This window comes from Lygodium microphyllum, chromosome 30, assembly GCF_053477565.2.
Source record: "Lygodium microphyllum isolate KBCC chromosome 30, Lygodium_microphyllum_v1.1.10, whole genome shotgun sequence".
Classification (NCBI taxonomy): domain Eukaryota; kingdom Viridiplantae; phylum Streptophyta; class Polypodiopsida; order Schizaeales; family Lygodiaceae; genus Lygodium; species Lygodium microphyllum.
Genome location: NC_141164.1, coordinates 97,458,427 through 97,530,515, shown reverse-complemented (window position 1 = coordinate 97,530,515; position 72,089 = coordinate 97,458,427).

Here is a 72,089-nt window from a genome sequence, read left to right as displayed (position 1 = left end):
GGAAATTACAAGAGTGCATTGTCTCAGGTTGAGACGCCCTTCGCGGTGAAGCAAGAGGGCAGTATATGTTGCGGGATAGAGCTTTAGCTCTTGGCGATTCTGTTTTTTGGATTTGAGGCCATTTCGGGGCCTGTTTTGAAGGTGGAAGTTTTCTGCACACACTCAGGAAAAGGTCCTGTTTTATGCTGTGCAGCCACTGTTCTACAGGTCGGTGAAAAGTTACTGTAGAAATTGCATCGTATGCTTGTGCGCAGAGACATTGGGAGTTAGAGAATCATCCTTGGTTCCTGTTTATGCAATATCGTCACTAGGAAGTGACTGTGTGGTCAAATGCCACTTTCGCCAGTTTTGCAGATTTGCCCTTGTGAGGGTGAAGCTGTGTTTTTTGCAGTGACAGAATTTTTTGCAGTGTTCTGTAATGGCGTCTGATTCTCTTTCACAGATTGTCACTGAAAAGCTTGACAAGAACAACTTCCAAACATGGAAGTTTAGAATGACGAATTTCCTCATGGGAAAAGGATATTGGGAATTTGTTGCAGGAAATGAAGAAGAACCAGTTCTTCCTGATGTTCCCAATCAACAGCAAATGCAGGCATTTAAAGCATGGCATGAGAGAGCCAGGAAAGTTATGTATTGGCTGTCTATCAGCATTTCAGACTCTATGATTGTGCATATTCAGGATGCAAGTACGCCAAAGGAGGCATGGGATACTTTGTCAAAAATGTATAGCACAAATACGCAAGCCAGGAAAATGCAGCTCAAGCAAGAGTTGCATAATGTGCAAAGAGAAAATATGAGCATCAATGACTACCATATGAAGGTGAAGAAGATTGCAGATGCACTTGCTTCCATTGGATCGCCAGTGGAAGATGATGATTTAGTTTCCATAACCTTGAATGGTCTAGGAAAGGATTATGCACAGTTTCGGACATCCATTTTAGTTCGTGAAAGATTTCCTGATTTTGAGGAGCTGATTGCTCTTCTAATTTCTAAGGAGCAGAGAAATGGTGGTGCATCTTCTTCAGGAGGAACTTCAAAAGAAGCTGTCTTCTACTCAAATGCTGGAAGAGGTAGAGGCAGAGGTAGAGGAGGCCGATTTGGAGGCCGTGGCAGAAATCAGAATATGCAGCAAACTCAAGAAAACCAGTCCTATGGAGGAGGACGTGGTAACTCTAGAGGCAGGGGGAGCCAAAGAGGTCGTGGTGGATGGCAAAGAGGCCAAAATTCAAACAGTAATGTTGAATGCTACTACTGTGGTAAAATGGGTCATATGGCTAAAGACTGCTATAAAAAGCAGAATGACATCATGAATGGAAAACCACAAGGGAATTATGCATCTTCTAGTAGACAGGGTGATGACAGAAATGAGCATTTGTTCATGGTGCAGCACATGAACAATTCTATGACAAGTGCAGAAGAAAGCAATGATGTATGGTATGTTGACTCAGGTGCATCAAACCACATGACAGGTCATGCAGAATGGATGGAGGATGCAAGGAAAATGAAAAAACCAGGATTTGTGGAGACTGGTGATGATACTGCACATCCTATTGTGCAGATTGGAAAATTTCCCTTGTCTATGCAGGATGGGAAAAAGAAATACCTGTCTGATGTATTTCATGTCCCGAATATCACCAAGAATCTGGTTTCTGTTGGTCAAATGGTTGAGCAGGGCTTGCAGGTCAGATTTAATCCTCATGGATGCTTTGTTGAGGATATGAAAAATAAAGGTCGCTTGATAGCAAAAGGAAAGAAGAAGGGCAGAATGTTTACATTGGATGCAGACATGCCTGAATTGAGTGCAGCAATGTTTGCACATGGGACCGATGTAGTTGCAGATATTGATATCTGGCATAAACGCATTGGTCATGTTAATGTACATCGACTTAAATCAATGCAGGCCCAAAATATTGTTGCAGGATTGCCAAAATTCAAGGTTGCAGAAATGCATAAGGTATGTGAAGCCTGTCAATTTGAAAAACAGGCAAGGAAACCATTTCCTAGACATGTTCAAGAGAGTAAGAAGCCATTGGAATTAATCCACTCTGATGTGTGGACAACTAAAGCTGCATCTCTTGGAGGCTGTCATTATTTTGTCACTTTTATTGATGACTATAGCAGAAAAGTTTGGGTGTATTTTATGAAAAAGAAAAGTGAAGTTTTTGGGCATTTCAAAACTCTTAAAGCGATGGTTGAAAAAGAAACAAGCATGCAGATAAAATGCCTAAGGTCAGATGGAGGGGGAGAGTATCTCTCAAATGAGTTTGCAAGGTTCCTGCAGGAGCATGGCATAAAGCAGCAATATTCATGCAGTCATATCCCACAACAAAATGGAATTGCAGAAAGGAAAAACAGGCATATTGGAGAGGTATCTCGTGCCATGCTCAATGAAAAAGACTTGCCAGATTTTTATTGGGCTGAAGCAGTTGCTACAGCAGTCTACATAATGAACAGGACTCCCACTGCAGCAATACATGGAATGACTCCAGAGGAGAGGTATGCTGGTAGAATACCAGATATTTCTCATTTGAAAATTTTTGGTTGCATTGCCTATGTACATGTGCCAGATGAACTGAGATCCAAGTTGGATCCAAAAGCTGAGAAGTGCATCTTTATTGGTTACTCTCTGCAGCAAAAAGGGTATAGATGCTATAACCCTTCTACTCGTAAGTTTACAGTGAGCAGAGATGTTGTTTTTGATGAGATGAGTAGCTGGTATAAACTAGTAAATGTGATTGATGATGTAGATGCAAAAAATGGTAATGTTGCACAAAATTCTCAGCAGCAGTCACAAAATATTAGTGGACCTGGAGCGTCCTCTAGCAGTGGTTCACAGTCTTCGCCATGGACAGGCAGATTGAGATCAGGAGAATCTTCTCAAAGCAATGCAGATAGTGGTATGCAGGTATCACGAAAAGGAAAAGAGAAGGTTGACCAGCCCATGTTTGATGTGAATGCAGGTCACTCTTATGTGGATGGTGAATCCAGTGGCTCAGAACAGAGCATTGATGATGAGTTGGGTATTCCTTCTATTGTTACACCTGGAGTAAGGAAGACCAGGGATGTTTTGAGAGCACCTGGGAGTGAATCTACTTTGCGCAGGTCTACGAGAGCTAGGTATCCTGTGGATAGGCTGAAATATGATGGATTTACAGCCATTCACTATGCATATATGGTTAAAGTGATACAGGAACCAGAACCCACTTCTTTTGAGGAAGCCATGGGAAAAGAAAAATGGGAGAAAGCCATGGATGAAGAAATGGATGTCTTGGAAGCAAATGCTACATGGGAATTGGTACCTTTGCCTAAAGGTAAAAATGCAATTGGCTGTAAGTGGGTTTATAAGGTGAAGCACAATGCAGATGGTTCTGTGAATAGATACAAGCCAAGATTAGTAGTCAAGGGGTATGCACAAACATATGGTATTGACTATGAAGAAACATTCAGTCCGGTTGCAAGGATGGCAACCGTAAGAGCAGTCATTGCTATGGCTGCATCAAAGGGATGGTCTTTACATCAGATGGATGTAAAGAATGCCTTCTTGCATGGTGATTTGCAAGAAGAGGTCTATATGGAGCAGCCACCAGGTTATGTGCATGTTGTTTATCCTGAGTTTGTTTGCAGGTTGAAGAAAGCCTTGTATGGCTTGAAGCAAGCACCTAGAGCATGGTCTGACAAGATAGGACAGTATCTTGTCACTATTGGCTTTCAAATTTCCAAGGCAGATTTCTCACTTTATGTGAGAAAAACAGAGAAAGGTATTATGCTACTTGTCATTTATGTTGATGATTTGATTATGACAGGTGACAGTGATGAAGATATCCTTCATGTGAAAATGCTATTGAAGCAGAAGTTTGAGATGAAGGATTTGGGAGAGCTGCGTTATTTCTTGGGCATTGAGGTGATTAGATCACCAAGTGGGATACAGCTCTTGCAGAGGCAATATGGATTGGACATGTTGTCCAAATATGGGATGACAGGCTGTAAGCCTATTTCAGTTCCTTTGGAGCAGAATGTGAAGCTGAGCACAGATGCAGGTGAGCTTCTAGAAGACCCTACTATGTACAGACGCATAGTAGGAAGTTTGATTTATATGACTATTACCAGGCCAGATTTGAGCTATGTTGTTGGATTGGTAAGTCAGTTTATGCAGGCTCCAAGGAAACCACATTTGGATGCGGCTAGACGCATACTCAGGTATGTGAAGTCCACATTGCAGTATGGACTATTGTATAAGACTGGGGTTCAGATACAGTTGCATGGATACACTGATGCTGATTGGGCTGGTAGTATTTCTGATAGGCGATCTACCAATGGATATGTGTTCTCTTTTGGGAGTGCTGCAGTCACTTGGAGCAGCAAGAAACAGCCTACAGTTGCCTTGTCGAGCACAGAGGCTGAGTACAGGGGTGCAACAATGGCTGCATGTGAGGTAGCTTGGTTGCATAAGCTACTTTATGATATGCATCAGTCTACAGATGGGCCAGTTGTCATTTATTGTGACAACATGAGTAGTATACACTTGGCAAATAACCTAGTCTATCATGCTAGAACAAAGCACATTGAGGTGCATTATCACTATGTGCGAGAGAGGGTTTTACTAGGTCTTATTGATCTAGTTTATGTCAGTACAGAGGATCAGGTAGCTGACATATTCACAAAGGCATTGGGCGCAGAGAAGCTGCGCAAGTTCAGAGACCTGCTTGGTGTGCAGGAATTGGGATTGAGCTCGAGGGGGAGTGTTGAGATATCGAGCTCCACTCGTGATACGCCAGGGTGATCGTTGTGCATTTATGTCACCGACGTGTCAGTTGCAGATGCGGTTGGTACACCGCCCATGAATAATAGCTACATGATAGCTATCCTTATCTACTCTAGTTCGTGGCTCAGTTAGTATGCCACCTTAGTTAGTTGAGTTTGGTTTGAGACCCATATAGAGGGTTCTTCTATTTCTTTGTACTTGAGTTCTTTTGGCTTACACAACTAAGAAGAGGAAAACTGTTTTCAGCCTCCACCCTTTGTGTATTCCCCCATTGTGCAAGCAAGAAAGCTTCAAGTGAGACTCCTTCCTTCTCTCCCACAATCTTGACACGCTATGCTATATATCTTTCCCTTTGTCAGTCTCATTCCACCATTATTTTACCCCTTCTTTTCCAACCTTCATCTTTCCCTCAAATTCCCATTTTTACATACTATTCCTTTATTGAGGATAGGGTATTTTCCCCTTCTCCACCCTATCCTTCTCCATCCATTAATGTACCCTCCACATTTCCTATTTATCAGTTAACACCCTTCCTTAGTGATTCCTTACAAATTTCTGCCACTCCTTCTTTAACCTTTTCTTCTTTTTATGATTTTTCCTATCCCTCCCTACATCCACTTTTCCTTATTCCGCTACCCTCTCCTAACACTTCCATATCTCAACCACCTCAGTTGGTTAGTGACTGTGACGGGTTTGATAATCAGATTTCTAGAAGAAGGGGATGGAGTTCGGATGATTGCCTTACAGGACCGCATATCAATTGGCCAGTAATTCCAGGAGAATGGACAGCTTCCAGTCAAGCTTATCAGAACTATGTTCATTTTGCCCAGCAGTATTCACAGTCTACAGATCCCTCAGTGAGATTAACTGCTCACTTTGATTGGTACCTGGCGTATATGCATAGGCACTCTCATAATGATTCCAAGCCTATTCCAAAGTTGTGCATGAATGTCAATGTTAGCATTGATTCCCAACAGCTGGACATATTTTATTTTCATGCCCTCTGTTTGCCTAGCAGATACCTGGTCTTGTTGGAAAGGATGTGCTGTCTCCAATTTTTTCAAAATCCTCCCAAAAACTTTGTAGATGAATCCTTATCTATGGATCGATTCCGACAACATCAATCTTTTAAGAGGGATCATCTTCATTGATACCTTTCTAATGTATAATGGAAGCTTTTTAATGAAAAACTCTCTTTTTGAAGGAGTCATTCAGATGGTTGTGTTGTGTATTAGTGTTTGTGTTGTGAGTTCATTTATGTCAAACGAACGTGGTGGTTTCCTATGGGATTTCGTGTACGAGCTACGTTTTGGAGAATTGTGGTGTTGGGGTTGTGGATGCAGAGTTGAAGCTGATGCTGATGAAGAAAGAGAAAACTTTTATATCCTTTACAGATTTGTTGTGATTTTTAGTTTGATAAGAGGTGTTAATGTATAAGGGTTTTCCTTTCTTTGTATTTTTATATCAGAACCAGGTTATAAGTTGGGGTCATGGTGGATGGATTCTTTTTGAGGAGATATTGACGATCAAAGTTGAGCTTTTCCCTGAATTTGTATTCCCTTTTTCCTGGGTCGCGAGGACGCTTCCTTATTAAGTGTGGGGATATGTTGAGTGTTGAAATGACTTGTTTTTTGGCTGATTTTTGTTGTTTTTGAGAGCTGAATGGTTGATTTTATGAGATGATTGATTGATTTGGAAGTGGTTTGAGAGTGTTTTGGATGGTAATGATTGTGTTTTGGAAGATCATGATGTTTGTTAGTGGTTATGTGATGTTCTGATAGGTTTTGATGGGTTCTGTATACCTTCTGTTTTGCTCTGTTTTGTTCTGATTGTCTTCTGTAAAGAGGGATGGAGTATTGATTGATGAAGATTGAGATATTGTGAAAGTTTATTGAATAGTTTGTGAGAGTTTGGAATGGTTTGAGAGTGAGTTATGTGGTTTTGATGACCTTCTGTAACCTTCTGTAGGTCTTCTGTAGAGCTTCTGCTTCTGTTCTGTACTGTAGCTGTTCTGGTACTGTTCTGCAGACTGTTCTGTATGCTTTTGTATGTGTTCTGATGGATGAGAGTGTAGCTTGGGAAAGTTTTCTAACCTTGGAAAGAGGTGAATACAAGTGCAAAAGAGCTGAAAGAAGTGGAAGAAGTAGCTGTTGAAGACTCAAGTGAAGACTAGAGTAAAGTGATAGTAGTGAGCTATGAAAAGACACTGTAGTGGCTCTGGTGATTCTTCATATCAGACATACCTCTTGGGAGGGGTATCCACGACCTAAGAGGGATTATTGAGAGTGATTTTGAGAGATTGTAGTGAGGATATGATGTATTATTGATGGAGAGAGAGAGAGAGAGTCAGAGATAGCCAATTCTACTCAAACAGAGTGATTGTATATGAGAGATTGAGAGAGAAGACTATGAAGATGAATACTATGTGATGTATTTCCATTCAAAGATGGTGTATTCCTTTGCTTTCTTTGTTCCATTGATGGATTTTGTGAAGATATTGAAGAATATGGTTGATTCTATTAAAACCGTGGGAGATCTACATGATGCTGTATGAAGATTTGTTGTGCCTGGTGTTCTTTTCTTCATTGTGATCATATGAAACATGATAAACAAGCTTGTTGATGTTACAAGATAGATTTTCTTGCAAGAGAATTCCCTTTTCCTTGGTGTTCCTCTTGAGGCTCCATTGCTTTTCCGCATGATATACAAGCATTCATTCTCACACACGCATAGATAAATGCACACAGATAATATTATTTACAATGGAACGAAGGCAAAAAGTTTATGGGTGAGTGTGGTTTTGCAACCACATGAACCCTTGGAGAACTTTGGGCTTGGGGTAAAAGGTATAGAAGGCACTTATTCTCTTTCCTTGCACTTCCTCTACTTTTTTCTTCTCCTTCCCTACTCCTCCTCCTCTTCACTCCTTTTTTTTATTTTTTTCCTCCCTTTTTACCCTTCTACCTCCCTCTATTCCTTCTTTCTTACCTCTTTTATCTTCTTCTACCCTATTTCACTCTACTCTTCTTTCTCTACTTTATCTTCTTCCACCCTATTCCTCTCTACTCTTCCTCCTTCACCCCTCTTCTTTTCTCTATCTTCTCCCATCTTATTCCTCTCTACTCTTCCTCCTTCACTCCTCTTCTTTTCTTTATCTTCTCCCACCTTATTCCTCTCTACTCCTCACGGGACAACATCTGGGGCCCCTGATGATGGTTTGGAATAGGGGTTCCAGGCGGGGGAAAAGAAAGAAGTAATGGGGACACGGGGGATTAAAAAAAAGGCTTAGGGGGTTGTGTAAAAAAAAGAGTTATAAGGGGGGGTGGGGGGGGGGGGGGGGGTGAAAAGTTTAAAAGGGATATAAGGGGGGTGAAAGGGGGCTTAATTAGCCCCCCCTTAAGAAGCTTCCTAGAGAATATTCACTGACGTGGGGGGGGGGGGGGGGGCGGGGGTAGCCAGCCTTTCGTCGGCTACGAGGGCGGCAGCGGTGGCGGTGGCTCGACAGACCTTCTACGGCCTTCGGCAGCGACACGAGGCCTCCTCCTCTTCTCACAGCACGTCGACGGCAGCAGCTTAGTATCCTCCCTCCTCCCCCCTTTTGCAACTACGGCCTGAGTCCCAACAGCTTCAAAGATAGCTCTCCAGAAGTGTGATGTGAAGAGAGAATCTCGATCACTAATGATTCTTCTGGGTAACCCATGTAGCTTGAATATCTCCTTGATAAACAATCGTGCAATGTCGGAGGCTTTATAGTTTGTCTTTACTGGAATAAGGTGTGCAACCTTAGTAATCATGTCAACCACAACCATGATGGAGTTGTATCCTCCCTGGACTTGGGGTAAGCCTACAACAAAATCCATACTGATGAATTCCCATTTCATTTGAGGGATGTCAAGCGGTTGCAGTTTCCCTGGCATGAAGACATGTTCGGCTTTGATACATTGGCAAGACAAACACTCAGTGACATATTTGAGAACGTCACCTTTAAGCCTCTCCCAATGGTAGCTCTTCCTAACTGCATTAAGAGTCTTAGCATAGCCATGATGTCCTGCGAAAGGGGAATCATGAGCTTCCCATATTATCTTCTGCTTAAGTGACTGGCTTGCTGGTATACACAGCCTTGTTCAGTAGTAGACAAGTCCATTATCACAGGAAAATTCCTGATACTTAGCTTGCAACTTTTGATTCTGCTCCTTGGTAGATATTTCCTTTAGCATTGTTTGGTAGGCCAAATCATGGCGTGCTTCCTCTCTAGCTAGTTCAAGTATAGGGTTGTTTGGCATAGATACTTTTGTAGCCAGAGATCTGGCCGTTGATGGGTTCTGCAAGATTAGGGAATTTAGGAATGCCTTGCGACTGAGTGCATCAGCAACTACATTCTCCTTCCCTGGTCGGTACTTGATTTCAAAATCATATTCCTCCAACACTTCAATCCACCGACGTTGCCTCATGTTGAGCTCGTTCTGGGTAAAAATCCATTTGAGACTCTTATGATCGATTACTAGAGTAAACTTGTTACCCAACAGGTAGTGTCTCCAAAGCTTTAGGGCATGGATGACAGCTAGTAATTCCAGGTCATGCGTGGCATAATTCTTTTCATGACTCTTCAATTTCCTTGAAGAGTATGCTACTGGATGACCTTCTTGCATAAGTACACACCCCAAGGCAAGAATGCTAGCATCTGTTACTACCTCGAACTCTTTATGGAGGTCTGGAAGTTTTAGAATAGGTGCTGATACCAAACTTTGCTTCAATTTGTTGAAGCTATTTTGTTCGGAAGTCGACCATGTAATGGAAGTATGCTTCTTTAGTAAATTCGTCAGAGGTGCTGCAATCAAAGCATAGTTTTTTATGAAGACCCTATACCATCCTGTCAATCGAAGAAAGCTGTGTATTTCTTTGACAGATACTGGTGTTGGCCATTCAAGCACATCTCTCTGACCTTGGCTGGGTCTACTGATATTCCTTCTAATGATACTATGAATCCCAGATATTCAATATGACGCTTGAAGAATGCACACTTCTTCATTTTTGCATACAGCTTATGTGACCTCATTGTCTCAAGGACAATCCGAAGTTGAGGTTCATGATCTTCTTCCTGTTTAGAATAGACTAAAGTGTCATCGAAGAAGACAAGCACGAAATCATCGAGATATGGTCTAAAGATATCCTGCATTAATCTATTGAAGGTAGCAGGTGCATTCGTAAGCCCGAATGACATAACCAGGAACTCAAAGTGCCCATATCTTGTATTGAAAGCCGTCTTTGGGATATCTTCTTCCTTGATCCTTATCTAATAGTAACCTGACCTGAGATCAATCTTGGAGAAGATCTTTGCACCTTGAAGACAATCAAGAAGCTCATCTATTCTAGGAATAGGATACTTGTTCTTAACTGTTGATTGATTCAACCCTCAGTAATCAATACATAGTCAAAGTGTCCCATCTTTCTTTTTCTGGAATAGTACTGGAGCTCCCCACAGTGAATTGCTAGGCCGGATGTAGCCCTGATCTAACAGTTGCTTGAGTTGTTTCTTCAACTCTATTGCTTCTGGTATGGACATTCTATAAGGTCTCTTTGCAATTGGCGCAGCTCCAGGCACTAGGCTAATTTCATGATCTACTTCTCTTTGAGGCGGAAGTTCAGTCAATTCCTCAGGAAATACGTCAGCGTATTCCTTTAGCCAAGAAGGTCCTTCATGAGACACTTGCTTTTTATCTAACTTGTTGAGTTTGATCAGGTAAACGGTTAATCCTTTTCTGACTCCTTTTATGATCCGAGATACTTTGGCCAATTGGATTCTTGGCACTCCTGCCTCACCTTGAGTTGTGACAAATTCCCTTTCAGAGTTTCGAAAGGAAAGTTGACCCTTTTCACAGTTAATGTGGGTGTCGTTGGGCTTAAGCCAATCCATTCCGAGTAGACACTCATGGATACCGAAATTCATGACTCTGAATTTGACTGAAGTCTTCTTTCCTCCCAGAAAGAATTCCACCTTAGCAGTTTGCCTGGTACAAGTTACCTCATGACCATTTGCCAATTCCACAAGCAGGGTAGGTGCTTCTACTGTGGCTATTCCTAATCTTTTTGCACATGCTGGTGAGATAAAGGAATGTGTACTACCACAATCAATCAAGGTTTTGAAACCTTTACCTTGATAGTCTGACGGTGTCTGAATCACCGAGAACTGGCGATTCGGCCCTTTCTTGTGTAAAGCGGCATGGACTGCCGCTCTTTCGAATTCTGCTTCCATAGTCGGATTTTCCTCTTCTTCTTCTTCGCATCTTTGCCTATTGGCAATGCAGGCGATTCTTCCTCTTCCACGGGTAGCGGTTCCTTGACCACGGCCTGCTCCTTGGAAAGGCGTTTGGCGATGTCCTCCGCTGAGCTTGGGACATTGCCTCTTGAAGTGACCGGGTTCGTTGTGTTGGGGGTAAAGGCGCCTCCGCCGTGCCGCCCCGTGTATTACTACACTGACAGTACCCGCCACTGCACACTGCAGGTGGCGGGCACCCGTCACGTCACTTTATTCTTTATTCTTTTAGTGACAGTTTGAATAAAGGAAGGCCCGGTCACACATTGTGACCGTTGGAGTTCCCATTTCTTGTCTCTCTCTTTCTTGCTCTTGCTCTCCCGCCATAGCTCGCGTGCAAGCTTCGATCCTTCTCACCTTTCAACTGGTATCAGAGCTTGACATTCTCTTGCTTGAGCTCGACTCGGTGCTTCCCGACCTTCGCATCGACTCGCTTCACGCATTGGGTCTCCATCCCGGCAGCCATAGCCGACCTCTTGAGCTCCCGACTCTCCCCGGCTTCCCGAGCTCCATCCCGGCCTTCTTGAGCTTCATCAAGGCCTTGCCCTTGAGGTATTGCTTCAGCATTTGCAGGCATTTGAGTGTATTCTCAGTTTGAAACAGGGCAGGAACAAAGGGCAGCCACTCTTCTTGAGCTCCATAGCTCATATCTTCCCTCCCCTTTGCATTGGGCCTTCATGGCTTGGTATGTGCCTACCTTGGACCTTCATTGAGCCTCCCCACACTCAACATTTAGCCACGTGATTAAAGCAACACTCCAGGCCTCAACATGCTGAATATGGTGCCCATTTTCAGACTTTGACCTCCACGTTTTACAGCTGAATGCTTTGTTGCTCATGGAGCACTCATCATTGGCCTATTTGGAGGGCATTTGAGCCATTTTTGGATGTCATTTTGATGCTTTGGCTTGACATTGAGGTTGGAAGCTGATCATTCTCAGTTTTGGGACTGTCATAAACTGTCATAATAGGCTGAAAACAGGGCAGCACCATTGGCATTAGCATTTGTTGCTTATACTCCATTCCGGTTGTGCTATTTGATGCCCGTATGCGGTCTACATGATGCCTAGTGCCTTGGGAATGTATGCACATGATTATGCCATGATTTTGGCTTGAAATATTGGCTGATTTGGGACTGTTATTTACTATTATACAGTGCTGGAAACAGGGCAGCCACACTTGGCATTGGCATTTGATGCTTATACTCTACTCCGGTTACCTTATTTGATGCCCGTATGCGGTCTACTTCCTACCCGGATGTATTGGGGATGTATGCATTTGGTTTGACCATGATTTTGGCTTGAATTTGGGGCTGAAATCTACTATTTAGAATAGTAAATACATGCTGGAATAACAGTGGGCTGAAGGTACTTTACAGGCTTTGGCACTTACCTACCGATACCGGATGTATGCTTTGAGTTTTGGCATGATATCTCTGACATTTGGGGACGACTTGGAGCATATGTATGAGATTATGGGATGCTTTTGAGCTTCGCATTAGCTCCGTCTTCACTAGCATTTGGACCGACTTGGCATGCTCGTGGACCGCCTATGCCTCATGTCTCTGCTTGACAGTTAGGCTTTTGCATTACATGCTTTGGTTCGTGACATATGCTATTTGGTTCGTGTATGCCATACCGACATTTGGAGCTTGGATTTGGATGTATTTGAGCATTCCCGGCTTACTTGATCACTGATCTTGGTTGCTATTTGGATGTCATTGAGTTGACCGAGAGCTTATTTGGGCTTATGTATTGCTTCATGGTTAATACGACCGGTGCTTCATGTATGTCATGCTCTCTCGGATGCGCTTGATGCATTGACAGGGTCACTTATCACTGGTGCTTCCTCTTGGGTTGTTTGAGCTTCTGAGCTCGCTTTGTATGCCTTTTGTGCCAGTGGGAACATTTTACATGCTTTCTTGACCTTTGACAGTTGCATGCTATTGGAGCACTTACATGTATTTGGAGCAGTTTATGTCTTGAGCAGCTACATACACATTGAGACTTTGGGATCATACTCCGATCTTTATGGATATGCATTGATGTACTCTTGGTTCACAGGATGCTTATGAGCTGAGTCTCATATTTGGATCTTTCTCTTTGAGCAGATACCTATTTGTGTCAGGTTTTGGCAGTTACAGGAACACTTTGCCTAGAGTGTCTGGGGGTGTGCCTTTCACTGGCAGATGTTATTTTGACATGCTTGGTGTTGAGCTCATGTTCTTTTCACTGTCATTGGCCTTGCTTATGTCCGTTTCATGCTGGCTTTGGACCTAGCATTGTTTGCTTGACATTGGATCCTATTTTGGGACAGTTTGCTCTCTAGACTGCATACCTGCAATTTATTACAGCAAGCAGTTATTGGTGGACTGAGGTGTACTTTTCATGCTGAAATATCCTGATTTGGTGTACCGCACCTAGTACTAAGTGGGCAGCCACTTTTGGCACACTTTGCTCGCCCTTTGGACCCCGTTTTGGTCATTTTTGGGCAGTTTCTGCAGTAAAACAGCAAGCAGTTTTGGACTGTTTGGGCATTTCCAGCCTGCATAATGGCGTCATCTTCGCATGATAGTGCCATCTTTAACATTACAAAGTTGGATGGTACCAACTACTCTTACTGGAAGAGTCAAATATGGCAGGTTTTGGTGCAGAAATCTCAGATTAAGCCACTTCGGTTGAGTGGGGAGCAGCCTGAAACTATGGACAATGACGACTGGCTTGAACTTGATGAGCTATGCAAGTCCACGATTGTATTGTCTCTCACTGAACAGGTACATTATAATGTCTTTGAGGAAGCACAGAGTGCATGGGATCTATGGAATAAGATCAAGAATCTTTATGATAAGAAAAGTCCGGCGAGTCAGATGTACTGGTTGAAGTAGCTTATGGATCTGCGCATGAAGGATAATGCGACTATGTCTGCTCACTTGAGCCAGTTCTATGCTATACTGAAGAACCTGACTTCGCAGGATATCACCTTTGGAGAGGAAGTAACTCCTCTTTTCTTGCTTGGGACTCTGAATGAGTCATGGGATGTTTTCCGTACTGCTCTTTGTGCCTCTAGTGCTACTCTAAAATTGGCAGATGTTGAGAGTGCTCTTCTTCAGGAAGAGGTGAATCGCAAAAACTGGGATGCCTCTCGTGGTAGTCATGCTTTGACAGTTAGAGGCAGGAATGACAGGTATGACCGTGGTAATGGCCGAGGCCGTGACTCTCAGAAGGGTCGGTCTAAATCTCGTGGCAAGTTGCGTAGTAAGTCGCGTGGGCGCAATGCAAATGTCACTTGTCATCATTGTGGGAAAAAGGGCCATATTAGACCACAGTGTCATGAGTTGCGCAATGAGAAGCGCAAGGATAAGGGGAAAGATAAAGTGCAGGAGAAGTCCTCTGATCGCAGCATAGTACCTGCGAAGTCCAGCGTCAAGATTGAGGAAATTAATGTCACGCAGACTGAGGAGTCCGATGGTGGTGATGAGTTTATACTTGCAGCTAGTTCTTCTGATGCTTCACACTTGATTGAGACACCTAGTATGTATGCACAGTGCTGGTTATTGGATTCAGGTGCGTCCTTCCATGTGACGCCTTACCGTGAGTGGTTTCACTCTTACCGTACTGTATCTGGATCAGTCAGACTTGGAGATGACAGGTCTCTTGATATTGTGGGCTGTGGTGATATTCAGTTGCAGTTTTCCACTGGCACTTCATTTTTGCTTAGGGATATACGTCATGTACCTGCGCTTACGCGCAGTCTTATGTCTGCAGGACAGTTGGATGATGCAGGGTTTCATGTCTATTTTGGGGATTCTGCCTGGAAAATTACCAAAGGCAGACTTGTGCTTGCTAGAGGCGCCAAGGCTGGCAGCCTCTATCCTCTTGTTGTATCTGGGTCTTCTGTAGACCATGTTTTGGCAGTGGGCTCTATCCCACATGTATCACTTTGGCATGCTCGTTTGGGGCATATGTCTTTGAAAGGAATGAAAATGTTATCTGGTTTGCAGTATCTTCCGCCTTTGGATTATGCATGTTTTGACTCGTGTGATCATTGTCTTTATGGTAAGCAGAATAGGTCTACGCATAAGAAATCGGGTAGGCCACGCATGAGTGAGCCCTTGGCATTGGTGCATTCCGATGTTTGTGGGCCTATGCCTTGCATGTCTATGGGTGGCGCGAAGTACTTCGTTACCTTCATTGATGATTTTTCTAGGAAAGTGTGGGCTTATCCCATAAAGCAGAAGTCCGATGTCTTGGCAGTTTTTCAGAGATGGCTTGCTCTTGTTGAGAACCAGACTGGGTATAGGCTGAAATGCCTTAGGACAGATAATGGGGGAGAATATGTCTCGCATGCTTTTGAGCAGTTTTGTGATGACAGGGGTATTAAGCATCAGTTGACCGCCCCTTACACCCCACCCCAAAATGGTTTGGCTGAGCGTATGAACAGGACTATTCAGGAGCGTGTGCGCTCTATGCTTAGCCATGCAGGCCTACCCCAGAGTTTTTGGGCTGAGGCAGTTAGTACGACAGTGCATGTCATAAAACGATCACCTTCCAGTGGATTGGATTTCCAGGTTGCAGAGGAAGTTTGGGCTGGTAAGCCACCCTCTTATGCGCATCTCCGTGTCTTTGGATGTGAGGCATTCTGCCATGTGCCCAAGGACAAGAGGAGTAAATTGGATCCAAAGAGCATTAAATGCATATTCCTTGGCTATGGTGAGTCAGGAGAGATGGGCTATCGCCTATGGGATCCGCAGGCGCGGAAAATAGTACGCAGCCATGATGTCGTCTTCCATGAAGACAAGATGCACAGGCAGCCTGAGAAGGTGGTTGAGATCCGCAGAGTGATCTTTCAGGAGGAGCCTAGAGCTCCAGCACAGCCAGTAGTACAGCCTGCAGCAGTTCCTCCACAGGGCCAGGGTGTTGGACAGGCAGTTAGCCAGGCAGCAGAGCCTGCGGTGAGACGGTCTACTAGAGACAGACGTCCACCTGATAGATTTCAGCCCTCTATGCATTATGTTTTGGTTACAGATGCAGGAGAGCCTTTCACTTATGATGAGGCTATGCGCAGGGGTGACAGTCACTCCTGGGAGAGGGCTATGCAGTCTGAGATAGACTCCCTGCATAAGAATGAGACTTGGGATTTGGTTGCCTTGCCTAAGGGCAAGAAGGCTTTGCCATGCAAGTGGGTGTACAAGCTGAAAAGTACCCCTGGACACCCCAAGCCGGCATACAAGGCTAGATTGGTAGCAAAGGGTTTTAAGCATGAACATGGTGTGGACTTTGATGAGGTCTTCTCTCCTGTGGTTAAGATGACCACCCTGCACTTAGTCTTGGCTTTAGTTGCACAGCTTGACTTAGATCTATATCAGATGGATGTCAAGACGGCTTTTCTACATGGGGACTTGCATGATGAGATCTATATGGATCAGCCTAAGGGCTTTGTAGAACCTGGCAGGGAGCACCTAGTGTGCAAGTTGAAGAAGAGCTTGTATGGCTTGAAGCAGGCACCTAGGGAACGGTATCATAAGTTTGATACCTTTATGCAGTCACAGGGCTACAGCAGGAGTGCTATGGATCCGTGTCTTTACACGAAGAAAGCCCGTGATGGCAGTTTGCTTATCTTGGTACTCTATGTTGATGATATGATGATAGCAGGCAAAGCTCATGATGAGCTAGATGCTCTTAAATCTCAGCTGAAGAAGAGCTTTGAGATGAAGGATTTGGGACAGGCCTCACATATACTTGGGATGCGCATTAAGCGCGATAGGCATTAGGGGCTTTTGTATCTCTCACAGCGGGAGTACATTCATAAAGTCCTTGAGCGCTTCCGCATGCAGGATGTAAAGCCTATTGGCTGTCCATTAGCTTCTTATGTGAAGGTATCACAGGCCGATTGTCCGCAGACAGATGAGCAGAGGGCCGAGATGGCCAAGATCCCTTATGCTTCAGCCGTGGGCAGTTTGATGTATGCCATGATAGCCACTCGTCCAGATATTGCGCATGCAGTTGGTGTTGTGGCACGCTATATGGCTACACCTGGCAGCAGACATTGGGATGCCGTGAAGGGTATCATGAGGTACCTGAAGGGCACAGCAGATATGTGTATTTGCTATGGCAGCCAGGATACAGGGGTCGTGGGGTACACTGACTCCGATTATGCAGGACATGCAGATAGTAGGAAGTCCACTTCTGGCTACGTATTCACCTATGCTGGAGGGGCTGTCTCTTGGATGTCCAGGGTTCAGAAGTGTACAGCTTTGTCTATCACTGAGGCCGAGTATGTTGCAGCCACTGAGGCTTGCAAGGAGGCCATATGGTTAGGCCGCCTAGTTGCTGACCTTGGGATTGATGCTACACCTACACTGCATTCAGATTCTATGAGTGCCATTCAGTTGGCTAAGAATTCGGTCTTCCATGCGAAGACGAAACACATTGAGGTGAGGTATCACTTCATACGTGGTGTCGTGGAGGACAAGTCTGTTGACCTTGTCAAGATCTCCACTGACGAGAATCCTGCAGATCTACTCACGAAGAGCCTCACTACTGAGTGCTTTGCCTTCCTCAGGAGGTTGATGGGCGTTGGATGAGATGTCACCTTTCCTCATCCCTTGTACCTATGTACATTTGTACTGTCTTTTCTTTTTTCTTTTCTCTCTCACTAGGGCAGATTCGCCTTTAAGTGGGAGGTTGTTGGGGGTAAAGGCGCCTCCGCCGTGCCGCCCCGTGTATTACTACACTGACAGTACCCGCCACTGCACACTGCAGGTGGCGGGCGCCCGTCACGTCACTTTATTCTTTATTCTTTTAGTGACAGTTTGAATAAAGGAAGGCCCGGTCACACATTGTGACCATTGGAGTTCCCATTTCTTGTCTCTCTCTTTCTTGCTCTTGCTCTCCCGCCATAGCTCGCGTGCAAGCTTCGATCCTTCTCACCTTTCACGTTGCAGTGGAAACAACGGAGGTTTCGGCCATTACTTTGAGTAGGAACAAAGTTGTTGACATTATTTGTTCTTGCTTTGTTTCTTTGTCCCTGATTATGACCTTGAACTCTCTTCATTTGAGATCTGAATACTCCTCTGTTCGGGTCACTATAAGACCAAGTTTTGTTACCCCTTGGTCTAGCTTGCACCTCCTCAATTATAGGCGCCGCTCGAATGAGTGCATCCTGAAGATCTGATGGATGCATAGATTCGAGACGGGTATTTACTGGTGGATTTAAGCCCGCACAAAATCTGGACACCTGCTGCGTCATGTCCATATGTGGCGCATACTTTAAAAGTGAGACGAATTTAGAGCAGTATGTGTCAAGTGTGAGTCCTAGCTGTTTTAGCTCGTAGAACTCATTCATTTTCTGCGTGCAATATGCAGGTGGTAAGTATCTACCCTGCACGGCTTTCTTCAGCTTCTCCCAGGTAACGGATCCCTCTACGATCCCTTGATCCCTGCACCATTGCTTCCACCAAAGTCTGGCTTTGTCGGTGAGTTTTAACTTGGCGAGCATAGCCTGATTGGTAGGTGCAGTATCGGCTGCTTTGAAGTAATCCTCCATGGATTCAATCCAAATTTCAGCATCAGCCTGGACAAACCTACCTCTCCTGTCAAACTCGGGTGGCTTTATCTGCTTGAGAAGGAACTTCTTCTCCTGGATCACAACAGTACTTGATGTAGGAGGCGAATTTGGAACCTGTACCTGGGGTTGTGCCTGAATAAAGGTTTTCTTAATATTATTATACGATAATCGACGTTAGCTTGTCTTTCATTTTTAGTTCAGCTATCTCGTAAACAATGTAGCTACTTAACCTTTTAACAACTCTTATACACAGCCAGATATTGATAAAAAGAAGTCTTTATTTGTATTTACATGGGCATAGCATTTTTTGAATACAACGTTTCATGTAATGATAAGCCAATCGTTACATTCAGTTTGGGGAGAATAATGTTGTATTGCATTTGTCTACTGGAACTGTGTAATAGTAGGGTTTTGGGTCATGGATCTTTAGGAATCGATAATTCATTGGAAGTTCAGGATACCCTTTCCGTTGGAACCCATACTTCTCATGGCAGCCCAACACTTTAATCCTATCGGCCGGGATTACACGGGTTACTTCCTCATATACATATGAGTTCATCTTAACCCTCTGACCTCGGATATATAGAGTTGAATTTACGTGAGCTTCCACAAAAACGAACAGCTTCACGACCTTCAAGTCTTCCAACCACCTGATCCTCTTTAGGTTGGTATGTAGATAAGCAAACCGGTGGGCGGCTATATAGTGGATTCCTGAAGACCCCGTCCATCTTCATTCTATATATAAAGGTGATGGATTATAAATCTGCTCCAGGATGTTCATCATCCCAATTCTTTGTCTATAAAGCGGAGAATGCATTGCAGTCATAAACATGACCCGAAATACCAAAAACTTATTCCACGCTTCATAATTTTGCAAGACAGCATTGAAGGTAAGGAAATGTTTGGACAGCAACAATTTCTTTACTTCATTTAATTGAAATTTTATAAAAGCAATTCCGTTATTGGTCGGCTCTGATACCAACTCTAACGTTTCCTCTTCGTATCATCCAGGACACGTCTTAGCAGTCCATCGGAAAGGATGTCTAGAAAGCTCCGCCCTGCACTCCCATGGAATGTTACGGGATTTGCGATCTAGGTCTTTCCGCATCTACCACGTAGCGGAAGTATCCTGGCCGTTCCCACTTAGGATCGACCAAAATTAGGGTTTTCCTGACTGGTCATTAACTAACAGTAACTAGCGTCGGACCCAAGCAAATTACTTTACGCAGAAATGCCAGGTCCGAAGCGGATTCACCCTGCACTTGGTTCAAGGAGAATGGGAAATGAGAGGGATGCAAAGCTCAACCTCTCTGCCATAAGGCATAGTCCCATTCCGTTCCCCTAAAACAGCGTAAATTGGTTTAAGACTTAACTCTAGGTCATCGCTTTCGTTATTCGTTTCCTTTGACGATCATCCTGTTGTTCTTTGAGAAAAGTTCCCGGCTAACCGGGACCACCCAACCGCAGGACGGACCTATGGCCCATCCTCCGCACTTTCCTCGGTTTTTTTTAGTTATGTAATTATCTAACACATTAATTTGACATATAACAACCAGCTTCTTTAATTAATCCGTTAAACACTGGTTCCTTCACGTAATCTTATCACGTGACATAGAAAAACAATATCAAACAAGTTATTTTATTAACATATCATCATTGTCATCTTTGAAATACAAGGAGTTCCGCCTGTAGGCTTGTCCATAATCCGCCCGAAGGCTATCTAGTAATCCGCAGGGATCACTATTCCAAGCTTCTGCCCGTGAACTAGTATGCGGGCCTCGAGATCCAATCCCAAGTCACGTTAGCCTCTTGTGCAGGACCCGGAAGGTGAGGGATTTACAGCCAGAGTCCCCCCCTGGCACCCAAGCGTCCTCCTACTCCAAGTAGAGCTCAACGGAGAGACCTCTCACGGTGGGTTCGGTCCACATTCCCGATGCGGTCAACAACCCCCTTGGTTAGGGTTAGGCAGGCAGTCGGGGGTAACTGAAACTGCCTCTCGCTTCAGGCCTTTAACCTGAAGTATAGGTATTCATTTAATTTGTAATTCATATTTCAAACAGTGCTCTAAAATCTCTAGTAAGCACAAACATTTCCATTAATCGACCGTGTTGTTTGGCAAACTGCTAAGGAAATGTTCTTTCCTTTTGAGTGTATCAGCACTCGTTTCCAAGGCGTCTTGTAACTTGGCGAGATCCTTTATATTCCGGGTTAGGGCGTACCTTATTAACCCAACTTGGTCAACCCTAAAGTTCATTAGATACTTTAGTTTCCGGTTTATAACTTTCCTTATTTAGAAGGATATCCAAAAATACGTCCTTTTGCAAGATAACTTGCATAAGGATCTGCCATCCTTGTTGAGGGTATTTACCCTTTCTCCTTGTGAATCAATCACAAGACTAAATGACTTCGTACTTGCTGTGCAAGTCCTGCGATGGAATAATCAGTTTTAGATCCTTTAAGCTGACGTATGTCGGACCTAGGGTCTCTTTTTTAAGAACCTCAGGGACATACCCTAGTTCTTTATCTTTACGAATTTATTGACCCTACAATAAGGAAAGTAGTCAAGTGCTTAAGGTATAAATGTTTCTTTGGTCTTTAAATAATTTCCAAGGTATATTTTTCTCTTCAGCATGGTATTTCTAAGTTTAGATTGGTTTGGTTATCTTTTGGAAGGTAATATTGATCGCCTTGTCACCGTTTTGCTATCCTTGTGACAATTTACTTTCCAGTCGATACAGTTCAATTTAATCTTCCTTTTTCCTTGCAGACGAACTCATGCCAAATAACAATCATTTCCTTTGCTAAGATGTGCAATTAGCAATGATAACTTCCTAGTAATTTGAGCAACGAAGAAACCTTTCATGAATTTAATCATTTACAATGATTCGTTGCAAAAAGGAATAGGACTAATAGTGCAAGATACAATTTCTATACCCTCAAGATTTAACTGAAATATACTACTATAGTAAATAGATAATCTTGCTCGTAATTTTTTATAATGCATGATGCTATTCGAAGGAAACTATGTTCTATACATTATCATTTATAAGCTAAACTCCTTCACTATAAATAACTTGGACAATTATATCCTACCCCTAACAATTTCTCTTTGCATGATTGACTTAAAACCGATTTGAAACCAAGAAGAAAAACCTAGTTTTGGGATGAGATATCCACATGGATACCGGGAGATGACCCTCCCGCAGCTACTCCTTGGACTTTCTTAGGCAGCATCGCAGTTCGAATGTGAAGGTAGCTTTTACTCTTTCTTCCGGATTTCCACCGACTCTCTTTCGAGGCAAGGTACCGTTTGAATGGTTGATCACGAGAAGGAATGATAGGACCTTTAGATTCTTCGGAAAGGGAAAGATTTACAAAGCCTAAGAAGATCCTATAGGGTCTATACTTAGCAAAAAGTTTATGGGTGAGTGTGGTTTTGCAACCACATGAACCCTTGGAGAACTTTGGGCCTGGGGTAAAAGGTATAGAAGGCACTTATTCTCTTTCCTTGCACTTCCTCTACTTTTTTCTTCTCCTTCCATACTCCTCCTCCTCTTCACTCCTTTTTTTTATTTTTTTCCTCCCTTTTTACCCTTCTACCTCCCTCTATTCCTTCTTTCTTACCTCTTTTATCTTCTTCTACTCTATTTCACTCTACTCTTCTTTCTCTACTTTATCTTCTTCCACCCTACTCCTCTCTACTCTTCCTCCTTCACCCCTCTTCTTGTCTTTATCTTCTCCCACCTTATTCCTCTCTACTCTTCCTCCTTCACCCCTCTTCTTTTCTTTATCTTCTCCCACCTTATTCCTCTCTACTCCTCACAGGACAACATCAGGGGCCCATGATGATGGCTTGGATTTGGGGTCCAGGGGGGGAAAAGAAAGAAGTAATGGGGGCACGGGGGATTAAAAAAAAGGCTTAGGGGGTTGTGAAAAAAAGAGTTATGAGGGGGGGGGGGGGGGGGTGAAAAGTTTAAAAGGGATATAAGGGGGGTGAAAGGGGGCTTAATTATCCCCCCCTTAGGAAGCTTCCTAGAGAAGCTTCACTAACGTGGGGGAGGTAGCCAGCCTTCCGTCAGCTACGAGGGCGGCAGCAGTGGCGGTGGCTCGACAGACCTTCTATGGCCTTCGGCAGCGACACGAGGCCTCCTCCTCTTCTCACAGCACATCGACGGCAGCAGCTTAGTATCCTCCCTCCTCCCCCCTTTTGCAACTACGGCCCTCTCCTCTTTATATAGGGGAAGGGAGGGAATCCTCCCCCCCTTGCCTGTCAGTATGCATGGAGAGGGCCCTGAGCAAGCTCTAGCGAGGAGCTTGCTGGCCCCCCCTCCCCTCTATTCCCTATCGATCCCCGTAGCTCTCGCGGCGTCACGACATAGCACATGCGCCGCCATGAAGGCACTAACATTTTTTTTTCCTTTTATTTATTTAATATATTACAGCTAGCCATTGTGCTACATAATAAAAAAGGCTCACTCATAACTTATCTCAAAGAGATGGACTAGCATGAGGGTATTCTAGAGTGTTCTCATGTGCTTGTCATTGTCCTCTTTACATCTCTATGGGCTCCTTGTATAGCCGCTATGAGGGATTACATTAAGCTAATCTTCTTAATTAACATAATTCTAGATTATGTATGGCATCTTTGAAAATATGGAGAATAGTGGATGGGACAAATGTCCACCTTGGTCATCATGCAAGAAGCCAAGGATGGTGGTAGTCAAAGGGAGGATGGGCTAGGACATCCCTTTCCTCAAAGAAAATGGAAAAAACCAAGACACAACTTCACAAGAGAGAATGTGTGTACTAGAAACCATATTAGAATATGAGGGAGAGAGAGATGAGAAGAGAGGCAGACAAGAGGAGAAGAGGTATAGGAAGCTTGCCATTATGCTACATAATAAAAGAGACTCACTCATAACTTATCTCAAAGAGATGGACTAGCATGAGAGTATTCTCATGTGCTTGTCATTGTCCTCTTTACATCTCTATGGGCTCCTTGTATGGCCTCCATGAGGGATTAGATTAAGCTAATCTTCCTGATTAACATAATCCTAGATTATGTATGGCATCTTTGAAAATATGGAGAATAGTGGATGGGACAAATCTCCACCTTGGTCAAGCATGGTGGTAGACAAAATAGAGAAAGGGAGCTGGATTACAAGAGGTGGATTCCCAAGGCACATTATCATAATATATTTATAAGAAGGATAGAATGGAAAGTTGATGTGATGAAAGAGAGAAGAAAATTGCATGTTGCCACCAGTCTGCGCCTTCATAACTTCAAATCGGTGAAGAATCTGAAAAAAGTTCCTTATGCAACTTTGTAGACTAGGTCAAAACCGATCGGGCAACACTTGAATTTTCTTGAAATTATCTTTTCCTTGGGAGTTATTGAGATTATAAAAAATGGCTTCCAAAAGCTTCTTTGACTTTAGTTCCTTATATATATATAAATACATATAAGCATGTGACAGAAGGGGTCCATGCTTGTAAGCTTTTCTATAAGATCCAAATGACACCATGATGTGGATATTGACTTGTATACTAGGGTGAGGTGTCCTCTAATGATGGTGATAGATTCCAAATCTTAATGATGTAGGCAGAACCCAGATGTAGTTGGAAGGCTAGTCCTTTGAAAAATCTATGCACTCACTCAACTCCTAAGTGTAATCCATTTCCATCTTCACTAAGATAACCAGCCCTTTTACCCTTTACAGTGACATCCCTTCTAAGAACTTGTTCCCCCCATTTGCTAGAGTTATCGTAATCGAGAAGCAATGTAGCATACCTAGTGCTTGAATAGCAAACCCAAAGTGATATGGTAAGGCTCTTGATAGGGGTTTTGGCCAAATTTTGTGGTAGAAATCCAATCTGTAAAAAACCCGGATCAGATATCAAGACAACATTTTTACATGGGGACTTGCATGATGAGATTTACATAGAGCAGCCTAAGAGCTTTGCAGACCCTGGCAGGGAACACCTAGTGTGCAAGCTAAAGGAGAGTCTATATAGCTTGAAGCAGGCACCTAGAGAATTGTACCATAAGTTTGATGCATTGATGTAGTCACGTGGCTCCAGCTGCAGTGCTATGGATCCGTGCTTGTACACAAAGAAAGCCCGTGATGGTTCTTTACTGATTTTGGTACTCTATGTAGATGACATGCTTTTAGTAGGGACAACGCATGAGGAGCTAGATGCTCTTAAGGCTCAGCTCAAGAAGAGCTTTGAGATGAAAGATCTAGGACATGCCTCTCATATACTTGGTATGCGCATTACACATGATAGATCTCAGGGACTCCTCTATCTGTCACAGAGGGAGTACATTCATAAAGTCCTTGAGTGCTTCCACATGCAGGATGTAAAGCCTATTGGCTGTCCATTACCTTCTCATGTGAAGGTTTCACAGAATGATTGTCCGCAGACAGATGAGCAGAGGGCCGAGATGGCCAAGATTCCCTATGCATCAGCCATGGGCAGTCTTATGTATGCCATGATAGCCACCCGTCCTCCAGATATAGATTTTGTAGTTGGGGTTGTGGCACGTTATATGGCTACTCCTAGCAAGAAACATTGGGATGCCGTGAAGGGTATCATGAGGTACCTGAAGGGCACATCAGATATGTGTCTTTGCTATGGTGGCCAGGATACAAGAGTCATGGGGTACACTGACTCTGATTATACAGGACATGCAGACAGTAGGAACTCCACTTATGGCTATGTGTTCACTTATGCTCGAGGGGCTATCTCTTGGATGTCCACAACACAAAAGTGTACAACTCTTTCTACTATAGAGACTAAGTATATTAAACCACAGAGGATTGCAAGGAGGCTATCTAGTTAGGATGTTTGATTGCAGACCTTTGTATGACGACAATTACTATGCCTACACTGCATTCGGATTCTATGAGTGCCATTAAGTTGGCCAAGAATCCTGTCTTCCGTGTGAAGATGAAACATATTGAGGTGAGGTATCACTTCATTCACGAGGTCATTGAGGATAGGTCCATTGACCTTGTCAAGATTCCAACTAAGCAGAATCCAGACTTGCTCACGAAGAGCCTCACTATTGAGCGCTTTTCCTTCCTCAGGAGATTGATGGGCATTGGATGAGATTACATCTTTTTCCTCGTCCTGTTGTAATGTGTACGTGTTGTACTGTCTTTTCTTTTTTCTCTCGCACTAAGGCAGATTCACCTTTAAGTGGGAGGTTGTTGGGGGTAAAGGCACCTCCGTCTAGCTGTCATGTGTTACTACACTGACAGTATCCACCACTACACACTGCAGGTGGTGGGCGCCTGTCACAGTCCCTTATTATTTATTCTTTTAGTGATAGTTTGAATAAAGGAAGGTGCGACCACACATTTTGGTTGTTGGAGTTCCCACTTTGAGTTTCACTCTCTCTCTTGCTCTTGCTCTCCATCCGCCATAGCTCTCACTGCCAAGCTTCTTCCTCCTAGGTTTTGCTTCCCTTTCATTCTGTAGAAAGTTCTAGAGTGGTTAAGAAACAATAGAAAGTGATATTTTTCATTCTTGGGCATACATTCCCATGACAACAATTTTTTTTTCTTTGTAACTGTTAGCTATTATTGTGACTAATTTCTTTCCACGTGTCAGCTATTTGTGTCTGTATTTGCAATGCAAATAGGAGGTTTCTACGAAGATTTTGTAGAGATGTTTATACTGATGTTTTTAGCAACAACAGAGGAAAAAAAATTTATGAACATTTTCATTTCTTTGAACGTTGGTATGAGACTTGTACCTTATAGTAAGTGACAAAGGTACGCATTTTCTTAAAAATATAATGGAAGAATTGACAGAGCTATACAAGGTTCGCCATCGCAAGTCCAAACCTTACTACCCTAGATCCAAGGGCCAAGTCAAGGTCACCAATGGTACCCTTTGCTCGATTCTGACAATAATGATTGTTGCACATTGTTGTGATTTCGGGACAATCAACTTATAGAGTCCTTCTAGGCATACAAAACCTCCCATAAGGTTGCTACATGACAGACACATTTCCAGATGGTGTATGGTACAAAAGTGGTATTCCCTCTTGAGTTAGAGCTACCCTCTTTATGTGTGGCCATCAAAGAGAGATTAGGAGATGACGAGTTTTTCCAACACTGCCTTGTGCACTTGGAATGTCTAAACAAGAGACTCATAGGATTGCCCTATAGTACATGAAAGCCACGCAAGCTTGACGAAAGGCCTATCATGATAATTTCATCAAGCAAAAGGAGTTTAAGGAAGGTAACTTAGTCCTAGCCTATAACTCAAGATTTTGTAAGTTTCTAAGAAATCTTCAACAACATTGGATGGGCCCCTATAGGGTACTTGTCATCAACCCTAATGGCTCTATCCAAGTGCAAACAGTTGATGCTTTTGATGATCCCTTCCTCATTAATGGCTATCTTCTCAAGAAGTATTACCCTCCATGGGGATCCTGACCATCACCGTCACTAATAGTCTCTTCATTCTTTGTGCGTTGATCTATAAAGCTTTACCTATTGGTCTTAATATGCCTCCTAATTATCGTGATGAGGTGGTCTCATTCTTCTAGCCCCTCACAACCACCTTCCACCCCTTCTTTGCTTCATGTCTATTTGATCCAGTAGAGGTGGCATGGATGGTTTAGATACACGGTGTTCTTGCCATTCTCCTCTTTCAAAAGAAGAAAAAGAAAGAAAATATATCGGTCATTGGAGAAAAGGTATTCGATCCTTGTCATACTAACCTATTCTTCAAGAACACCCTCGATAATAGAAAAAAATAGAAAAAAAATCAAAACTATTGTGGGAGAAAAGAAAGAAATTCCATGTCATAACAAGCCTTGTTCTAAGAAAAGGTGGCAAACACCTTTGGACAAGAAGCTGGCTGTGGAAAAGGTAGTAACACCCTACAGTCCAAGATCGCTGAATCATTCATTGATCTTCCACAAGCAGTTTGGCAGTCGCCTACCTTCGTGCATTGAATCATGCAACCTTATTAGTGCTTCTGACCCCTCCAATGGAGGACATTTCCAATGTGCAATCCAAGTGTTAGACATGTTGGCTATCTCCTTGGGTATGCCTCTTCATCAACCAATTCAAGTTGACATCATTAACCATACGAAGCTGATTTTCATCAACAAATCTTGAGTGATGTGAGCTTTCACCAAATGGAGATGTGAGTATGAGTTGCCCTCTCTGTGATCATCAATAGAGTATGAGACAAAGGGTGGGGTGAGTGACCAGTCCTTATCCTTTATATTCAAATGAGAGGTGAGATGTGTGAATGGAGTGTTGCACGTATGGAATGGGCCTCTCAATGCACAAAGCACAATTTGTTTCTGTGCATAGCACAATAAGGCTCCCTGGCCTTCCTTCTCGCATGGCACAATTTGTTTCTGTGCATGGCACGATAAGGCTCCCTAGCCTTCCTTCTCGCATCGCATGCCAGCATAGGGTGGGATGCACCATTGCACCCTCAATTGCACAGAAGAAGGCATATAACTTTTCCACAAGTGGCAATAAGATTCAATCAATGGGGATTGAGGAACTTCATTGCCCTCCTGTAATTAGCAACATAGTGTAAGACACAGAGGGGGGATTGAGCGTGATTGATTTCATTCTCATCATCTGAGAGGTGAGGATTGGGGGATATTACGACAATTGGAGTCAGGTATATTCTTGTTTCCCTATGTACACATGGGACATGCCTCTTTCATCATCAATACACACATCATTTTGTCATGTGCACTGTACAATAAGGCTTCATCGCTTTCCTTCTTGCACCTATGCTAAATGGGTTGGAACACACTGATGCACCATCAATTGTGCTCAGCGACATACTCCCTCTAAACCAATTCCCTTGTCTATTTCCAAATCGGGTGTGAGATATGGGTTTCAATCATTCTCTTCAAGCAATGTGAGTCATGGGACGAACGACTGATCTATCATTTCAACATGAGTGATTGTTGAGATTGAGTGTTGTATACTTCGCCATCATTGATAACGTAACCAGCTATTCATCAACAAAGCTACCTCCTTGGGTACTGTTACATGGTCCCTACTATAGTGAACGAGTATGATATGGCAAGCAGTGGTACCTCATGTCGACAATAACAATACACTTCACCTTGACCATCTGCAAATCAAGTGAAGTGTTTCTAGCCCTACCCCTTTTTTTTATAAGAGTTGGTCATGTTTTAAGTGTGGGGATGTATGGATATGAGTCATGGTCAAGTGTTAGACTCCCCTTGATTAGTCAATTCGATCTATTAAGGTTTTAAGTGTGGGGATGCATTCGTGTGCATCCACTTTTCATACTCTTATGGAAACATCCCTACTATCAGGTCATTCCAACATACCATGTCTTGATTTTGCTTTGATGGGTTCCTTCCCAACTGAGTCATCCTATTATTACCGTGTCTTGGGGTCGTTTGACTTTATCCTTTATTTTGTTGTTTTCTCATGAAAATGCATCCTACGTTCACTACAATTAAAATTTGATCCTATAACCCAATTTTACCCTTTGAATTGGCCACATTTCCTTTTTATGACCCCCTATTCTGAGCAATAATTTATGAGTTATTGATTTTTAATGGATTTTCTCTAAATTTGATGTGTTTCCATGAAATCGTGCATTTTTCGCTTCAGAATAGCACTTTGATGTGAAAACCCTTAACCTACACCTTCCCCTTGACAGTTTTTCTTTTTATTGCTTGTTCTTCCGATTCATGATTTGTTCGTTATTAATTTTTCCGTATTTTCGAGCCTTCTCGCGGGTGTTTTTGACTCTTTTCCATGTGAATCTACCCTATTTACCTCGGGATTAAATTCTACTTAGATAATCTTGTGTGGCTTACTCCCTTGCATAATTTTTCTTTTTTTTCCATCCCGTTTTGGTCCACTGATTTTATGTTATTAATTTTTTCGTGTATTTTTGTGCTCCTTTTTTCTATTTTTTTTCATATGAATGCCCCTTAATGCCACCAGAAATGCATTTTGACCTAATCCCTGTTTTATAGATTTTCCTTGACATTTTTTCTCTTCATTGCACCCCATTCTGATGCACGGATTTTCTCGTATTAATTTTTGACTCTGTTTTTATTTGCATTTTTACTATTTTTCCATGCAAACTTTCCCTCTCGGCCCCGGAACCACATTCTACCTTACCCATCTTGTCTATTACTTCCCTATGGATATTTTTCCCTTTCATTCTTCTTTGTTTCAATTGTTGATTTTTTTAGTACTAATTTTTATTCCCATTTTGGGATGTGTTCTGATGTGACATGACTATCCCCCACATCATCACAAATATTTTTCCTTCTTTCTGCCCTACATTTTGGCTAATGAATTTTTTGGTATTCATTCTCATGTGTGTTTGTAGCCCCACTATCTCCTTTTTTCCATGTGAACGTCCTTAATCATCCTCAGACATCCCCTTTCACTGTTCCATCCTCTTCCTCTCGTCCTCCAACTTATTTTCCTTTTCTTGTCTGCTTATTTGGTGCTCCATTTATTTGTTATTAATTTTTTTGTTACTTTGTGTTTTGCTGTTCTCCATGTTTTTGCGTGAGCACTCGCATTTTCGTGCTTTCTCACTCTCTTTGAACCAAGTGCGGTGTTAATCTCACTCCTACCTTTGATTGATTATAAAGTGGTCTTTCTTAGGTGGGCGTTAGATTGCTATTAAGGGTGACTTGTTCACGCTTCCCCTGTGAAGTAGAACTGAGATTTCCATGTTCAACTAAGTCCAAGGTTTCCCATGGGGAGACGGGATGGTGATATGCATGGATATGAATTTCAATCAACTACTAGAGGACTCTTCCAGGTCTGTTGGAGGAGGCACCTCACAGGTGGTATCAGAGCCTACATGATGTCGTTCTTCCCCCATGGGTATGCCTTGCTTGCTGTGTCGGCCTTGTCGTTTTGTAAATTGTTTTATGTAACAAGTGGGATACACACGGACTAGGGTTTAGACACCCCGTCACACTAATCGGGGTACACACGGACTAGGGTTTAGACACCCTGTCACACTAACCGGGGTATTTAAGGTGTAAGAGCCCCAGATTAGGACAACTAGTTATTATCAAGATCATATTCTTCACCTTCATCTCTAGCCTCCATGGCTTCCTCCTTCCTTCTCTCCTCTTTTCTCTTTCTCTCTCTTCTTCTAGTCTTCTTCCTTCTTGCTCTGTTTCTCTCTCCTCAACTCTTCTTCTCTCTCCTCTCAGCTTCCTTCATTACAAGTGGTATCAGAGCTTCAGGCATTGGTCCTTTTCTCCTTTCCCTTTCTTCCTTTTCAAATCCCAAAAACCCTAGTTACTCAGCTTACAGGTACAGGTACAGCAAGAAGGACTGTAGCTAACTTCAGCTTTTTGGAGCAAACAAGAGCTAGGGCTAGAGACGTAGACATATCTAAAAGTAAAATAGTTAAAATAGCAAGTCATCACTTCTTTTCATGCAAATTTTAAGGGTTCCAGGCCAATTCTAGGGTCCCAAGAGTTGGAAGAGGGCAAAACCTCAGTTACTTTTTGCTCCAGTCCCTTTCTCTCTCCTCCCAGGCAAGCTGCCATAGCCATACAACAGAGAGAACTCCTCTTTTTCCTCGGAGCAACCATGGGAGGAAAAATTGAAGCCCTAAGAGCCTTCCCCACTTGCCCCTGACCATAGGCCATAACCTTGAGAAGGGTCACAGGTCAGGAGAGACCCCAGAGAACAGCCTGCAATTTATGGCGCATTCTGTGATGTTGTTCCCTGCTCCTCCTGCCTCCCCCCTCTGCCTCAGCCTTCCTTCCCTCCTACCCTCTACCATTCTAGGCTCGTGAATTAGCACATTTACCTCCTCCTTGATACTCTTGCTCCTGGGATTCAGGCCACAAGGTGGACAACAGTTGGTGGACTGTTTGGAACAGTTTGGGGTAGCCATGGATTCTTCAAGCTGTGAACCATCTCTAACCCTAAGAGCTCATACCCCACAAGCCCTTCAGTCTCTGAATGATTTCTCTTGCCCAAATGAAGATGTTGAGTTCAGCATGCATGGGAGATTTGCGGACAGCTATGAATGCTTCACTTGAAGCTTCCCATCTTTGAAGCTCAAGCTCGGGGACAAGCACAAGAACCTTCCTCATCAATAGGAGCATTCAAATGCTGAAATCTTCTTTCACGGATGCCCTGGCCCAGACTTGATCAATGGAGCAATAGGGCACCATGATGATTTATGCTTCAATGGTCTTCACAAGCATTATAGAGGTATGCAAATCTGATCTTAATCTCTCAATTTAGCCACTTGCTGAGCTTAATCCATTGTTGGAGAGATTCAAGATTGCATAGGTTTAATAGTTCAATCCTCTTTGTGTGCATGCATCATACCTCTTCTTGAAATTTAATGTAATGGCTAACATTAACCCCCATTTGGTCTTGTGATCTTGGATGAGCCCAAAATGAATAATATCCATTGTAAATTGGGTAAGTAGCAGCCAGTGAGTCACTGGACTGCCAAGGTAACCCCTACCCCAACCTTTGTCATTCCTTGCATCTCATGAAAAGGCCAAATATCTTCTTTCCAATGCATTTCATGTTGATTGCCTAATAAAAATGTTTGCCATGTATACTCAGGCTAAGGAAAAAGGCCGATGCCAGGCAAGGTGGTAAGACAAAAGAGAGGTGACCCTCCCTTACCACTTAAGACCCTGAAGGGATACACAACCCGACCCGGGGGGAACTATACCCACCTCTCGATGATCCAGAGCCTGATACTTGTATGAAAGTGCAAGTACTTCCATGAGCTCCACTCCCCTGTTCCAATGATCCCTCTTGGATACCCCACAATGCTAATGGCACTCACCTATGACACTTGAAGTACATGCAGTCAAAGGAGATGTATGGCAGTGAATGTACTTATGCATGAATGGCAGAGCTGATGGGTATGCAATGATGCTTGGGATTATGCTCAGGATGCTATTGATGTGGCTGATTAGGCCCCTTGAACTATGCTCTATCCATGTAAGACCTTGGTACTAAGGTACATGCAGTGTTTTTGGTCACAGTCCTGTAGGACTGTCACGAAGATCCCATTGCATACAATTTTGTTCTAAATCTGGGAGTAAACCCTATATCTCACCTCAAATAGGACTTTGTCCTCTCCGGTTTAAATCAAAAACCTCCCCAATCGAAGCTACGGTTTGAAAGTTATGCCCATTTTTGTGTACTAGGGTCATTGTGGATAGGGTGTAGACCGCTCTAGGATAGGCACAATAAACCCATTACAGAAAATTCTGATTATTTTCTATCACAAAGGTTAATATCTTGTCTCAAAGAGGATCTTGTCCCCTCCAACTTGAGCCCAAAATCTCATCAATCGAATTTTCCTACAAAGAGTTATGCCCCTTTTACTGACAGCAGGTCCTGTGGACTACATCCAGATGGCTGGCCAAAAAGGCAAAAGAAAGGCCCAAGAGGAACTCCAGAGAGAGATTAGATACTCCCAGACCTCTATGAATGAGGAACCAAGCTTGGTGCAAGATTACCATGGTGATATACAAGAGGAAATTCTTGAAATGGACCCGTATATCCTTCTCAATCACACCCTCTGCCAACATGAGCTCCGTCATATGGAACGACATAATGATATGGTTACCAACCACCACCAAATGATGTCCAAGTTTGATGAAGTGATCGAGCACATGGCTATCTCAAAATCGAAGATGCAACAGACCTTGGAGTAGCTCACTACTCTTGTTGCTCAATTAGCAACCGCTTCATCCCAAGAGAAGATCAATGACTCTAGGCATGAGTCTAGACGTCCTCCACATTAGGAACTATTGCATGGTCCACAGGGTATACTTGGTCCTAAGGGAATTTCCCCTTCTACCTATGAGATCGGGGAACCCTCTCATATGCATGATGAGCCCTGCACTGAATTCCCTCATCCACCATGCAGGCAACACCCATTTGAGGCCTTCTCCCACCTTGGGTCAGATTTCCCCTACTCTACCTAGGAGCCCCCATGCACCCCATAAGAATCAGCCCCATCAAGGAAAATATGGTACAAATGGCCATCCTGACAATCATGGATAGCATGGTTATAATGGACAACATGGGCTTAATGCACCACAAGGGATGTATGGACAGCAAGGCATGTATGGCCACCACAGGTTGCATGGACAGTAAGGATTTCATGGGAAGCATGGCCCCTATGATCTGCATGACAAGGTCATCCTAACAAAGTACAATGGGAAATCCCCCTCACCATCTGACTTGGAGGAATGGATGTCCAAGTTGGAGTCCTACTTCAATATCTACCCCTGCACTGACGATCAGAAAATACTTTTTGCTTCTCTCCACTTGGAAGGGTTTCGCCCACACATGGTGATGCTATATCAATTGAGAGAATCAGTAGTTCATTGACTGGGAAGATTTTAAAATGCATATGGTCCAAGTCTTTGTGTCCCCTGTGGAAAAAGAACGGTTGGCAAGATGATAGTATACTCTTGACCAATGTAACCTCCATGTGAATACACAAATTAGTTCATGAATTTGACTATGTATGTGGAGAGCATTAGCGACGATGCTAAATTGCATAAGTACATCTATGGGTGGAACCAAGCCTATCGGCTGATGTCATGGCCCAAAAACCTACCACACTATTCGATGGAATCAAATAGACTGAGAGATATGCAAGAAACTACCTTAAGAATGAACGTTTTTAGCAAGGTGTTGGACGGCCCTACATTCCTTCACGATCTGCCCCTTACAGAGGTGGTTTTTGAGGCACTTCTATGCCTAATAATAGCCCCAAAGTACCCACTTACCTTGCCTTCCATGTTGAAGGAAAAATGGGCACTTTTGGGCCAACATCAAGCTCTAATGCTGAAAATAGGTATGTTGAAAATAAATAGTCCACTACTGTTGAGAATCAGCAATCACACACACTAAACAGCCTCTTTGTATGGAGCTTCAGGGTCAAGGATATGCAGGCTAACCTATCCCATATGCACAATGGTGCCTACTGTAGTTTCCTACTTTCCTATCAAGCATTGTACTTGCTTCCTTTTCTTAGTGCAATGATAGTACTCTTTTCTTTTCAGTGAAGTGTCAGTGTCATTGTCCACATACACAAGATTGTGTTTATGAGTCCAAGTCTCAATCTTGGAACCTAATTCACTTGTGTAACAAACAGTGTCTTGGTCTTCTCCATCATGAGTCCACTCTTCTCTTTCCATCCACCATAACCAACTGCCATGCTCTAGATCCCCTCTCTCTGCTCTCTCAGTTTCTCACAACCTGCAACCTACCTCTGTTGGAGGAGCTGGATCTCCACTTACAGAGCATATCTTCACTTGCTTTCTTCTGGAGAAATGTTCCTTGACTCAGGGCGCTGCATCCTATCACTTCAAACACCAACATTGGTGAGCTACAGATCCAGCATTGCGAAAATTCGTCGTCGCTGTCCAGACTGCGCTGCTGCTGATTCATATGTCATATTCTGCCTGCACACGTCGCGATGCTGACGAAGATCATAGGGCTTTGATAGGCCTTGGAAAGAGCTACATTTCCATTAAAAAAAATTTGGAAATGATCAACCATAGCTCCTGCAATCTGCAAAAAACCAGGCCTCTCTCTGAAACCCTAAACTGTCACCCATAGCCAAAATCTCTCAAGCTTCTTTTTTCCTCATTTTTCTCACTCCTGACACTAAACCAAGCTAAAGCCCACTCTAATCCATTGACTTAGCATCAAATCAAGGAGGGGAAGGACCTGAAGATTGAAGAACGATCGAACAAGAAGAATCAAGCTCAACATCAACACTGACATAGTGTGTTTTCACACTGTCACTAACTGTGTCTCTTGACACACTGCATTCTGCTCTTCTACTGATAAAATCTCAGAATTCTGGTGTTGATTTGCTGCTAATCTTGCAACCTCAACATGGAAAAAGACTCTCCAAATGCTCGATTCAAAGGAGTCGGGTTCCACACTTGGCAAACCCGCATTAAGCTCATCCTGATGAAGAAGGGTCTTTGGGCCATCACAAATGGCAAAGAGAAGAAACCTCGAGATGCGGACCTTGCAGTTACTTGGCAGAAGAATGATGACAAGGCACAAGCCATCATCAAACTGGAATTGGACGACAGCTACATTCATCATGTGGATGCCTGTGACACGTCCCATGACACTTGGGATAAATTGGATACCCTATTTGGTGCACAGTCAAAGTCGTCTAAATATGGTCTATTAATTGAATTTTTCCGACTTGATATGAAGCCTCATACATCCCTGGCATCCCATCTGAACTACATGGAAAGCCTGCTTACTCAACTTGCAGGAATAAAGCTAAAAATGGATGAAGATGTCTGTATTGGTGTCTTGTTAAAAAGTTTGCCTCCTGCCTATGATAATGTATCAACCACTCTAACCAATATGCCTGATTCTCAACTTGTTGATATTAAAGCCTCTCTGTTAGAAGAAGAAAAGAAAATTAAAAGCAAAGAAGAGCCTAGCACTTCAAAGGATGAACAAATGTTATATGCAAACAACATATACAAAGGTAAAAAGGAACCGCTCTTCTGTGACTTCTGCAAAAGGACCGGACATACTGAGAAGTTCTATCATGCTAGGAAGAGGTCCCAAAAGGCCTATCTTGCAGCTATGAAAGAAGAAGAAGACCATGGACCAAAATATGAAGATGAAGACCACCAGGATCGAAAGGACAAGACTCATCAGTCCTACTCTCATAACTTTGATAGACTGTTTTAAAAGCCTTGTACTTCCTTGCCCTAATGCTTCCTGCCATAAGATTTGTAAACTCCTTATGTAACTTGGCATTGTAGTCCTTGTACACTTTGTGAGGCCCCTGTTACAGCCTCTGAATGTCCATCATGTTTTGGTGCCCACAGTTAGCCTTTTCTGCAAACAGCCTCTGGTGTCTACCATGTTTGTGGTGTGCCCACACTTTGCAGGTGGTTCTCATTACAGCCTCTACACACTTTGTGCCTTTCTAGTTGTGATTGAGGAGGGGTGTTGAGAATTAGCAATCACACTCACTAAACAGCCTCTTTGTATGGAGCTTCAGGGTCAAGGATATGCATGCTAACCTATCCCATATGCACAATGGTGCCTACTGCAGTTTCCTACTTTTCTATCAAGCATTGTACTTGCTTCCTTTTCTTAATGCAATGATAGTACTCTTTTCTTTTCAGTGAAGTGTCAGTGTCATTGTTCACATACACAAGATTGTGTTTATGAGTCCAAGTCTCAATCTTGGAACCTAATTCACTTGTGTAACAAACAGTGTCTTGGTCTTCTCCATCATGAGTCCACTCTTCTCTTTCCATCCACCATAACCAACTGCCATGCTCTAGATCCCGTAACCTTAACAACTACATCACTGTACCAAGGATCCAGTAACCAAGGGTTCATTCCCCCAGATGTTGTGAAGGAATGAAAGGAAAAGGGCCTATGCTTTAAGTGTGGAGATAAGTACACTGTTGATCATGCCTCCAAATGTCCGTACAAGACAACTAAGGTCAAAGTTCATAGAATGTATGTCATGGAAGATTGGCACACTGAGGAGGATGACCTGCCCATTGACCAGGCTGAGCCTACAGAGGATGTTGATCACAAGCAATTCTATGACCCCGAGGATGGGTTTTCCTTTGACCCGAGCGGTGCTCCATCACAGACACTTGATTTGACATCCCACCCACCTCCCACTTCCCTTTGAATGATCTCCTTAGACACTTGGATGGGTTCCCACAGCCCTAGTACTGTTCGCATTCAAGGCAGTATTAATGAAAAGCATGTGTTTATCCTTGTGGATAGTGGAAGCACTCACAGTTTTGTCAATAAATTAGCCATTGATCGGTTGAAATGCACCTCTATGGCATTACACCACCCCTTGAAGGTCAAATTAGCAAATGGAGAAGAAGTAATGAGCACACATGTATGTCATGCAGTTCCCTTATGCTTGGCTGAAAATTATGTGGCACTGGTTGACCTGATTGCCCTAGATATGGGCCCCATTAACATTGTCTTGGGCTGTGATTGGCTGAAACAATTGGGGAAGATTGCGATGGACTTCTCTTAGCTTTACATGGATTTTATGATGCATGGACAACTTATCCACCTACAAGGAGTTCAAGATCATGCTCATTTTCAGCTCATTATAGCAAAGCAACTCAAACGGGAGTTTAAGAAATGCTTACAAATCTTTGTTTTGCAATTAAATCAGGACAATTCTGATCAGCCCTCTGCAGTATCTCATGATTCAGCCTTGTAGGCCTTACTTGAGGAATACAATGACCTATTTTAGATGCCTATATCCCTCCCTCCCAAGAGACAAGTGGACCACCCACTTGACCTAGAGCCCCATTCCAAGCTAGTGAATAAACCCCCCTATAGACTCTCCAAGTGTGAGAGTGCGAAGAGGTTGTAAAGCAAATCAAGGAGTTGTTAGAGATGGGTTTCATTGAGCTGAGTTCTTCCCCTTATGCATCCCCCATCCTCTTAGTAAAAAAGAAAGATGGCTCCTTTTGCATGTGCATTGACTACAAAGATTTGAACAAAATTACAGTGAAGAACCGCTATCCCATCCCACAGATTGATGCTTTGCTGGATGAGTTGAAAGGGAGATGAGGTCAAAACGGCCTTCAAGACTGATCGTGGACTCTATCATTTTCTAGTGATACCTTTTGGGTTGACTAATGCCCCCGCCACCTTTCAGAGCCTGATGAACAAAATCCTACAACCATTTCTGTTCAAGTTTGTGCTTGTTTTCTTTTATGACATCCTCATTTATAGCATGTCATCCACGGAGCACTTGACACACGTTCGGAGGGTGTTTGACATATTGAGAGAGCATCAGCTCTTTGCTAAGGAGAGAAAATGCATATTCATGTAGACATCTGTGGTAGGACACATTGTGAGCAAATATGGTATGTAGACTGACTCAAAGAAGGTGCAATGTGCTGGAGACTGATCCACTCTCTCCATTACCACTTCTTTGTGTGGCTTTCTTAGTCTCTCTTTATTCTACAGACGCTTCATTAAGCACTATGCCACCATTGCAACACCTTTGATTGATCTCTTGAAAAAGGATTCATTCTTTTGGGATGCCACTATAGATCATAGCTTCAAATAGTTAAAGGGCGTGCTTACTTCAGCCCCCATCCTTGTTTGCCTTGACTTCTCTAAGCTATTTACCATTCATTGTGATTCCAATGGCCAGGATATTTGTGTAGTATTGTTGCAAGAGCATAGTGTGATTGTATTTCAGAGCTACAAGCTCGATGAGAAAATGACCAGGAGATGTTGGCCATTCTCCATGCCATCAAGAAACGGCACCACTATTTGTATGGCAGCCTCTTCTAAGTAAAAAGCGACCACTGAGTCCTCTAGTACTTCTTGACTTAGTCTACTTTGAATCCTAAGAAACGGCGATGGGTGGCAACCGTACAAAACTATGACTTTGATATTTGTTAAAATGTGCGGGATCTAGAGCATGGCAGAGGCGGAAGCTATGGAGGTTGAAAGAGGAAAAAGGAACTCATGAAGACATTGAACTTGATAAGGAAAAATTGTTACACAAGTGAATTAGGTTCCAAGATTGAGACTTGGACTCATAAACACAATCTTGTGTATTGACAGTGACATGGCACTTTACTCGAAAGAAATGAGTACTATCATTGCATTAGAAAAAGAGTGCAAGTACAATTCTTTATAGGATTTGAGTGGTGTACTTTTGCCTACTGTGCATATGGGATTCTGGTTGTGAGCCCTCATTACCCCTCACAAAGGGACTAAGGTAGATGTGATTGCAAATATTTCAACACCCCTCCTCAATCATAACCAGAAGTACAAAGCGTATAGAGGCTTTAGTGAAAGCATTACCTGCAAAGTGTGGGCACACCATAAACATGACAAAACACCAAATGCTATCATAGAAAAGGCTAAGTGTGGGTGCCACAAATATGATGGACATCTAGAGGCTATAGCAGGGGCCTCCCAAAGTAGAACACTGATGCAAATATCTTCTTCCATTTTAATGTTGACTCCTGCAAGTTGGGTTAGAAGTCCTTCCATGTAATTTAGATGCATGGCAAATGATGTGCTTGACTTCATTTCAAGCTTGAAAAACTCTATCAGGAGACCATACTTTGATGATTTAGACTGTGCACTGAACAAAGTGTCCAGTCTCTTCCATGTATCTTGTGAGGTCTCACAGTTATCCATATGGTGGATATAGCTATCGTCTAGCTCCAGTTTGATAATGGCATGAGCCTTATCATTGTTCTTTTGCCAAGTGACAGCAAGATCCGCATCACACGGCTTCTTTTCTTTTCTAGTGGTAATGGCCCAGAGGCCCTTCTTCATCGAGATGAGTTTGATGCGGGTTTGCCAAGTATGAAACCAAACTCCTTTGAAACAGGCAGTTGGAGAATCTTTGCCCATGTTAAACGTGTGGGATTAGCAACAAATTAGCTTCAAAGTTATCAGATTTAGCCAGTAGAAGAGTTGGTTGGGATGTGTCAAAAAACACAAGTGCTTAGAGCACTAAAATGAGTGTCAATAGACACTATGTTTCTTCTTTAAGTCTTCCAAATGTGCAAAATCCTTCAAGATCTTTCAGATCCATATCTTCCCCTTCTTGATTTGATGTTGGGACCTTCAAATTTGAGTGACAATGGGTTGTTTCAGGTGGTAGGACAGAGAAAGTGATGGGATCTTTTAGCTTGATGAAGTTTGGCTATGGCTTCTTGGATTCGGGTTTTTACCTAGCCCTGGTTTTTTCCTGATTGTGGGAGTAATACTTGATCATTTTTGGAAAAAATTATATGAGGATGAAGCTTACTTCAAGGGCTATCATTGCCCTATGATGGCGACTGAAATTGCAGAGTGCAGAGATGGATTAGAGCCTTTAATCAGCACAAGCACAAATTCTAACAATGTGACAAATCTTCAACAATACTGAAGCATAGATGGACCAATGTCATAGCATGATGTGCCATACACGAACGGCTAATGTTGAAGAAGATGTTTCTAGAAGAAGGTTCATGAAGACATGCTCTATATTTAGAGATCCAACTCCTCCAAGGTGGGTATGTCCTGCAAGCCACAGACTGAGGTTATGGTAGCAACTCACAGAAGTGACAATGTTGAGCTCCAAGTAGGGCAATGTCAAGATCTTATGTGATAGAGAGAACCATTAGTAGTAGGAAACACTTCTCCAAAAGGAAGCTTGGTAAGATTTGGCTTGTAGAGGAAGTTATGAGAGCTTTGAGCAGGCAGGGTACTACTGGCTATGGCTGCCACAAGGTCAAGTGGAGAAGAAGGAGCAGGAGATGAGGTCTTGGACTTGGACTGAGCTCAAGTTGAGCTAGATGAGAATAGAATGAAGGTGGAGGAGTAGTGCCATGCCCGAACTAGCTTTGAAACCATGTTAAAATATGTAGGATCTAGAGCATGGTAGAGGCAAAAGCTATGGAGGTTGTAAGAGGAAAAAGGAACTCATGAAGACATTGAACTTGATAAGGACAAATTGTTACACAAGTGAATTAGGTTCCAAGATTGAGACTTGGACTCATACATGTTGATGTTTGGTATGTTGATTTAGGTGCATCCAATCCATGCAGAATGGTTTGGAGAGATGCAAGATTTGCAAAATACAGGTTATGTGCAAACCGGTGATGATTCATGCCATCCAATTTCACACATTGGAAAAGCTCCCTTGTCCTTGCATGATGGTAAGACAAAGAGCCTTTTAGATATATTACATGTGCCATCTATAACAAAAAACTTGGTGTGAGTCGATTAGATGGTAGAGCAAGGGCTACAAGTCAGATTTAATCCAAAGGGCTGCTTTGTAGAAGACTTCAATGACAAGTACAGGTTGGTTGCAAAGGGAAGTAGAGTTGGACGTATGTTTACTCTGGATGCTGGAATTCCTACTATGAATGCTGCTATGTATGCTAAAGGAAAAGGTGTTGTTGCAGATATTGAAATTTGGCACAAATGCATTGGACATGCAAATGTACAAAGGCTGAAATTAATGCAATCCAAAGGGTTGGTTACAGGTTTGCCTACATTTGGAATTGCAGAATTTCATAAGGTATGCGAAGCATGTCAGTTTGGTAAGCAGGAAAGACAACCCTTTTCACATGACATAGATGTAAGCAGAAATATCCTTGATGTTGTGCATACAGATATTTGGGGGCCTACACAAAACGCATCTCTCGGAGGCAGTTCATACTTTGTCACATTCATTGATGATTGTCTAGAAAGTTGTGGGTATATTTTATGAAGGAAAAGAGTGAAGCATTTGAGCACTTTAGAACCTTCAAGGCTGCAGTTGAAAGAGAAACAGACTTGAAAGTAAAGTGCTTGAGGTCAGATGGAGGGGGAGAGTACCTCTCGAATGAGTTCAGTCATTTTCTGAGGTCTCATGGGATAAAGAGACAGTTCACATGCAGGTATACCCCACAGCAAAATGGGATTGGAGAAAGGAAAAACAGGCATATTGCAGAAGTTGCACGCGCCTTGATGGCTGAAAAGAATATGCCTAAGCATTTTTGGTCTGAGGCTATTCATACTATTATTTATATTATGAACAGAACTCCCATAGCTACAGTTCATGGTATGGACCCCGAAGAATGCTATACAGGTAAGAAGCTTGATGTCTTACACTTGAAAGTGTTTGGAGGTATTGCATATGTTCATGTACCAAATAATTTGCAGAAAAAATTGGATCCAAAGGCTAAAAAGTGTGGCTTTGTTGGATACTCTTTAGAGCAAAAAGAGTATCGTTGTTATAACCCTGTCACATGTAAGTTTAGAGTGAGCAGGGATGCCATGTTTGATGAAATGAGAAATTGGTATGCATCTAGTGGTGATGCATTGGATGATGATCATGACACTCATGTGCAGGCTGAAAAGCAAGAATCACAGACTCTTAGTGGACCAGAGACATCATCTGCTAGTTCTTGTTCTGGGGAGACTAAGGAGTAGCTCTACATCTTCAGGTGCATCTAGTAGCACTACAGGTAAATACAAAGGAAAGAATAAAGTGTCAGATGGCATTGATGCAGTTCTTGATGGAGACTCCAGTGGCTCAGAGAGCTTGGATGATGAGCTTGGCATTCCTTCAGTGAGGACTCCTGGTGTGCAAAGAGCACACATCAATGCAAAGTCTCCATTAAGTGATCCAGTGGTACACATGTCTAGCAAGGTGAGATACCCTGTTAACAGATTTGGTTTTGAAGGTTATGCAGCTCACCATTATGTTTATATGGTGAAACTAGTTGAGGATGTTTAGCCCACATGTTTTGAGGAGGCTGTTGGTCATGCTCATTGGGATGTAGCGATGGATGAGGAGATGGTTGCATTAGAGGCCAATAAGACTTGGAATCTAGTATCATTTATGAGGGGCAAGAAAGCTATTGGATGTAAGTGGGTTTATAAGATTAAGCACAATGCAGATGGTTCTATTAGTAGGTACAAAGCTAGACTGGTTGCAAAAGGCTATGCCCAGACATATGGCATAGATTATGAAGAAATTCAATCCAGTTGCTAGGATGGCAACTGTCAGATGTGTGATTGCTTTGGCAACAGCCAAAGGTTGGAGGTTGCAGCAAATGGACATGAAGAATTCCTTCCTGCATGGTGATTTGCATGAAGAAGTGTATATGGATCAGCCAGCAGGTTATGAAGATTTAGAGCATCCCATGTATGTGTGTAGGTTGAAGAAGGTGCTCTATGGGCTCAAGCAAGCACCTAGAGCATGGTCTGACAAGATCAGAGAGTATCTTGTCAATATTGGCTTATATGTTTCTGATGCTAATCACTCTCTTTATTGAGAAAGGGAGATGCAGGTTTGGTCATCATAGTCATCTATGTGGATGACTTGATTGTTACAGGTGATAGTGATAGTGAGATTGCTAAAGTCAAGGAATTTTTTGAGATGAAGGATTTAGGTGAGCTAAGGTACTTCTTTGGCATTGAGGTGATCAGATGTGATGATGGTATATGGCTGTCCCAAAGACAATATGGCTTGGATATGTTGTCCAAGTATGGTATGATAGCATGCAAACCACTTTCAATCCCGTTGGAGCAGAATGTAAAGTTGAGTGCTGATGTTGGGGATGAGATAGAAGACTCTACTATGTTTAGGAGGATAGTGGGGAGTTTGATCTACATGACCATTACAAGGCCAGACTTGAGCTATGCTGTTGGTCTTGTGAGTTAGTTTATGCAAGTACCTAGAAAGCCACATTTGGATGCAGTTAGACGCATGTTGAGATATGTGAAGTCCACATTACATTATGGACTTTTCTATGAGGTAGGTGTAGATGTACATGTGTTTGGATACACAGATGCAGATTGGGCTGGTATTATGTCTGATAGAAGATCTACCAGCGGATACATGTTCTCTCTTAGTAGTGCAGCAGTTACTTGGAGCAGCAAAAAGCAATCTACAGTTGCTTTGTCGAGTATAGAGGCTGAGTATAGAGGTGCTGCTGTTGTAGCATGTGAGGTAGTATGGCTGCAAATGTTATTGGCTGATTTAGATGTGCAGGTGGAAGGTCTAGTTGTCATTTATTGTGACAGCATGAGCGGTATACAATTGGCTAGGAACCCTATGTTCCATGCCAAGACAAAACATACTGAGGTACACTACCACTTTGTGAGAGAGAAGGTACTAACAGGTGAGATTGACTTGGTGTATGTTAGCACACAGGATCAGATAGCTGACATCTTCACGAAGGCATTGGGTACAGAGAAGCTTCAAAAGTATCGAAGCTTACTTGGAGTTGCAGAGATGTAGTTGATCCTGAGGGGGAGTATTGAGATGGCAAGCTCAACACATGCGGACATTAATGATGGACCGCCTGGTTAGATGGGTCCACACATCAACACTTAGCACGTCGCTGGTCATTATGACTCTCACATGGCTACTAAATCATTACTTATTATATTCAGGTTGTTACACCTATTTACAGTTGGCATAGTTATAGCACCAGTCGACGAGTGTAGTCAGTTGTGCATTGTTTGACTTAGTAGGCCACTTTCCTTTGTGTTGTTTCTTATCTATACTTTGTGTACATTGAAAAGTGTGTGGAAGAAGAAGAAAAAACCAGCAAGAAAACATTTTGGCCTCCATCTCTCTTCTTGTCTCTTGAGTGAGCTTCTCCTTGTGCATTTTGTGTATGTTCAGTGTAGCATCTTGAGCAAGTCCCCCCACCACGCAATTCTTGACAGTGCATAGAAGCCATACAAGCTCAAAGAAAGGCCTATCATGATAGCTTCATCAAGCAAAATGAGTTTAAAGAGGGTGACTTAGTCTTGGCCTATGATTCTTGATTTTGCAAGTTTTTAGGAAACTTCAACAATAATGGATGGGCCCCTATAAGGTACTTGCTATCAGCCCTAATGGCTATGTCCAAGTGCAAACAGTCAATGCTTCTGATGATCGCTTCCTGATTAATGGCTATTGCGTCAAGAAGTATTACCCTCCTGGGGATCCTGACAATCACCGCTAATAGTCATTCTTTCTTTGCGAGTCAATTAGTGAGACTTTGCTTAATGCTCTCGATAGCCCTTGTGCTTATCTTGATGATGTGTCCTTGTTTTGTTAGCCCCTCATAGCCACCTTCCACCCCTTCTTTGCTCCTTTTTTGTCTGATCTAGTAGAGGTGGCAAGGATAGTTTTGATACATGGTGTTCTTAGCATTCTCCTCTTTCAAAAGAAGGAAAAAAAAGAAGAAAGAATAAATATATATCGGTCATAGTAGAAAATGACTTCGGTCCCTATCATGCCAACCTTTCTTCGAGAAAAGGTGGAAACACGCTAAGCAGTAGGGCAAAAGAGAAGAAAAAGAGACAAAAGAAAAAAAAAGCAAAATTGTTATGGGAGAAAATGACAAAATTCCATGCCATCTCATAACACGCCTCATTCCAAGAAAAGGTGGCCATCACCCTTGGACAGGAAGTTGACAATGGAAAAGGTGCAACACCCCACAGTCCAGGATAGTGGAATTACTAGAAGAACTCTTTCCGAAGCAATTCCAAAGCCACCTCCATTGGTGGGCTAACGCTTGCAATGCCATCAATGCTTTTGATTCCTACAACACACGATATTTTCAATGTGCAACTTAAGTACCAGCCATGTTGGCTATCTCCATGGGTACGCCTCTTCATCAACAACTAATTTAAGTTGACATTACCAACTAGACAATGTCAATCTTCATTGACAAACCTTAAGTAATGTGAGCTTTCATTCTAGCTGGATGGGGATGTGAGTCCGAGGGTTTCCCTCTATATTCATTAATAGAGCATGAGACAAAGGGTGGGGTGAGTGACCAATCCTTTCCCTTGATATTCAAATGAGAGGTGAGATGTGTAAATGGAGTGTTGCATGCATGGGATGGGATTTTCAATGTGTAAAACACAAATTATTTTTGTGCACAGCACTATAAGGCTTCCTAGCCTTTCTTCTCGCATCGTATGCTAGGGCGTACGATTGCACCATCAATTACGCACAGGTCATATAACTCTTGCACAAGCAGTAGTGAGGTTTCAATCAATTGGTGTGAGGAACTCGGTTTCCCTTCTATAATCATCAATAGAGCGTGAGACAGAGGGGAGACTAACTGTGATTGATTTCCCCTTCATCAACTAAGAGGTGAGGACTGAGAGACTTTCTGACAATTCGAGAAATGTGCATTCTTGTTTTCCAATGTACACATGGGATGGGCCTTCTTCGCCATCACTATACACCTCATTCTATTTGGCACACTACTACACGTTAAGGCTCCTTAGCCTTCCTTGAATCCATGCCAAGTGGGTTGGGACACATTGATGCACCAACAACTGTGCACATTAGCATACTCCCTCTAAGCCATACCTCTTGGCCATTTCAAAATTGGGTGTGAGATATGGATTTCTATCATTATTCTTCGAGTGATGTGAGTCATGGGATGAGTAACTGATCTAACATTCCAACATGAGTGACTATCGAGATTGAGTATTGTGTACCTTGCCTACTAATAACCTAACCAATGCTTCATCAACCAAGCTACCTCCCTAGGTGCTACGTGATCACTACATGCTAGACGCATGTGATGTGGCAAGTCATGGTACCTCCTGCCGATGAATACAACTCTTCACGTGACAATGACGGTTTTCCTTGATCATATTCAAATCAGGACAAGAGTCAGTCACATTTTAAGTGTGGGGACATACATGTAACTTTAGTGCCTATCATTCTAATGCTGCACAACTTGTCAGTTATTGAATTTTCCATATTTTCGGGTGTTCTATTATGTGATTTTAGGCTCTTTTTCCATGTGAACCTACCCTAAACACGTTGGAATTCAAATTTGATTAAATAGTCTTCGCTTGTTTGCTCCCTTGCACAATTTTCCTATTTCCCCCATCTTGTTCCGACCCACCAATTGTTGAGATGACAAGCTCAACACATGTAGACATTAATGATGGACTGCCTAGTTAGATGGGTCCACATGTCTACACTTAGCACGTCGCTGATCATTATGACTCTCACATGGCCACTGAATCATTACTTATTATATTCAGGTTGTTACATCTATTTACAGCTGGCATAGTTATAGCACCAGTCGACTAGTGTAGTCGGTTATGCATTGTTTGACTTAGTAAGCCACTTTCATTTATGTTGTATCTTATCTATACTTTTTGTACATTGTAAAGAGTGTGGAAGAAGAAGAAGAAACCAGCAAGAGAATGTTTTGGCCTCTATCTCTCTTCTTGTCTCTTGAGTGAGCTTCTCCTTGTGCATTCTATGTATGCTTGGCGTAGCATCTTGAGCAAGTCCCCTCACCACGCAATTCTTGACATGGTATTAGAGCTGCGCCATTGAGAGAGGTTGATTTTACAGGTTGAAGTTAAGGAGAAGAAGGTTCGAGCAAGCAAGTCACGGGTAAGAAGCTCTCCCATTCTTCCACTGTCTGTCTTGGACAGTGCTTGTGGAGGCACCAGAAGCAGGGCAGAGCAAAAATCTCAGATTGCAGTGAGATTTGGTGTGCATGAAGAGCGCTGTGTATTCTGCAGATTAACCCTTTAGGGCTTTTCCACTACTATTTTGGCCATTCGAGGTCATTTCAAGCCCTGTTTTAGAGCCGCAAGGTTGCGGACAACAGTTCGAGAAACTCTGCAATTTTAGCTGTGTCTGTCGTATACAGGTGCACAGGTTACAGATTTCAGATCTGTAAGTTCAAAGGTGTTTACCAGCGAATAAATACAAGGTTTATCTGCAAACAGGTTGCATATTGCATGTATTGTTGAGCAGACAGTGAAAAAGGCTGTTTGGTGTATTGCTGTGCACTAAAGGTCGAGGGTTACAGAAGATTTGCTTGCTGTTTGGTATTAGTTTTGTGATAATGGCAGAGAAAAGTGGAAACCCCATCATTGAGAAGCTCGACAAGAACAACTACCCTTCATGGAAGTTCCGTGTCACGAACTTCCTTATTGGAAAAGGCCTCTATGAGTTTGTTTCAGGTGAAGAAAAGGAGCCAGAGGTGAGTGATCCTCCAACTGCAGAAGAGACAAAGGCATGAAAGGAATGGAATGCAAAAGACAAAAAGGTTATGTATTGGTTGTCTGCAGTAATTGACAATAATATGCTGGGACATATTAGAAATGCAGAGAATTCGTATGCAGCTTGGACCATACTTGAAAGTATATTTTTCGTAAATACAAAGGCACGAAAGATTCAACTCAAGCAAGAGTTGAATACATTGAAGAAAGGAAAGATGTCTATCAATGAGTATGCACTGAAGGTAAGGAGTATTGCAAATGCCTTGGCAGCGATTGATGCAATGCCTGATGATGATGATTCGGTGTCGTCTACCTTGGGTGGACTTAACAATGAAAAGGCTTGAAAGTCTTTTATAACTTCCGTATATGTCAGAAAGCCATTTTCAGATTTTGATGAGTTGGTCTCCCTTATGATCACTGAAGAGATCAACATGCAGAGTGAGACATCTGAAAAAAGTAGTGAATAGGTCCAACCTTTTTACTCCAGTTCAGGAAGGGGACATGGCAGGTTCTCTTCAAGAGGCCGTGATACAGGACGTGGTAGTGACAACCAGCAAAACAGATTGAATCAGCAATTTGGCGATATGCAGGTTTCAAAAGGTCGTGGTAACTTTAGAGGCAGGGGGAGCTTTAGAGGAAGAGGCGGATGGTAGAACAGAGGTTCTAACAACTCTGGTATTGTGTGTCACTACTATGGAAAAACAGGTCATATTGCAGCCCAATATTATGCTAAGAAAGATGATATTCATAGTGGTAAGTTGCAGCAAGGAAAATATGCATCGTCTTTACGACAGAATGAAGACAAAAATGAACGTCCGTTTGTTATGCAGCATATGATGAATGCTGTTAAAGGGAGCACATGATGATGTTTGATATGTTGATTCAAGTGCATCCAATCATATGACCAACCATGCAGAATGGTTTGGAGAGATGCAGGATTTGCAAAATGCAGGTTATGTGCAGACGGGTGATGATTCATGCCACCCAATTTCACACATTTGAAAAGTTTCATTGTCCTTGCATGATGGTAAGACAAAGAGTCTTTCAGATTTACATGTGCCATCTATTACAAAGAACTTGGTGTCAGTCGGTCAGATGGTAGAGTAAGAGCTGCAAGTCAAATTTAATGCAAAGGGCTCCTTTGTAGGAGACTTCAATGACAAGTGCAGATATTAAAATTTGGCATAAACGCATTGGACATGCAAATGTACAAAGGTTGAAATTAATGCAGTCCAAAGGGTTGGTTACAGTTTTGCCTACATTTATAGTTGCAGAATTTCATAAGGTATGTGAAGCATGTCAGTTTGGTAAGCAGGCAAGACAACCCTTTTCACATGACAGAGATGTAAGCAGAAATATCCTTGATGTTGTGCATACAGACATTTGGGAGCCTACACAAAATGTATCTCTTGGAGGCAATTCATGCTTTGTCACATTCATTGATGATTGTTCTAGAAAGATCTGGGTATATTTTATCAAGGAAAAGAATGAAGCATTTGAGCACTTTAGAACTTTCAAGCTGCACTTGAAAGAGAAACAGACTTGAAAGTAAAGTGCTTGAGGTTAGATGGAGGGGGAGAGTACCTCTCGAATGAGTTCAGTGATTTTCTGAGGTCTCATGGGATAAAGAGGCAGTTCACGTGCAGGTATACCCCACAGCAAAATGGGGTTGCAGAAAGGAAAAACAGACATATTGCAGAAGTTGCACATGCCTTGATGGCTAAAAAGAATATGTCTAAGAATTTTTGGTCTGAGACTGTTCGTACTGCTATTTATATTATGAACAGAACTCCCACAGCTGCAGTTCATGGGATGACTCCTGAAGAATGCTTTACTGGCAAGCCTGATCTATTGCACTTGAAGGTATTTGGTTGTGTTCCACATGTTCATGTGACAGATGAGCTACGGAAGAAGCTTGATCCAAAGGCAGAAAACTGTTTATTTATTGGATACTCTTTAGAGCAGAAAGGGTATCGTTGTTATAACCCTGTCACATGTAAGTTCAGAGTGGCAGGGATGTCATCTTTGATGAAATGAGCAATTGGTATGCATCTAGTGGTGATGCATTGGATGATGATGATGATCATGATACTCATGTGAAGGCTGAAAGGAAAGAATCACAGACTCTTAGTGGACCAAACACATCATCTGGTAGTCCATGGTCTGGGAGACAAAGGAGTACATGTACATCTTCAGGTGCATCTAGTAGCACTATAGGTAAATACAAAGGAAAGAATAAAGTGTCAGATGGCATTGATGTGGTTCTTGATGGAGACTCCAGTGGCTCAGAGAGCTTGGATGATGAGCTTGGCATTCCTTCTGTCAGGACACTAGGTGTGCAGAGAGCACGCATCAATGCAAAGACTCCATTGAGTGATCCAGTGGTACGCAGGTCGAGCAGGGTGAGATACCCTGTTAATAGATTTGGTTTTGAAGGTTATGTAGCTCACCATTATGCTTATATGGTGAAAGTGATTGAGGATGTTGAGCCCACATGTTTTGAGGAGGCTGTTGGTTATGATCATTGGGATGCAGCGATGGATGAGGAGATGACCGCATTAGAGACCAATAAGACTTGGGATCTAGTATCATTGCCGAAGGGCAAGAAAGCTATTGGATGTAAGTGGGTTTATAAGATTAAGCACAATGCAGATGGTTCTATTAGTAGGTACAAAGCTAGGCTGGTTGCAAAAGGCTATGCCTAGACATATGGCATAGATTATGAAGAAACCTTCAATCCAGTTGCTAGGAACTGTCAGATGTGTGATTGCTTTGGCAGCAGCAGCCAAAGGTTGGAGGTTGCAGCAAATGGATGTGAAGAATGGCTTCTTGCATGGTGATTTGCAGGAAGAATTGTATATGGATCAGCCAGCAGGTTATGAAGATTTAGAGCATCCCACGTATGTGTGCAAGTTGAAGAAGGCGCTCTATGGGCTCAAGCAAGCACCTAGAGCATGGTCTCACAAGATCAAGAGTATCTTGTCAATATTGGTTTTTATGTTTTTGATGCTGATTGCTCACTTTATGTGAGAAAGGGAGATGCAGGTTTGGTCATCATAGTCATCTATGTGGATACCCTATTAATAGATTTGGTTTTGAAGGTTATGCATCTTTGTGGGTGTTTTTTGTCAAAGACTAAAAATGGTTGAGTATTTAATTTGGCATCAATCCACCAACAACATCTTGGCTTCTTCCAAGACTTATTTGCAACCTTGCATGACTTCAATCTCTCCTACATTCTCTTGCATTTGCATTGCTACATAAATATTAGCTATATAGATGCAAGCTAAAGTAGCAATTTTATCTATCTCAGGGATACAATCAACAGCAAGTCTCCTAAGCCTCATGTCCAACTTGGCATGCATTGGCAAGAGCTGTCATTTGATTGCCATTCATATGCAGGGTTGCAGATAAAGGAAGGGCAAGCAGGGTTGCAATTTTCAGCACTAGTTGACTCTCTAATCTATAGGCTTTTCTCACCTCCTGAACACAATTCTCACCCTCACCATATACAAGGGTCACGACCATGCGATATGAGGGTCCTCCACCATTGAGGTAGGGATCTCTCGCTTGTTAATGCTGGCCCATACAGGGTTCACTACACAAAAGGGTCATCACCAAGTAATATGGTACGCTTCACCCTTGGGAGGGGCCTTTCTCACTTTATAGTGACTCATTGTGGATTTAAACTATGAGAAGGTCATGATCCATCATCAAGCTCTTAGGAATCAAAATTCTGAGATCAATCATATGTGCCAATATGGTAGACTACATGAAGTCCTAGCTAAATATGGAAAAACACAGAACAAACAAGGTGAATCTCAAAAATCTCACCTCTAGGTTTCATCGAGGATGTGTCTTCATCATTAAACCAAATGATGTTTTCTTAGTCTACTCCTCATGGAGCAACTATCCTTACTTGCCACCAGTGGTGGTTGAGATCCACATCTCCTCTGGCATAGACCATGCTATATTGTTGATGTTGTGAGGGGATCTCATCCCCTCGTTGTGCTTCATCATTGGGAACTTCACTAGGGTGGTATTCATGGTCCCCCTTCCTTGATGGAGTCATCATGGCAACAAGTGAACAAACAAACAAGGTGTAAAGTACGAAGAAAAGAGTTTGAGCGGCATAGCAAAGATGTTGAGATGACAAGCTCAACACATGCGGACATTGATGATGGACTGCCTGGTTAGATGGGTCCACACGTCTACACTTAGCACGTTGGTGGTCATTATGACTCTCATATGGCCACTGAATCATTACTTATTATATTCAGGTTGTTACACCTATTTACAGCTTGCATAGTTATGGCGCAAGTCGACTAGTGTAGTCGGTTATGCATTGTTTGACTTAGTAGGCCACTTTCCTTTATGTTGTATCTTATCTATACTTTATGTACATTGTAAAGTGTGTGGAAGAAGAAGAAGAAACCAACGAGAAAACGTTTTGGCCTCCATCTCTCTTCTTGTCTCTTGAGTGAGCTTCTCCTTTTGCATTCTGTGTGTGTTTAGCGCAACATCTTGAGCAAGTCCCCCCACCACGCGATTCTTGACATGGTATCAGAGCTGCACCACTGAGAGAGGCTGATTTCAAAGGCTAAAGTGAAGGAGAAGAAGGAAGGTTCGAGCAAGCAAGCCATGGGTAAGAAGCTCTCCCATCCTTCCACTCTCTCTCTTGGATAGTACCTGTGGAGGCACCAGAAGCAGAGCAAAGCAAAAATCTCAGATTGCAGTGAGATTTAGTGTGCACGAAGAGCGCTGTGTATTCTTCAGGCTAGCCTTTTAGGGCTTTTCTACAGTTATTTTTGGCATCTAAGGCCGTTTCAAGCCCCGTTTTAGAGCTGCAAGGTTGCGGACAGCAGCTCGAGATACCCTGCAATTGCAGTTGTGTCTGCTGTATACAGATGCACAGGTTACAGATTTCAGATCTGTAAGCTCAAAGGTGTTTACCAGCGAATAAACACAAGGTTTATCTGCAAACTAGTTGCAGATTATATGTATTGTTGAGCAGACAATGAAAAAGGTTGTTTGGTGTATTGCTGTGCACTAAGGTCGAGGGTTGCAGAAGATTTGCTTGCTTTTTTGTATTAGTTTTGTGATAATGGCAGATAACAGTGGAAACCCCATCATTGAGAAGCTCGACAAGAACAACTACCCTTCATGGAAGTTCCGTGTCACGAACTTCCTTATTGGAAAAGGCCTCTACGAGTTTGTTTCACTAGGTGAAGAAAAGGAGCCGAAGGTGAGTGATCCTCCAAATGTAGAAGAGACAAAGGCATGAAAGGAATGGAATGCAAAAGACAAAAAGGTCATGTATTATCTATCTATAGTAATTGACAATAATATGCTGGGACATATTAGAAATGCAGAGAATTCATATGTAGCTTGGACCATACTTGAAACTATGTTTTTCGTAAATACAAAGGCACGAAAGATTCAACTCAAGCAAGAGTTGAATACATTGAAGAAAGGAAAGATGTCTATCAATGAGTATGCACTAAAGGTAAGGAGCATTGCAAATTCCTTCGCAGTGATTGATGCAATGCCCGATGATGATGATTCGGTGTCGTCTACCTTGGGTGGACTTAACAATGAAAAGGCTTGGAAGTCTTTTGTAACATCCATATATATCAGAAAGCCATTTCTAGATTTCGATGAGTTGGTCTCCCTTATGATCACTGAAGAGATCAACATGCAGAGTGAGACATCTGAAAGAAGTGGTGAACAGGTCTAAGCTTTCTACTCCAGTTCAGGAAGGGGACGTGGTAGGTCCTCTTAAGAGGCCGTAGTACAGGATGTGGTAGTGACAACCAGCAAAACAGATTGAATCAACAATTTGCCGATATGCAGGTTTCAGGAGGTCGTGGTAACTTTAGAGGTAGGGGGAGCTTTAGAGGAAGAGGTGGATAGCAGAACAGAGGTTCTAACAACTCTGGCATTGTGTGTCACTACTATGGCAAAACAAGTCATATTGCAGCCCAATGTTATGCTAAGAAAGATGATATTCGCAGTGGTAAGTTACAGTAAGCATCGTCTTCACAACAGAATGAAGACAAAAATGAATGTCTGTTTGTTATGCAGCATATGTTGAATGCTGTTACAGGAAAGGGAACACATGATAATGTTTGGCATGTTGATTCAGGTGCATCCAATCATATAACGAGCCATGCATAATAGTTTGGAGAGATGCAGGATTTGCAAAATGCAGGTTATGTGCAGACGGGTGATGATTCATGCCACCCAATTTCACACATTGAAAAAGTTCCCTTGTCCTTGCATGATGGTAAGACAAAGAGTCTTTCAGATGTATTACATGTGCCATCTATTACAAAGAACTTGGTGTCAGTCGGTCAAATAGTAGGTCAAATGGTAGAGCAAGGGCTGCAAGTCAGATTTAATGCAAAGGGCTGCTTTGTAGAAGACTTCAATGACAAGTGTAGGTTGGTAGCAAAGGGAAGTACAGTTGGATGTATGTTTACTCTGGATGCTGGAATTCCTACTATGAATGCTGCTATGTATGTTAAAGAAAAAGGTGTTGTTGCAGATATTGAAATTTGGCACAAACGCATTGGACATGCAAATGTACAAAGGCTGAAATTAATGTAGTCCAAAGGATTGGTTACAGTTTTGCCTACATTTACAGTTGCAGAATTTCATAAGGTATGCGAAGCATGTGAGTTTGGTAAGCAAGCAAAACAACCCTTTTCACATGACAGAGATGTAAGCAGAAATATCCTTGATGTTGTGCATACAAATATTTGGGGGCCTACACAAAATTTATCTCTTGGAGGCAGTTCATACTTTGTCACATTCATTGATGATTGTTCTAGAAAGTTGTGGGTATATTTTATGAAGGAAAAGAGTGAAGCGTTTGAGCACTTTAGAACTTTCAAGGCTGTAGTTGAAAGAGAAACAGACTTGAAAGTAAAGTGCTTGAGGTTAGATGGAGGGGGAGAGTACCTCTTGAATGAGTTCAGTGATTTTCTGAGGTCTCATGGGATAAAGAGACAACTCACATGCAGGTATACCCCACAGCAAAATTGTGTTGCAGAAAGGAAAAACAGGCATATTGCAGAAGTTGCACGCGCCTTGATGGCTGAAAAGAATATGCCTAAGCATTTTTGGTCTGAGGCTATTCATACTGTTATTTATATTATGAACAGAACTCCCACAGCTGCAGTTCATGGGATGACTCCTGAAGAATGCTTTACTGGCAAGAAGCCTGATGTATCGCACTTGAAGGTATTTGGCTGTGTTGCATATGTTCATATGCCAGATGAGCTACGGAAGAAGCTTGATCCAAAGGCAGAAAGATGTTTCTTTATTGGATACTCTTTAGAGCAGAAAGGGTATCGCTGTTATAACCCTGTCACATGTAAGTTTAGAGTAAGCAGGGATGTCATCTTTGATGAAATGAGCAGTTGGTATGTATCTAGTGGTGATGTATTGGATGATGATGATGATAATGACACTCATGTGCAGGTTGAAAAGCAAGAATCACGGACTCTTAGTGGACCAGAGACATCATCTAGTAGTCCATGGTTTGGGACTACAGGTAAATACAAAGGAAAGAATAAAGTGTCAAATGGCATTGATGCAGTTTCATCTCTTTGACCAGCTTCATAGAGAGGAGGATATTTCAGCAATGCTTTGTGGTTAATATCCTTGTCCATGATTCCAACCACAATAGTAGGAACAGATGTATATATCAAAGAATAGAACATCAGGTTCCAATCAAAAATGGCAAATGAGGGAGAAATTTTTTTTTGTAAGATGTACCAAAAAAGCATCATGACAAACACAACATTGTAATAGAAATTATACAACACCATGTAGGTCAATCTTTGGTAATTCCAATGTCCATGCACTAATAGGAGCTCTCTCAAGAATCTGAAATGTCCCATAGAAAATTTTGAAGACATAACTACTTGCATTCCCTCTTAGTTGCTTTTCCGCATGATATACAAGCATTCATTCTCACACACACATAGATAAATGCACACAGATAATATTTTTTACAATGGAACGAAGGCAAAAAGTTTATGGGTGAGTGTGGTTTTGCAACCACATGAACCCTTGGAGAACTTTGCTACGAGGGCGGCAGCGGTGGCGATGGCTCGACAGACCTTCTACGGCCTTCGGCAGCGACACGAGGCCTCCTCCTCTTCTCACACCACGTCGACGGCAGCAACTTAGTATCCTCCCTCCTCCCCCCTTTTGCAACTACAGCCCTCTCCTCTTTATATAGGGGAGGGGAGGGAATCCTCCCCCCCTTGCCTATTAGTATGCATAGAGAGGGCCCTGAGCAAGCTCCAGCGAGGAGCTTGCTGGTCCCCCCCTCCCCTCTATTCCCTATCGATCTCCGTAGCTCTCGCGGTGTCACGGCGCAGCACATGTACCGCCATGAAGGCGCTTTTAAAAAGAATCCCTTTTATTTATTTAATATATTACATTCTCTCCCCCTTAGAAGAATCGAGATGTCCTCATCTCGAGATAAACTGGGGATATTGATGGTTGAGAGTGCCATCATCTACCCAAGTGGCATCCTCTTAGGAATAATCTTTCCACTGGACGAGGCATTCTCTCAAGGTTCTAGATCTTAATTGTCTCTCCCTAACACCTGAGATCCTATCTGGCCTTAGTTCAAGGACTCCTTGACTAGGCATTACAATTTGTTGGTCATCAAGTACATGGTTAGGGTTGGATACATATTTTTTCAATAGGCTAATATGGAATACATTGTGAACCTTTAGGTTCTCAGGGAGTTGCAATCTATAAGCATTGGATCCTAGGCATTTGAGGATTCTGTACGGCCCACAATACCTTGGACTTAGCTTCTTGCAATCTCCTAGGGATAGAGAACTCTTTTTAGGGCATACGCGAATGAAGACCATGTCTCCTTCTTCGAAGACTCTCTCTTTACGCTTCAAATCTGCGTATGCCTTTTGTCTATCCTTGGCCGCTTGTATGTCTTGTCTTATTGACTTTATTTGGTCATCCATGTCTTCCAACATCTGCCTTGATGCTTCAACCCTTAGGGTTGGATCATAAAAGTTTAGAGAACTTCGACAATCATGACCATACAATTCTTGGAAAGGAGTCATCTGAATACTCTGCTGGTGAGAAGCATTGTAGGCAAATTCAACCAATGGCAAGTATTGAATCCACCTTTTCGGCTCTCGACAGCAGTATGCCCTAAGCATATCCTCGATGACTTGATCTACTCGCTCTGTTTGGCCATCCGTTTGGGGATGGTAGGCTATGCTAAAGCAGAGTTGAGTCCCAACAGCTTCAAAGATAGCTCTCCAGAAGTGTGATGTGAAGAGAGAATCTCGATCACTAATTATTCTTCTGGGTAACCCATGTAGCTTGAATATCTCCTTGATAAACAATCGTGCAATGTCGGAGGCTTTATAGTTTGTCTTTACTGGAATAAGGTGTGCAACCTTAGTAAGCATGTCAACCACAACCATGATGGAGTTGTATCCTCCCTGGACTTGGGGTAAGCCTACAACAAAATCCATACTGATGAATTCCCATTTCATTTGAGGGATGTCAAGCGGTTGCAGTTTCCCTGGCATCAAGACATGTTCGGCTGTGATACATTGGCAAGACAAACACTCAGTGACATATTTGAGAACGTCACCTTTAATCCTCTCCCAATGGTAGCTCTTCCTAACTGCATTAAGAGTCTTAGCATAGCCAGGATGTCCTGCGAAAGGGGAATCATGAGCTTCCCATATTATCTTCTGCTTAAGTGACTGGCTTGCTGGTATACACAGCCTTGTTCAGTAGTAGACAAGTCCATTATCACACGAAAATTCATGATACTTAGCTTGCAACTTTTGATTCTGCTCCTTGGTAGATATTTCCTTTAGCATTGTTTGGTAGGCCAAATCATGGCATGCTTCCTCTCTAGCTAGTTCAAGTATAGGGTTGTTTGGCATAGATACTTTTGTAGCCAGAGATCTGGCCGTTGATGGGTTCTGCAAGATTAGGGAATTTAGGAATGCATTGCGACTGAGTGCATCGGCAACTACATTCTCCTTCCCTGGTCGGTACTTGATTTCAAAATCATATTCCTCCAACACTTCAATCCACTGACGTTGCCTCATGTTGAGCTCGTTCTGGGTAAAAATCCATTTGAGACTCTTATGATCGGTTACTAGAGTAAACTTGTTACCCAACAGGTAGTGTCTCCAAAGCTTTAGGGCATGGATGATAGCTAGTAATTCCAGATCATGCGTGGCATAATTCTTTTCATGACTCTTCAATTTCCTTGAAGAGTATGCTACTGGATGACCTTCCTGCATAAGTACACACCCCAAGGCAAGAATGCTAGCATCTATTACTACCTTGAACTCTTTATGGAGGTTTGGAAGTTTTAGAATAGGTGTTGATACCAAACTTTGCTTCAATTTGTCGAAGCTATTTTGTTCGGAAGTCGACCATGTAATGGAAGTCTGCTTCTTTAGTAAATCCGTCAGAGGTGCTGCAATCAAAGCATAGTTTTTTATGAAGACCCTATACCATCTTGTCAATCCAAGAAAGCTGCGTATTTCTTTGACAGATACTGGTGTTGGCCATTCAAGCACATCTCTGACCTTGGCTGGGTCTACTGATATTCCTTCTGATGATACTATGAATCCTAGATATTCAATATGACGCTTGAAGAATACACACTTCTTCATTTTTGCATACAGCTTATGTGACCTCATTGTCTCAAGGACAATCCGATGTTGAGGTTCATGATCTTCTTCCTGTTTAGAATAGACTAAAGTGTCATCGAAGAAGACAAGCACGAAATCATCGAGATATGGTCTAAAGATATCCTGCATTAATCTATTGAAGGTAGCAGGTGCATTCGTAAGCCCGAATGACATAACTAGGAACTCAAAGTGCCCATATCTTGTATTGAAAGCCGTCTTTGGGATATCTTCTTCCTTGATCCTTATCTGATAGTAACCTGACCTGAGATCAATCTTGGAGAAGATCTTTGCACCCTGAAGATGATCAAGAAGCTCATCTATTCTAGGAATAGGATACTTGTTCTTGATTGTTGATTGATTCAACCCTCAGTAATCAATACATAGTCGAAGTGTCCCATCTTTCTTTTTCTGGAATAGTACTAGAGCTCCCCATGGTGAATTGCTAGGCCGGATGTAGCCCTGATCTAACAGTTGCTTGAGTTGTTCCTTCAACTCTATTGCTTCTGGTATGGACATTCTATAAGGTCTCTTTGCAATTGGCGCAGCTCCAGGCACTAGCCTAATTTCATGATCTACTTCTCTTTGAGGCGGAAGTTCAGTCAATTCCTCAGGGAATACGTCAGCGTATTCCTTTAGCCAAGAAGGTCCTTCATGAGACTCTTGCTTTTGATCTAACTTGTTGAGTTTGATCAGGTAAACGGGTAATCCTTTTCTGACTCCTTTTATGATCCGAGATACTTTGGCCAATTGGATTCTTGGCACTCCTGCCTCACCTTGAGTTGTGACAAATTCCCTTTCAGAGTTTTGAAAGGAAAGTTGACCCTTTTCACAGTTAATGTGGGTGTCATTGGGCTTAAGCCAATCCATTTCGAGTAGACACTCATGGATATCGAAATTCATGACTCTGAATTTGACTGAAGTCTTCTTTCCTCCCAGAAAGAATTCCACCTTAGCAGTTTGCCTGGTACAAGTTACCTCATGGCCATTTGCCAATTCCACAAGCAGGGTAGGTGCTTCTACTGTGGCTATTCCTAATCTTTTTGCACATGCTGGTGAGATAAAGGAATGTGTACTACCACAATCAATCAAGGTTTTGAAACCTTTACCTTGATAGTCCGACGGTGTCTGAATCACCGAGAACTGGCGATTCGGCCCTTTCTTGTGTAAAGCGGCATGGACTGTCGCTCTTTCGAATTCTGCTTCCATAGTCGGATTTTTCTCTTCTTCTTCTTCGCATCTTTGCCTATTGGCAATGCAGGCGGTTCTTCCTCTTCCACGGGTAGTGGTTCCTTGACCATGGCCTGCTCCTTGGAAAGGCGTTTGGCGATGTCCGCTGAGCTTGGGACATTGCCTCTTGAAGTGACCGGGTTCGTTGCAGTGGAAATAATGGAGGTTTCGGCCATTACTTTGAGTAGGAACAAAGTTGTTGATGTTATTTGTTCTTGCTTTCTTTCTTTGTCCTGATTATGACCTTGAACTCTCTTCATTTGAGGTCTGAATACTCCTCTGTTTGGGTCAGTATAAGACCAAGTTTTGTTACCCCTTGGTCTAGCTTGCACCTCCTGAATTATAGGCACCACTAGAATGAATGCATCCTGAAGATCTGATGGATGCATAGATTCGAGACGGGTATTTACTGGTGGATTTAAGCCCGCACAAAATCTGGACACCTGTTGCGTCATGTCCATCTGTGGCGCATACTTTAAAAGTGAGACGAATTTAGAGTAGTATGCGTCAAGTGTGAGTCCTAGTTGTTTTAGCTCGTAGAACTCGTTCATTTTCTGCATGCAATATGCAGGTGGTAAGTATCTACCCTGCACGGCTTTCTTCAGCTTCTCCCAGGTAATGGATCCCTCTGTGATCCCTTGATCCCTGCACCATTGCTTCCACCAAAGTCTGGCTTCGTCGGTGAGTTTTAACTTGGCGAGCATAGCCTGATTGGTAGGTGTAGTACTGACTACTTCGAAGTAATCCTCCATGGATTCAATCCAAATTTCAGCATCATCCTGGACAAACCTACCTCTCCCATCAAACTCGGGTGGCTTTATCTGCTTGAGAAGGAACTTCTTCTCCTGGATCACAACAGTACTTGATGTAGGAGGCGAATTTGGAACCTGTACCTGGGGTTGTGCCTGAATAAAGGTTTTCTTAATATTATTATACGATAACCGATGTTAGCTTGTCTTTCATTTTTAGTTCAGCTATCTCGTAAACAATGTAGCTACTTAACCTTTTAACAACTCTTATGCACAGCCAGATATTAATAAAAAGAAGTCTTTATTTGTATTTACATGGGCATAGCCTTTTTTGAATACAACGTTTTATGTAATGATAAGCCAATCGTTACATTCAATTTGGGGAGAACAACATTGTATTGCATTTGTCTACTGGAACTATGTAATAGTAGGGTTTTGGGTCATGGATCTTTAGGAATCGATAATTCATTGGAAGTTCAGGATACCCTTTCCATTGAAACCCATACTTCTCATGGCGGCCCAACACTTTAATCCTGTCGGCCGGGATTACACGGGTTACTTCCTCATATACATATGAGTTCATCTCAACCCTCCGACCTCGAATATATAGAGTTGAATTTACGTGAGCTTCCACAAAAACGAACAGCTTCACGACCTTCAAGTCTTCCAACCACCTGATCCTCTTTAGGTTGGTATGTAGATAAGCAAACCGGTGGGTGGCTATATAGTGGATTCCTGAAGACCCCATCCATCTTCGTTCTATATATAAAGGTGATGGATTATAAATATGCTCCAGGATGTTCATCATCCCAATTCTTTGTCTATAAAGCGGAGAATGCATTGCAGTCATAAACATGATCCGAAATACCAAAAACTTGTTCCACGCTTCATAATTCTGCAAGACAGCATTGAAGGTAAGGAAATGTTTGGACAACAACAATTTCTTTACTTCATTTAATTGAAATTTTATAAAAGCAATTCCGTTATTGGTCGGCTCTGATACCAACTGTAACGTTTCCTCTTCGTATCATCCAGGACACGTCTTAGCAGTCCATCGGAAATGATGTCTAGAAAGCTCCGCCCCGCACTCCCATGGAATGTTATGGGATTTGCGATCTAGGTCTTTCCGCATCTGCCACGTAGCGGAAGTATCCTGGCCGTTCCCACTTAGGATCGACCAGAATTAGGGTTTTCCTGACTGGTCATTAATTAACAGCAACTAGCGTCGGACCCAAGCGAACTACTTTACGCAGAAACGCTAGGTCCGAAGCGGATTCACGCTGCACTTGGTTCAAGGAGAATGGGAAATGAGAGGGATGCAAAGCTCAACCTCTTTGCCATAAGGCATAATCCCATTCCGTTCCCCTAAAACATTGTAAATCGGTTTAAGACTTAACTCTAGGTCATCGCTTTCGTTATTCGTTTCCTTTGACGATCATCCCGTTGTTCTTTGAGAAAAGTTCTCGGCTAACGGAGACCACCCAACCGCAGGATGGACCTATGGCCCATCCTCCGCACTTTCCTCGGTTTGTTTTAGTTATGTAATTATCTAACACATTAATTTGGCATGTAACAACCAGCTTCTTTAATTAATCCGTTAAACACTGGTTCCTTCATGTAATCTTATCACGTGACATACAAAAACAATATCAAACAAGTTTTTTTATTAACATATCATCATTGTCATCTTTGAAATACAAGGAGTTCCACCCGTAGGCTTGTCCATAATCCGCCCGAAGGCTATCCAGTAATCCGCAGGGATCACTATTCCAAGCTTCCGCCTGTGAACTAGTATGCGGGCCTCGAGATGCAATCCCGAGTCACGTTAGCCTCTTGTGCAGGACCCGGAAGGTGAGGGATTTACAGCCAGAGCCCCCCCTGGCACCCAAGCGTCCTCCTGCTCCAAGTAGAGCTCAACGGAGAGACCTCTCGCGGCGAGTTCGGTCCACGTTCCCGGTGCGGTCAACAACCCCCTTGGTTAGGGTCAGGCAGGCAGTCGGGGGTAACTGAAACTGCCTCTCCCTTCAGGCCTTTAACGTGAAGTATAGGTATTCATTTAATTTGTAATTCATATTTCAAACAGTGCTCTAAAATCTCTAGCAAGCACAAACATTTCCATTAATCGACCGTGTTGTTTGGCAAACTGCTAAGGAAATGTTCTTTCCTTTTGAGTGTATCAGCACTCGTTTTCAAGGTGTCTTGTAACTTGGCGAGATCCTTTATATTCCGGGTTAGGGTGTACCTTATTAATCCAACTTGGTCAACCCTAAAGTTCATTAGATACTTTAGTTTCCGGTTTATAACTTTTCTTATTTAGAAGGATATCCAAAAATACGTCCTTTTGCAAGATAACTTGCGTAAGGATCTGCCATCCTTGTTGAGGGTATTTACCCTTTCTCCTTGTGAATCAATCACAAGACTAAATGACTTCGTACTTGCTGTGCTAGTCCTGCGATGGAATAATCCGTTTTAGATCCTTTAAGCTGGACCTAGGGTCTCTTTTTTAAGAACCTCAGGGACATACCCTAGTTCTTTATCTTTACAAATTTATTGACCCTACAATAAGGAAAGTAGTCAAATGCTTAAGGTATAAATGTTTCTTTGGTCTTTAAATCATTTCCAAGGCATATTTTTCTCTTCAGCATGGTATTTCTAAGTTTAGATTGGTTTGGTTATCTTTTGGAAGGTAATATTGATCGCCTTGTCACCATTTTGCTATCCTTGTGACAATTTACTTTCCAGTCGATACAGTTCAATTTAATCTTCCTTTTTCCTTGCAGACGAACTCATGCCAAATAACAATCATTTCCTTTGCTAAGATGTGCAATTAGCAATGATAACTTCCTAGTAATTTGAGCAACGAAGAAATCTTTCATGAATTTAATCATTTACAATGATTCGTTGCAAAAAGGAATAGGACTAATAGTGCAAGATACAATTTCTATACCCTCAAGATTTAACTGAAATATACTACTATAGTAAATAGATAATCTTCCCTCCTCCCCTCCTCCCTCCAAGATGCAAAAAGGAGGGAGGAGGGAGCACATCGACGGCAGCAGCTTAGTATCCTCCCTCCTCCCCCCTTTTGCAACTACGGCCCTCTCCTCTTTATATAGGGGAAGGGAGGGAATCCTCCCCCCCTTGCCTGTCAGTATGCATGGAGAGGGCCCTGAGCAAGCTCTAGCGAGGAGCTTGCTGGCCCCCCCTCCCCTCTATTCCCTATCGATCCCCGTAGCTCTCGCGGCGTCACGGCACAACACATGCGCCGCCATGAAGGCACTAAAAAAAAATCCCTTTTATTTATTTAATATATTACAGCTTGCCATTATGCTACATAATAAAAGAGGCTCACTCATAACTTATCTCAAAGAGATGGACTAGCATGAGGGTATTCTAGAGTGTTCTCATGTGCTTGTCATTGTCCTCTTTACATCTCTATGGGCTCCTTGTATAGCCTCTATGAGGGATTACATTAAGCTAATCTTCTTAATTAACATAATTCTAGATTATGTATGGCATCTTTGAAAATATGGAGAATAGTGGATGGGACAAATGTCCACCTTGGTCATCATGCAAGAAGCCAAGGATGGTGGTAGTCAAAGGGAGGATGGGCTAGGACATCCCTTTCCTCAAAGAAAATGGAAAGAACCAAGACACAACTTCACGAGAGAGAATGTGTGTACTAGAAACCATATTCGAATATGAGGGAGAGAGAGACGAGAAGAGAGAGACGAGAAGAGAGGGAGACAAGAGGAGAAGAGGTATAGGAAGCTTGCCATTATGCTACATAATAAAAGAGACTCACTCATAACTTATCTCAAAGAGATGGACTAGCATGAGAGTATTCTAGAGTATTCTCATGTGCTTGTCATTGTCCTCTTTACATCTCTATGGGCTCCTTGTATGGCCTCCATGAGGGATTAGATTAAGCTAATCTTCCTGATTAACATAATCCTAGATTATGTATGGCATCTTTGAAAATATGGAGAATAGTGGATGGGACAAATCTCCACCTTGGTCAAGCATGGTGGTAGACAAAATAGAGAAAGGGAGCTGGATTACAAGAGGTGGATTCCCAAGGCACATTATCATAATATATTTATAAGAAGGATAGAATGGAAAGTTGATGTGGTGAAAGAGAGAAGAAAATTGCATGTTGCCACCAGTCTGCGCCTTCATAACTTCAAATCGGTGAAGAATCTGAAAAAAGTTCCTTATGCAACTTTGTAGACTAGGTCAAAACCGATCGGGCAACACTTGAATTTTCTTGAAATTCTCTTTTCCTTGGGAGTTATTGAGATTATAAAAAATGGCTTCCAAAATCTTCTTTGACTTTAGTTCCTTATATATATATAAATACATATAAGCATGTGACAGAAGGGGTCCATGCTTGTAAGCTTTTCTATAAGATCCAAATGACACCATGATGTGGATATTGACTTGTATACTAGGGTGAGGTGTCCTCTAATGATGGTGATAGATTCCAAATCTTAATGATGTAGGCAGAACCCAGATGTAGTTGGAAGGCTAGTCCTTTGAAAAATCTATGCACTCACTCAACTCCTAAGTGTAATCCATTTCCATCTTCACTAAGATAACTAGCCTTTTTACCCTTTACAGTGGCATCCCTCCTAAGAACTTGTTCCCCCCATTTGCTAGAGTTATCGTAATGGAGAAGCAATGTAGCATACCTAGTGCTTGAATAGCAAACCCAAAGTGATATGGTAAGGCTCTTGATAGGGGTTTTGGCCAAATTTTGTGGTAGAAATCCAATCTGTAAAAAACCCGGATCAGATATCAAGACAACATTTTTACATGGGGACTTGTATGATGAGATTTACATAGAGCAGCCTAAGAGCTTTGCAAACCCTGGCAGGGAACACCTAGTGTGCAAGCTAAAGGAGAGTCTATATAGCTTGAAGTAGGCACCTAGAGAATTGTACCATAAGTTTGATGCATTCATGCAGTCACATGGCTCCAGATGCAGTGCTATGGATCCGTGCTTGTAAACGAAGAAAGCCCGTGATGGTTCTTTACTGATTTTGGTACTCTATGTAGATGACATGCTTTTAGCAGGGACAACGCATGAGGAGCTAGATGCTCTTAAGGCTCAGCTCAAGAAGAGCTTTGAGATGAAAGATCTAGGACATGCCTCTCATATACTTGGTATGCGCATTACACATGATAGATCTCAGGGACTCCTCTATCTGTCACAGAGGGAGTATATTCATAAAGTCCTTGAGTGCTTCCACATGCAGGATGTAAAGCCTATTGGCTGTCCATTACCTTCTCATGTGAAGGTTTCACAGAACGATTGTCCGCAGACAGATGAGCAGAGGGCTGAGATGGCCAAGATTCCCTATGCATCAGCCATGGGCAGTATTATGTATGCCATGATAGCCACCCGTCCTCAAGATATAGATTGTGTAATTGGGGTTGTGGCACGTTATATGGCTACTCCTAGCAAGAAACATTGGGATGCCGTGAAGGGTATCATGAGGTACCTGAAGGGCACATCAGATATGTGTCTTTGCTATGGTGGCCAGGATACAAGAGTCATGGGGTACACTGACTCTGATTATACAGGACATGCAGACAGTAGGAACTCCACTTATGGCTATGTGTTCACTTATGCTCGAGGGGCTATCTCTTGGATGTCCACGACACAAAAGTGTACAACTCTTTCTACTATAGAGACTAAGTATATTAAACCACAGAGGATTGTAAGGAGGCTATCTAGTTAGGATATTTGATTGCAGACCTTGGTATGACGACAATTACTATGCCTACACTGCATTCGGATTCTATGAGTGCTATTAAGTTGGCCAAGAATCCTGTCTTCCATGCGAAGATGAAATATATTGAGGTGAGGTATCACTTCGTTCACGAGGTCATTGAGGATAGGTCCATTGACCTTGTCAAGATTCCAACTAAGCAGAATCCAGACTTGCTCACGAAGAGCCTCACTATTTAGCGCTTTGCCTTCCTCAGGAGATTGATGGGCATTGGATGAGATTACACCTTTTTCCTTGTCCTGTTGTACATGTGTACGTGTTGTACTATCTTTTCTTTTTTCTCTCGCACTAAGGCAGATTCACCTTTAAGTGGGAGGTTGTTGGGGGTAAAGGCACCTCCGCCTAGCTGTCATGTGTTACTACACTGACAGTATCCACCACTACACACTGCAGGTGGTGGGCGCCCGTCACAGTCCCTTATTATTTATTCTTTTAGTGATAGTTTGAATAAAGGAAGGTGCGACCACACATTGTGGTTGTTAGAGTTCCCACTTTGAGTTTCACTCTCTCTCTTGCTCTTGCTCTCCATCCGCCATAGCTCTCACCGCCAAGCTTCTTCCTCCTAGGTTTTGCTTCCCTTTCATTCTCTAGAAAGTTCTAGAGTGGTTAAGAAACAATAGAAAGTGATTATTTTCATTCTTGGGCATACATTCCCATGACAACAAATTTTTTTCTTTGTAACTGTTAGCTATTATTGTCACTAATTTCTTTCCATGTGTCGGCTATTTGTGTCCGTATTTGCAATGCAAATAGGAGGTTTCTACGAAGATTTTGTACAGATGTTTATACTGATGTTTTTAGCAACAACAGAGAAAAAAATTTTAATGAACATTTTCATTTCTTTGAACATCAGTATGAGACTTGTATCTTATAGTAAGTGACAAAGGTATGCATTTTCTTAAAAAGATAATGAAAGAATTGACAAAGTTATACAAGGTTCGCCATCGCAAGTCCAAACCTTACTACCCTAGATCCAAGGGCCAAGTCAAGGTCACCAATGGTACCCTTTGCTCGATTCTGACAATAATGATTGTTGTACATTGTCGTGATTTCGGGACAATCAACTTATAGAGTCCTTCTAGGCATACAAAACCTCCCATAAGGTTGCTACATGAGAGACACATTTCCAGATGGTGTATGGTACAAAAGTGGTATTCCGTCTTGAGTTAGAGCTACCCTCTTTATGTGTGGCTATCAAAGAGAGATTAGGAGATGAGGAGTTTTTCCAACGCTGCCTCGTGCACTTGGAATGTCTAAACAAGAGACTCGTAGGATTGCCCTATAGTGCATGAAAGCCATGCAAGCTTGACGAAAGGCCTATCATGATAATTTCATCAAGCAAAAGGAGTTTAAGGAAGGTAACTTAGTCCTGGCCTATAACTCAAGATTTTGTAAGTTTCTAAGAAATCTTCAACAACATTGGATGGGCCCCTATAGGGTACTTGTCATCAACCCTAATGGCTCTATCCAAATGCAAACAGTTGATGCTTTTGATGATCCCTTCCTTATTAATGACTATCTTCTCAAGAAGTATTACCCTCCATGGGGATCCTGACCATCACCGTCATTAATAGTTTCTTCATTCTTTGTGTGTCGATCTATAAAGCTTTACCTATTGGTCTTAACATGCCTCCTAATTATCGTGATGAGGTGGCCTCATTCTTCTAGCCCCTCACAACCACCTTCCACCCCTTCTTTGGTTCCTGTCTATTTGATCCAGTAGAGGTGGCATGGATGGTTTAAATACATGGTGTTCTTGCCATTCTCCTCTTTCAAAAGAAGAAAAAGAAAGAAAATATATCGGTCATTGGAGAAAAGGTACTCGATCCTTGTCATACTAACCTATTCTTCAAGAACACCCTCGATAATAGAAAAAAATAGAAAAAAAATCAAAACTATTATGGGAGAAAAGAAAGAAATTCCATGTCATAACAAGCCTTGTTCTAAGAAAAGGTGGCAAACACCTTTGGACAAGAAGCTGGCTGTGGAAAAGGTAGTAACACCCTACAGTCCAAGATCGCTGAATCATTCATTGATCTTCCACAAGCAGTTAGCAGTCGCCTCCCTTCGTGCGTTGAATCATGCAACCTTATTAGTGCTTCTGACCCCTCCAATGGAGGACATTTCCAATGTGCAATCCAAGTGTTAGACCTGTTGGCTATCTCCTTGGGTATGCCTCTTCATCAACCAATTCAAGTTGACATCATTAACCGTACGAAGCTGATTTTCATCAACAAATCTTGAGTGATGTGAGCTTTCACCAAATGGAGATGTGAGTATGGGGTTTCCCTCTCTGTAATCATCAATAGAGTATGAGACAAAGGGTGGGGTGAGTGACCAGTCCTTATCCTTTATATTCAAATGAGAGGTGAGATGTGTGAATGGAGTGTTGCACGTATGGAATGGGCCTCTCAATGCACAAAGCACAATTTGTTTCTATACATGGCACAATAAGGCTCCCTGGCCTTCATTCTCGCATGGCACAATTTGTTTTTGTGCATGGCACGATAAGGCTCCCTGGCCTTCCTTCTCGCATCATATGCCAGCATAGGGTGGGATGCACCATTGCACCCTCAATTGCACAGAAGAAGGCATATAACTTTTCCACAAGTGGCAATAAGATTCAATCAACGGGGATTGAGGAACTTCATTGCCCTCCTGTAATTAGCAACATAGTGTAAGACACAGAGGGGGGATTGAGCGTGATTGATTTCATTCTCATCATCTGAAAGGTGAGGATTGGGGGATATTACGACAATTGGAGTCAGGTACGTTCTTGTTTCCCTATGTACACATGGGACATGCCTCTTTCATCATCAATACACACATCATTTTGTCATGTGCACTGTACAATAAGGCTTCCTCGCTTTCCTTCTTGCACCTATGCTAAATGGGTTGGAACACTGATGCACCATCAATTGTGCCTAGCGGCATACTCCCTCTAAACCAATTCCCTTGTCTATTTCCAAATCGGGTGTGAGATATGGGTTTCAATCATTCTCTTCAAGCAATGTGAGTTATGGGGCGAACGACTGATCTATCATTTCAACATGAGTGTTTGTTGAGATTGAGTGTTGTATACTTCACCATCATTGATAACGTAACCAGCTATTCATCAACAAAGCTACCTCCTTGGGTACTGTTACATGGTCCCTACTATAGTGAACGAGTATGATATGGCAAGCAGTGGTACCTCATGTCAACAATAACAATACACTTCACCTTGACCATCTGCAAATCAAGTGAAGTGTTTCTAGCCCTACCCCTTTTTTTTATAAGAGTTGGTCATGTTTTAAGTGTGGGGATGTATGGATATGAGTCATGGTCAAGTGTTAGACTCCCCTTGATTAGTCAATTCGATCTATTAAGGTTTTAAGTGTGGGGATGCATTCGTGTGCATCCACTTTTCATACTCTTATGGAAACATCCCTACTATCAGATCATTCCAACATACCATGTCTTGATTTTGATTTGATGGGTTCCTTCCCAACTAAGTCATCCTATTATTACCGTGTCTTGGGGTCGTTTGACTTTATCCTTTATTTTGTTGTTTTCTCATGAAAACGCATCCTACGTTCACTAGAATTAAAATTTGATCCTATAACCCAATTTTACCCTTTGAATTGGCCACATTTCCTTTTTATGACCCCCTATTCTGAGCAATAATTTATGAGTTATTGATTTTTAATGGCTTTTCTCTAAATTTGATGTGTTTCCATGAAATCGTGCATTTTTCGCTTTAGAATAGCACTTTGATGTGAAAACCCTTGACCTACACCTTCCCCTTGACAGTTTTTCTTTTTATTGCTTGTTCTTCCGATTCATGATTTGTCTGTTATTAATTTTTCCGTATTTTCGAGCCTTCTCACAGGTGTTTTTGACTCTTTTCCATGTGAACCTACCCTATTTACCTCGGGATTAAATTCTACTTAGATAGTCTTGTGTGGCTTACTCCCTTGCATAATTTTTCTTTTTTTTCCATCCCGTTTCGGTCCACTGATTTTATGTTATTAATTTTTTCGTGTATTTTTGTGCTCCTTTTTTCTATTTGTTTTCATATGAATGCCCCTTAATGCCACCAGAAATGCATTTTGACCTAATCCCTGTTTTATAGATTTTCCTTGACATTTTTTCTTTTCATTGCACCCCGTTCCGATGCACGGATTTTCTCGTATTAATTTTTGACTCTATTTTTATTTGTATTTTTACTATTTTTCCATGCAAACTTTCCCTCTCGGCCCCGAAACCACATTCTACCTTACCCATCTTGTCTATTACTTCCCTATGGACATTTTTCCCTTTTATTCTTCTTTGTTTCAATTGTTGATTTTTTTAGTACTAATTTTTATTCCCATTTTGGGATGTGTTCTGATGTGACATGACTATCCCCCACATCATCACAAATATTTTTCCTTCTTTCTGCCCTACATTTTGGCTAATGAATTTTTTGGTATTCATTCTCATGTGTGTTTGTAGCCCCACTATCTCCTTTTTTCCATGTGAACGTCTTTAATCATCCTCAGACATCCCCTTTCACTGTTCCATCCTCTTCCTCTTGTCCTCCAACTTATTTTCCTTTTCTTGTCTGCTTATTTGGTGCTCCATTTATTTGTTATTAATTTTTTTGTTACTTTGTGTTTTGCTGTTCTCCGTGTTTTTGCATGAGCACTCGCATTTTCGTGCTTTCTCACTCTCTTTGAACCAAGTGCGGTGTTAATCTCACTCCTACCTTTGATTGATTATAAAGTGGTCTTTCTTAGGTGGGCGTTAGATTGCTATTAAGGGTGACTTGTCTAGCTTCCCCTATGAAGTAAGTCCAAGGTTTCCCATGGGGAGACGGGATGGTGATATGCATGGATATGAATTTCAATCAACTACTAGAGGACTCTTCCAGGTCTGTTGGAGAAGGCACCTCACAGGTGGTATCAGAGCCTACATGATGTCATTCTTCCCCCATGGGTATGCCTTGCTTGCTGTGTCGGCCTTGTCGTTTTGTAAATTGTTTTATGTAACAAGTGGGATACACACTGACTAGGGTTTAGACACCCCGTCACACTAACCGGGGTACACACGGACTAGGGTTTAGACACCCCGTCACACTAACTGGGGTATTTAAGGTGTAAGAGCCCCAGATTAGGACAACCAGTTATTATCAAGATCATACTCTTCACCTTCATCTTTAGCCTCCATGGCTTCCTCCTTCCTTCTCTCCTCTTTTCTCTCTTTCTCTCTCTTCTTCTAGTCTTCTTCATTCTTCTTCTTGCTCTCTTTCTCTCTCCTCAACTCTTCTTGTCTCTCCTCTCAGCTTCCTTCATTACAAGTGGTATCAGAGCTTCAGGCATTGGTCCTTTTCCCCTTTCCCTTTCTTCCTTTTCAAATCCCAAAAACCCTAGTTACTCAGCTTACAGGTACAG